The following is a 72,089-nucleotide window of genomic DNA, read 5'->3' on the forward strand; positions in this document are numbered from 1 at the left end:
AATGTAAATATACTTGTTTTAGATAATGAGAACTCAAGTATTTGTTCAGAAATACTGAGTATCTAAAGCCTCTAAAATGCTGTTTGGGCCAACCCAAGTGATTAATAATCACATGGATGAAAACATCTAATGGCACAGAGGGGTCAAAGAAGACCCCTCGTGCCATTAGATGTTTTGAGCATCGTACAAGCCAACAGCTGCGGCACAACTGGATTTAACACTGTTGCACAGAATCTCATCTCCAAAGGCACTACTGACCGGACTTTGTCTTGAATGGGCTACGAGAGCTGATCATGCCTGTGCTGATGTCAGTGATGAACAAAAAAGTGCCTCTCCAGTGGCCGCAGGAGCATACACACTGGAAGTGGAAAAAAGTTGCCTAGTCAAACGAATTCAGGACACTCATTTATCAACCGTACATACACACATTTTCATACGTAAAACTTGTGCATATTTTTACACATTGAACGGGATTTACCATTTATTATGCCTGTCAGTGTTCATGTATTTAGAACTACTGCTGACCATCTGTATGCAGAAACCCATAGTGGTACACATCTAAAAATAATCTCTTAAAAAAGACTTCTTCAAAGGTTCATTCCATAAAGTAAATGATTCTATGAACCATGAACACTAAAAGGTTCTGAAAGAAACACTAAGGGGTTTTTTGCATGATGAAAGGTTCTTCACACGTACATTTTTTAAACCGCTCATCTTTCTGGGTTTCGGGGGGCGGGGGGTGGGGGTGGGGGCGGGGGGGCGCTGGAGTCTATTCCAGTGCTTACTGGGCGGAAGACAAGAAACACCATGGACAGGTCCCCAGTCCATCACAGGGCAGACAGATAGAAATATACATCACATTGTAATAAAAGAAAAGCCCAAAACCTTTTAATCATGCAAAGGGTTTTTTTAGTGTTTATGGTTCTATATAGAACCATTTTCTTTACTAAATAATACTTGAAAAACCATCATTTTTAAGTGTGTAATCACAAGATGCACAAACTCCCATTAATCATCAGCTATATCTGATGGAACGATTGGCAGGCATTGAGCCATTTAACTGTTTTGTAAGATTAACAATCAGTAAAATAAACACTACTGAAACAAAGCAAAGTAAAACTATACTTCAGATGAACAAAAGCAATATTTTACATCAATCTAGATCTCAGAAGCACTTCAAATCCATTTCTGCCATGTTTTTATAGTGTATATATGAGATGGCAGCTAATTTTGGCTTATAGTCAATCTAAAGTCAAATCACATAAAAGGAACACCTACAGCAGACGTGCCTACAGAGTTTGGCTTCCACCCTAATCTACCACTCCTGGTCCAGGTAATGAGGGCCTTCAGGGGACTGAATATTAGAGCCAGGTGTTGGATCTGAACTCTCCAGATTGGTAGACCTCCTGGATTGAGCACCTCTGATCTGCAGAATGATTGATATGACGAAGACAGTGATGATGTACCATCTTTGTCACGTTTGAATCAGGCATTTTAGATTGAATCCAATTTTTAGATCAGAAATTCAATGTAAACAAGAATAATATTACTCATACTCTTAGAAATGAATTGTCAAAAGTGAACATATTGCAATTGAAATGATTAAATAACTATTATTAAATAATGTTTGGATTAAATCCTTAGAAGTGCAAATGTAATTCTTGAACATTCACATATAATTCTTACATGTTCAGTGGAAATTGTATTTTTAAATGTAGGAATTGAGTTTTTATGCTTCAAAGGCCTCTTTGTTGTTTACCATATATGGCTATTTGGGGGCGTTTCTTTATGTAAATGAGTCTGACTATGCCTAAGCAGATCAGTATAGGCTTTGTTATCTTCATCGTGTACAGCTGTTCACATGCACATTTGATAAATGCCAATTTTCTAGTGCATACTGGTTGTTCCGACATGCACTTTGAGAAATGAGACTCCAGGTTTTGCATCATGCTGATGGAAAATTTGGTGGAAGCAATGTGAGTCCATGGAATCATCCTGTAGCCAGCACAGACTGGCAGCAGTGTAGTGATATGGGGAATGTTCTCCTGGCACACATTGAAGCCCCTGATACCCACTCAAGAACATTGCCACAATGTAGACAAACATCATTGACCAAGTTAATCCACAGTGCGATGGACACTAATATCACTTCACAAGGTATGTACTGTTACTGGTTCATGGCAGTTTTCATTGTTGCAGTGGCTTTCAACCCTCAAATATCCTTAAGATAAGGTGGAAAGGGTTGTTCAGTGCAAAGACTTTGCAGCTGTCCAGTTTGTGGCAAGAGCACAATGCAATAATTTCCACATAGAGCACTGCACATTCATGCACAACACATCGAGCGTCTTCTAGGATCCATACCCAGGCAAATTCATGCTCTTCTGAAAGCAAGAAGATGCAACATCCTCAGTTAGGTGGGTGTAGGTCAGACCATATTGGTTATGTTGTAAATAACATGAAGTATCTCATTTGTAGAAACTACAAATAGGGCTGAATGTTCACGTCTGCATCAAATTCCTAGTTTAAAAAAAACACAATTTTCAAATTGAAAAGCTGCAATTTTAATTATATCCTATGTTATTCACAGCTGTCTTAATTATTTCATTGGAGAAACTTAGCACAAACTTGTGACCTGGCAGTTTGGAAAACAAGGCCCAAAAATGCATGTGCTGATTTTCTTTGCAAAAAAAAGTCCTGAAACTTAATTCAAAGAAAAAATCGCATTTAAATTGAAATTGCAGTATTAGAAAGGAAATATAGGAAACTAAATGTCAAACCAAAAGGAATTTATTTTAAACAGGCCAGTCTTTTCATTTGAGGCCATTCTTTGCGTAATTTAGAAAGTTTGCATCCAAAAAGCTTTTGTACAGGTTAGAATACTTCGATCCCATCAGCGAACATGAGCTCACCTGCACTATTGTAAGAACAACAGCCCCAGACTTTGAGGCTTCCACCTCTTAGTGCAGTCTGGTTGGAACTCTTCTCCAGACTTTCTCCACACAAAGAGTCTACCATCAGCTTAACGTTGAGCTAAAAGTGTAAGAAATATCATTTTGTTAAACATCTTATACAGCAACCTAAAGGCTGTCGTTAAAGTGTACCAATGCGCAAGCTTTTTGGGAGCACTGTACATCTGCTTTTCACAGTTCCTTGTTTTTCCCATCCAGTTAATATACTTAATATTCTCATGGTACTTTAAAAAGCTTATGGTGTCTTTTTGCAGCCTTTTTCCCCCCGTTATTTATGTGTGTGCGCCTCGGTATGTGTTAAACCGAGCATCATGGATTACGAAGAGCAATTTTGACTACACGGCTGGCTTGATTTGAAACACATATCTGGCGTCTTCAGCTGTAATCCTCAAATACAAACTGGCAGTGTGGATTTCCTCCTCACTGAAGCACAAGGGTTACTCATAAGCATGAATGTCAGACTCCACTCCAGACTATGAATACCATGGCGCTGCCTAAACTCTAACTGTGCTGTCCCAGGGAACTCCAGCTACAATGCATTTCATATTTTATCAGGAGCCAGGGCCTCATTACAGCAGCCATCTCGAGCTCCAGGCGATATCTGTGTCATGAAATCTGTTCCCCCTTACCCCAGAGCCGTACTGATAATGCCTCGCACTTACTCACTCAGCCTATTGATTTTTTTTTCCCCCCTGCCTTTCTCGCTTTTGCCACCCACCGAATTCGATCATTATCCAATCACTTACATATGTGAGATGGTCTATTGTTATAAGCAACGAAAACCATGGGGATAATTTTATTGATGTTCTTTATAGTGCAGCTGTGGTGGAGGTATCTTCAGGTGAATGGATCGCACTGGACGATGCCCTTCTTACATTTTTCTGTAATTTTTAAGGCTATGGTGAAGTTAAAGGCCCTGAATGGAGACACTTCTGAATATCTGGAGGATGCAGGGAAAAATACAACTGCCTTGACTATACAATATCTCAGCAAGAATGTAATATTAGTCATTTTTTTTTCAATGTCAGCGTTATTATTCTATTTAACTGTATAAAAAAAACATAGACAAGTCATGATGCACCAAAAAATGATTTGTGGCATGTACATTTTCATTTTCTTCTATGTTTTTTTCCATCACTGACATGGATCAGCAACAGGATTACTGAAAGAATCATAGGGACATACAGAGAAAAACAAAAGCTACAGGGAGGGCCAACTGTCATCACGACACTTGGCTGTCATTTCCATTAACCTTTTTTTTTCTCCAGTCTTAGTGACCCATGTTGGCTTACAGCTGTGCACAATAAGTGTAAGATAAACTGTGACCTACACATATAACTCAGCAGCTTATATAACGTGGCAGCTTAATGGCTCTAAGCGGTTATGCACTGGTATATGGCTGAACTGAATTCCCTGGGTAATGTGAGCTACTGGAGCAGGAAACGCATAAATCCACCATATGTAGATGGCGTGATGCTGTTGCTAAATGCAGATCTAGCAAAGAGCATCCTAGCTTGTGAGACAGTGACTGAACTTTGCAGTTTTACTTTAAGTGATTCTTGTTTATTCTGTCCAAAAATAAATTGATTCACATGAACATAAAAAGGTCATTTACAAATAGCTGTGTCTGCATATAGAATTCATAGGCTTTGTTTTGTATTCATTGAATTTTTATTGCAGAGGGAAAGCTAGTGTGTTTAAAATGCGGCAGTGGTCATCATTTTTCCACACTGAGGATGACCTGTGCACTGAAATTATACACACCCTGTAAGCAATTATAACTATATATGGAAAACTATAAGATTTAGGCCCAGTCCCATTTCTGATTTTAACCTCTATCCCTTGTTTTTGAGTGTCTTCTTGCCCCTTGGAACTGAGTTAAAAGCAGTAGTGGTTGAATCGTCCCTATGAAATGGGACCCTCAAATAAAAAGAGCAAAGGAGGGTAAAGTGCAGCTCCTCACTGCTGGGCTTTAGTTACATTTAGGGAATCGTTCCACCTTAAATGGAGCAGTTGTAGTCAGCTACCAAAACATCAGCATACTATTAGTGATTTTTTTAATGCTTGTTATGAAGAAAAGGACCATAATACATTGAAATGACATTAAACTAAGATAATACAGTCGTTATAGTCATTTTTAACAGAGGAAATTCTCACATTTGTGGGTTTCTTTGGTTGCTTGCTCAGCCATCTTGCCGGTTTTCTTTTTCTCGTAGCACTCCGTCTGAAGTGTGCCTTTGAAAAACCTCCGTTTGGAGGGCTGTGTAGCCCTAACACTTTACCCCACCCCTCCATCTCAACAAAAATGGGGACACCCTACCCCTAGGTGAGAACACACAAAACAGAGGGCTTAGGGCTAAGTGGTAGGGCCAAGGGGTGAAATACAGTTGGGCCTAACTGAGTAGCAGCACTCATTTGCTTTTAGAACAGTGGTCACCAACTCTCCTGTAGATCTACCTTTCTCCAGGCTTCACCTCCAAGCCAAATCTAAGGCTACGATCACATTACCAGGCCAAAGTAGCACAAATCCAATTTTTTGCCCTAATGTGACTCAGATCTGATGTTTTCAGGGCTTTGTGGACACGCAAATCTGATCTTTCAAATCCGACCTGAGCCACTTTCATATGTGGTTCTAGATCGGATACGTATCTGATTCGTGGTCATGCGATCTTAATGTGACGCTCAGATTGGAATTCATTTGCTTTTTTTCCATGTGCCATCATTCAGCGTTACCATGGCAGCAGCGCCAAACAGAAGCTAAAGTCTGTAAAAGGTGGAAAAGCAGCTCATCTCACCTTTTTCTCCTTCGTCTCGCTCTAATAATGAAGCTGAGAGCTGATCAGAGTTAATTATCTTCTCAGCGAAGCTCGTTCTGCTCGTTAGTTTGTGCTGATGATGCACGTGATTCATTCATGTGATATTACTGAGTAAGATGTGCGCATGAGGGTCATTTCAGGACGCCGGTTCGTCACATTAATGACAGATTTGAGTCACTTACCTAAACGAGTGTGAACCATCGTGTCAGAGAGATCGGATTTGAGCAAAAAATTGGATTTGAACAATGAGGCTTGTAATGTGAACGTAGCTTAACACACCTCATTCAGCTGATCAACAGCTTACAAAGGCAGTAATTTTATCAGGTTGGATTGATTAGGGTTGAAGCTAAAGTCTTCAGTGTAGATCTCCAGGAAGACCTGGTGACCACTGCAGAAGACACTTGACCTACACCAGGGATGGTCAACCCTAGTCCTGGAGCTCTAACACCCTGCAGAGTTTAACTCCAACCCTAATTTAACACACCTGATCCAGGTAATGAAGGCCTTCAGGGGCGTCTGAAATATTAGAACCTGGTGTGTTGGGACCATGGTCCCCAGGACCATGGTTGGTGACCACTGATCTCCACCCACCAGCCACGTTATAAGAGAGCCTTAACTTGTAGGTACACCTTCCTGAATGGTGGAAAGTTTCTGAATGGTGGAAAGCAAACAAGTAAACAAGTCAACAAACACAGTATTATGCCACTATCATATCAGTGTCACTGCTGTGTTTAATATACCACTCAAATCATTTCTGGTCAACAGAATCTGACAAGTGATGAATAGGGTGAGTGGATGGCCAATTGTGTATGACCACGGCCTTAGAACTGTTTTCCCCTTTCTATACGCCATTTTCTGAGTCGAGTAAAGCTGAGAACTTTGAATCTTGCAGGTTTCTTTAACCCCCCCGTCAACATACAAAAACACCAACTGATATCAATATCAAATTTAGGTAAGAAATCTAAGGTGCTTTTTCTCCATGCTAAAAAAAGGATTAGAACCCAATGGTTTTGTTTTCTAATGGGAACTAGCTTAATGATTATCATAAGAGACCTCTAGTTTCCTGTAGGACACCTTTAGATCCCACTGGGGAACTGAGATCCTCAGGCTAGCTCACGGCTCTCGCTGTTAGCTGGCTCTGTCTCTAGCTTTGCTGCAACACCACACAGCCCTGGCAGTTCCTAGCCCTGCCCTTCACATACTACCTACTGTCACTTTGGACCAAACAGAACCCAGGTGTGCTCCAACACCACAGTATATACCCAGATAGCAAGAGTACGTTGGCCCAATCTTCATGAGCGTCGTCACCATTGCACTGCAAATCGCACTCCAGAACAACGCTGGTCTGTATTTGGCTGCATTTTTAGAACTTTAAATAATGGCTGTCAAAGAAGCAGAGGTTGGAGTCAAAATGCCACCACTTACCCAACCTCAGCCCCATGTCAGACTATTCGTTTGTTTCATGTAAAGAGAACAGCCACCAGAAAAAAGAAATTTAACATTTCACTGTTTTCCTGTCCCTTGCTGGTGACCAGCAAAACCAGCATATACTGTGTTTTGGATGCTGGTATGTTGGTCGGCAGCAATAGGAGTTAAAATGCTGGTCACTAACCAGTAAAAACAGCATGTGTTGTGCTCTGGATGCTGGTATGCTGGTCAGCAGCAATGGAAGTTAATATGCTGGTCACTAACCAGTAAAAACAGCATATGTTGTGTTTTGGATGCTGGTAAGTAGTTAACACTGGCGACTTACAGTTAATCACTGTGTTTTTATTTTATTTTATTCATATAATGTTACATTCTCTCTCTCTTGTTCCCATACAGTTTTTCATATTTAAATCTGTTCCGCTCGCCCATCCAGCGCTGAAGCAGCAGATTTTTAAAATTCAGGCTTTCATAAACGATGAGGAGGGACTGTGTGGCCTACTAAATACAACTACATATGAGTCTGTAAACACTGCATTTAGGCTTTTTAGAAAGCGGCCACATTTAAAACAGTATTGTTTTTTGATATTTGTTAATATATATGAATTCATGTGACTGTGCACCTGTTTGTACTGTGACTCTCTGAAGAAAGTTCAAGCTGAAATGCATTAAAAGATTTTTGTTTTTTTTTTTGTCTATAGCCACATTACAACAAACCCTGCTGAAAAAACCCACAGAAACCATGAAGTGTTTAGCTTTTGTAGTGTGTTTTGTCTGTTCAACGGGTAGATATCACAGTGTAAAGGATCCGAATGGCTTAACAGCCTGATTCTGAACACATCTGATGGCCTCCTCATGGGATCTAAAGGTGTTCCACAGAAAACTGGTGGAAACCATGAAGCCGGTTTCCTTTTAAGAAGCAAAACCATTAGATTTGAATCCTAAAGCTTTCTGATTGTCATTTTTCAGCAGGGGAGGTTTTTATTAATGGTTGTGCCGTTGTTTTTGTCTTTCTCTGAGATAAAAATACCCTTTATAAACGCTGAACTGGTCACAGGCTGCGCCGTATTAGTTCACCTGAACTGAATTCCGCCGTTCATTTCGCTTCGGTCGTTAGGCGACCGTTGGAGACCAAAGTCTCGCGCGCAGGTTTACCTCAGAACAGTTAGCCTTGCTGCTAATTCTCCTCAGCGCAGAAACGACGCCCGTGTGACTGAAAACCGCGACGATTTCGTAGATATTTACTGTTTTTTGTCATTCTGACACGACGAGAGGGGCGATTAAAGGGTGTTTTTTTTTCGATGTTTCCAGCTCAAAGCCTCACGGAGGGAGAATCGGACTGAGAGAGGAAGAGAGTGAGAGAGAGAGAGAGAGAGAGAGAGCTCGTCAGCTCAGCGCCTCGAACAACAGAGGCAGAGCCAAACTGGAGAGCAGGGGAGAGAAATCGCTTCACTCTCCGTCTTATGTTGTCTTGAAACTTTTTTTCTGTCCTCGGACCCGGTGGTTGCACACCTCGCACGGTACCGAGTAATCCGTTTTGAGTCTTCTTTCTATTCGTTTTGTAGGAGTTGTGGAAATGAAGACAAAAAACAGGGACCAAAGCTTGTCTGATTCCAGGGAACTAGACGGATCCTACGACCAGCTCACTGGTAAGTTTGGAACTTGTTTTTCAAAGCAATAAAACGTGCAGTTTTGTCCAAAAATACTATCTCTGCTGAAAAAAAAGACCCAAACATTACGAGTACATAGATTTCTAATAGAAAAATTGGCCTTGGTTGCTGTTAGAGACCACTAGTTTTCTGTAGGACACCTGTTAAAACATTAGCTACCAAGATTCCTCTCAAAATGTGGTGAATACCATTACTGACTATTGAACACCATTTGGATCCAACAGACACTTTCATTGGCTTCTATTGTTTTTTTCAGCAGGGTTGAGGCAGATATTTAGAGATAATAGAGATAACATAGTCTGAACTGTTATAGACACATTTTGTCAGAACATCTGACGGAAATGAGCTGCACGTTTTGTTGTTTGTGCTGATGAGCATCCTGTCTTGTCGTGTATCTGATGGGCTTCCTCTTTGCTGACCTGGCTTTCTGAGCTTTTTGAGGAGAGTTTGATGGACGCACCTGTTAACACGTTTCTCTGTCAACCAGATAGTCGTGTCACTGGAGGAAGGAGAGCTGTAGTAGGCTGAACCGGCGCAAAACAAAAGGTGTCTTGTCAGATCTTTGAACAGTGAAGCTATTTCCATTCAAACCTTGACTGCTGAAAACAGGAGGTGTTTTCACTTGTGTCCAGCACAGGCAGACCACGCCACACCGTCTGCCTCAGTTGAGATGTGCGAGGAGTGTTAGGTGAGGAGGAAGGAGTGGAGGAATGGAGGGAACTTGTGCCTTCTCAGCTTGTGAAAATGCAAGGTGGGATGTCCGTGAGTGGGACGCAGCAGGAGGCTTAGAGGAGTCCACTGTGGTGTAGGGAGCCGAGGGTAAGGGAACGCTGAGATCAGGTCTTTGGTAGAACTGAAATTAGGTGTACCGTGTTTTTAAAAGCCGTCATCTTTGACCCTAACCAGAAAAATTGTTGGTCACACTTTATCTTGATAATCCCTGATAGATGATCTGCAGATGCTTATATTATTAGCAAACTTTATGGTGATGCTCAGTTGATTATCAACAACATTTATGGTTATGGTTAAGTTTAGGAGTAGGTATAGGTTTTACCTTGAGGTTAGGGTAGGGTTAGGTTTAGGGTTGGGTAACGATTTAATATTTCACACGCAACTTAAAGTTCAGTTGCTTTTAATAGATCTTTTGTTGAATGTTAGACTGAGCATCTTCAAAGCATCTACCGTGGACCATCCAAATAAAGTGTTTCCAAATTGGTCAAGGAGAGTCTGCAGTTACCGAGCTGAGGAAGCATTCGAAAGCTGCTCCAAGCCTTGTTTTGAAAAATCCAGCCGTAAATGCTAAAACACTACCTCAAATCGCCCATTCCTTCATCCTTTGGTGTGAGTTAAGGCTGTACGATATCAGCATAAAAAGCGATGTTCGATAGAGCTGTTGGATGTCATGATGATATAAGAAGCAGTAAGTAATTATTATTAAAATAGTGTGCCTCTGATTGGATGTGATGACAGTACAGATTTTTTTACATCTAGCTATCCTCTTCTTTAAGAGGATATTTGCGTAATTTTATCTAATATTTTGGAAACATACACTTACCTTTTATTTATATATTTATAACTGTTTTAATTTATTAATAATAATAAATATTAGTAATTTTTTACTGTGATATGTCATTTGGAGCGACTCCTCGTAATGTGGTGTGACACATAATAACAATAACTGTATTAAATTTAAAATAAAATATCTTTTGTGGCTGAAATGTTAATCGATGATGCAGTATGTTTGAGTTAATGGCTTTTTAAAAAACGTTTTATAAGTTTTATGCGATTTGCAGGAAAAAATAAGTCTGTTACTTCATTTAAGAAGGCGAGTGAGACATTACACAACAAAAATATGAGATCATTATTTATAAAACCCAAAAGAAATGCAAACCATTTGTTTCTAAACACTTTATATTACTGAGAACTTGTAAAAAAAAGTTACGTGTCAAGGAAATGAAATAATTTTGAGATAAATCATGGTCGCACCACATGACTTTTTTTTAAGGCCACAGCCATTTCATCTAGATGAAAAAATGCTAAAATAACTTAATCTAAAATTAAAATATGAATTTATGGGTTCACAACATTCTCGGTGTTTGAACAATTGCAATTGATATACTTATTTTCTGTATTTTAAAATTGGCCTATTGAAAATCCTTTTACATCAATGACCCACTTACCTAGTACCTAGTTCAGGATGGAGGAGTATTTGAGTTGTGCACAGCTGGTCATTTGGTCTAATGCTGGGCTCGGCAACACAGAGCCATTTTGTATCATTTCAACAAAAATCAAACCATCGTGGGAGCTGCAGCACTTTATGTGCATTTAATTGATGTAACGTTTTACCATTTACCAAATTTGTCTCTGTCTGTGCTAATGTGCTAATATAGGCTAAAAAATATAATCGATATTTAATCGGAAGCGCAGACTTACTTTGCTCTGCCTTGAGCTTTAGCTCAGCTATAGCTGCTTTTCTCGCATCTCCGGCAGGATACTTTTCCACACAAGTACAAAGGTTTCTTGTAAAATGTTTTTAAACGTTCAACATTTTGTTGGTTGATAGTTTCTCTCTTTGCAGATTAAACGTACCAGGAAACTAGCAGGAGGTCATATAAATGCAAAGAATTCTATTCTATTCTATTCTAGTCTATTCATCACTAAATTCTCGATGTTCATCTTGAATCTTTCTCTTCTTAGCCATTTTATTAAGTACTAGCTATGCAAAATTTTTTTCTGCATTGCTACCAGCAGTCTTTGTGCAAATCTTAAGGATTAAAGATTGGTGAAATTTTAGTTATGCATTAATTCCAGCTTTCAAGACCATTTATCGTGAAAACTCTGTGTTAGAGCACTCAGCCAAGCTTTATTTTACTGCGAAGCGTTAATTTTTGCCTAAAAATCTAGTTTTGCTGTGGAGCCGTCAAGGTGGCAGTAAAAAAGCTGCGTACGGTTCCAGAGCCTGGGAGAGCAGAGTTCAGTCCTAGGCTTCTTACGATTTGAGCTGGCGATGTAATGAAGAGTCTCTGCATGAGTGAAGAGTGAGTATGAAGAGTGTTGCATGAATGAGATAATTTGATCTCTTCTGTCATTACAGCTCATGAAGATGTTTTTATTGTGAATTTATTGTGCAGTCTAGTATTTTGAAATGTGCCAAAAGCTGAGCTGGATGGACAGTGTAGCACTCACTTTAGAAATAGGAGTGATACTTGTAAAGGAGAGGACTGGACGAGGTAAGAGTAAGAAGGGGAGAAAATCATTTACTTTGGAAGTTATTTAGTTTTATGTAATGCGTGTGTTATCAGTGCAGTAAATTACTGATTATTCTGTTCACTCAGTTTAACTTAGTTTACTGAAAGCTCTCTTTTTATGTGCTAACATAACATTTGACTGTGACACCTCCATGTTGACCAAAGACTATTTGTCTCATACATGATTGCCAGCCCTGTAACATGTTTTCCTGTAGTCTTTCAATAGTCTGCCATTGCTTCAGACAACTCACCATCTCATAATGGGGATGGGTATTTGTGTGGTTGCATCTAATATGCTATCTCTGTTTAGATTAGACATTGCTTTTCTTCAATTCTCCAGACACTTTCTCTTCTCACCACTTTCACGCAGATTTCCTGTTATTATTTCAATCTTGGAAGCTTCCCAGACATGTTTCTGTATCAGTGTAATAGGCACAGAATGGGTGCCAGAACATCCTCTATCTGAGTAAAAGATTTTATGGTTGCTTAATAGGCATTTGGTCCAGTTATAATGCCACACTTAGCAGTGTTACATGCAATAACTGACACTGTAGGTGTTGTTAGGTATGCGTTATGACATTTCTGTCCAGCAAAATGAAGCCAGCACAATACCTGGACGTACATTAGGGTTAAACTCGAATGCATTCAGCCTATTTAGAAAGTTCTGTTGCCTGCTGCCAATGGGCTGGTATTCAGGCTGAAATAGCACCACACTATTTGGAACAATAAGCATTTCTCTGAAAGAAATGTGACAAATCCAGATGGGGCAGAGCCTTGGGCTGTGATGGGCAATTTAATTTAGCTCCAGCAACTAGATGCAATAACAGTTAAGTGGCCATTTGCAAAGAAATGGCCATTTTTCAGAGATTAGGAAAGGAATATTGTTGACATTCTGCAAGAACATTTATCACAAAGCAGCAAAACTAGTAGCATGCCATTAAGCACAATGTGTGCACCCTTAAAGTTATATCTGTTTATTTTATAGCTCTTTTATTTTGAATTTTGGCTTGGAAATGTATTAACTGGCCTGAAGACATTTAAAGCGTAACTGCATTTCTCTGTTTGGCTCATTTGAAGTAGCACATTCATCATAAGAATGGCGTGGACACATTAAAACAGGCCGTCTCATCTTGAGCCATTTACTTGATATCCTCAGTGCATTGATATGTTGCTGCTAATGGTAATAGGGCATTTTACTCTTAGAATTTATCAGCAACCTGGACAGTATTTCAGCAGCACGGTCTTTCGTCTTGGGAGATCTGCTTCCAGAACTTAGAGTTTTGTTTTTTCCTCCTACATATGATCAGGAATATGAAGATTTTTGGTACTTTCTTTAGGTGTGAATTGCTTTGCCATTTCATATTTTATTCATATACTTTTTAGTTTATTATAGCAGCAGCATTTTGCCCTCTGTTTTTACTCATCGTTAACTTGCTCCACAAACATTTCTGAAGGCAAACAACATGGGCAAGCTACGTGATCAAAGATAAGGCAAGCTGTGGTTGTTTCCTTTTGGCTGATCATCTCAGATCGCACCTCATACCACTCCAAACCCAACTTCAAATCCACCGGATCCACACATTCAAGCATTTGTTTAACAGCCAACAGCTTCTTAGGCTTGGGCCACCTTCCAGCAGGTAGCCTACTAAAATGTTGCATTGTTATGAGTGGAGTGGAGATGAAGATTTCAAAACTCAGAGCTCAAACCGATTCGGGTTCCAGTAGCAAGTTCTGAAAGTGCCGATGATTGAATATTCTGGTCTGAACGTTGTGATGCATGAAGAGTAGAGGTGTAGAAATGTATTGTGCGTCAATGTGAAGGTCGCAGTTTTACTGTATTGATGTTAGAATTGGTTATAATCGATTGTCATAGTGTTCACGAAAGTGTGGACTATTTCTCTGGCTGTTTTTTTAGACTTAAAAATCAAAGAGCAAGGTTAGTTTAATGTTTTTGTCTGTGTTTTTCTTCTGTGTAAATAATTCCTCAAGTCATTCCTCAGTATAAAAGGACCGAAATTAAGTACTCAGTTAATTTAAAAGGACAATGATGAATCGTATCACAAAAATTTAACCAATTCATGGTAAAGTTTGAGATTTCATTATGCTCTGAAGGATAGTGATTGAATGAGAGGTCAGAGATTTACACCCCTGCTGAAAAGCGCTTGGGTAACGCCATTTGGAGAGCCGATATGGGCTCATTTGGAGCCCTGGCATAGAAGTTTGTTTATCAGATCTGGACTCCTCTTCCCCTCAGCAGTAGTATATCAGCGATGTGGGTTGGCGGTGTGAAAGTGTGGCTGTGTGGGAGAGGCCATCGTGACTCAGAACTGCCTCTTCAGAGGCTCCGGGTGCGAGCTGTGGACATGTGATGGGATTGACCTGTGATGCTTTAACGTAGCGTGGGTGATAGCAGACTTTAAAACCCAGCCCTTTGATTTAAGCAGAAATCCATTGCTCTAGAAATAGCTCCCTCGCAGTCTGTTCGTCCCTCTCTTCCCCCTCTTTGTAATTTGGAACGCGCTGTGCCAAAAGATCAAAGGACGGTTACAGAAGTCATGTCTGGTAATGTTTTCTTTGAGAAAGAGTTATCATAGTCAAGGGAAATTATTTATTTGAGGACAATGGAACAGACTTTATTTTTATTATTTTATTTTTTCCTGGCTGTTAAATATTGTAGATACGATTACCTTTTTATTCAGCGTGATGTTCACCACTTCGACAGAGCTTCTCGTCTGAGCCAGACCATCACGGTGAAGGCTGTTAAATGTTTACCTGTATGATACAAAATAGATTTTTCTTTTAGTTTATCTCACCTGGTGAACCGTGGCAGCCTTTTTTCATGGTGTTTCTGTTTACATATCGTCCCTGCACAAGGAAGGGGTCAATTCCATCTCACTCTGGGATGAATTCATTTAGTGTTGCTGCCACACATTCCATTTCTTTTTTTTTCAGCAAGTCATAAAAATGTGTTTGCTTTGAAAGGTGTGGAAGAATAAGAACCGGACAGAATATAAGGGAATTTGGCTCAAACTGTGCCCTGTTTCTGCAAACCTCAGCTTTTTGTCTTTCATAATTCATACTACAACTAATGTTTCATGGAAGAGACCGGAGAAAAACGTGGTGTGGTGAAAGCCCACCCTTTAGTTTCAGACCTACATTGCAAAAATTGTTGTCTTGACAAGTAAAATTAGCTTAAATATAGTTAATATATCTAATATTCCTCCTGTTGAGATTGTTGTATGCTTAATTTAGAATTATTTACCTTATTACTAGACTTTTTTGCTTGTTTTAAGCAATTTAAAAAGTAAAATTCTCACTATAATTGCAGATAATTTTGCATTTTATAACATGATAAAATTTTACTTGATAAAGTTGACCTGAAACAAGAAAATAACGTCCAGAAAAAAGCTAGATAATATTATAAAACATGCACAACCATCTCAATGGGAATTTTAGATATATTGACTAGATTTAAGATCATTTCACTTGACAAGATGTCATTTTTTGCAGTGTACTGGCTCTGTTATGTGTAAATGACTGAAATCCATCAAATCTCTGCTATTTTGGGAGAAAAAGCAAAGTCGTCCGTCTCTGTTTGTTCAAGATGTTTGAGAGGTGTGTGCGTACAAGTGTTTGGTGCGTGTGGATGATTGTTTATTCAAACTCAGGTTAAGTAAGTGCAGACACTATCTCATAGCCAGTGATGGTCAGGTCTCTCTAGTCAATGGAAAGGACAGTTAGGGCACTGTAGTATAATGGAGGTGTTTCATGGACAAACTGAAGCTGTTTAAGCACATGCTCAGTGACCACGTCCAGCCTCATCATTTGCCGTTCCCTGAGGGCATGTTTAGTGGTGCATTCCCACAGCAGTGTTTTGTGAAACTGGTGACTGTAGTGGCACTTTCCCTCGAGAGCCTGCTGAGACTTTCATCTTGTAGCAGTTGAGAAAATAGGTGCAGTTGAGAGGGAGAAAACACTTCAAATAAAGGCTTAGGCATTTACTTCATCACTTCAATGTGAAAGAAATGAATAGCTGCTGATTATTGCTGGCATGGTAACCCAACCCACTGCTTCGCGGTACCGTTGGAAAGATGTGTTTCACGGGCATGTCTGTCATGGTACGGCAGTTCTTTGCTTTCCCTTGTATCATGGAACAACAATTGAGTGCAATTTTAATACTACATTCTAAGCAACAATGTGCAGCTAATTCATAGTAAGTTATAACAAAGTGTATTGTTTTCACCTTGTGTGACTTTAGAGTTATATTACTTAGCCAGATAACTTTAACACAAAGTCAAGCCTGTCCAATAGGAGGATTACAAAAGGACATTCCTCTTGGACATCACTTTTGGCTTAAGTCGTCCTGCTTTGGAAAACACCATCTTTGTCCAGTGAGGGTTGGACTTGGCTGATTTCTAATGAGTTATGGGATTCAGTATTAAATGTACTGTTTAATGTTTCCTTGATGTATATACAATATTCTGCCCCTCACATCCTCTTTCAGACAGCTTATCAAAACTGCACACTAGTGTTTAAATATCAATATGGCAGTACTTTACTAATGCTTATTATACAGGTGATTCAAAATATTCATCTGATTTCAAAATGATTTGTTTCACTTGTAAATCATTACAGAACAATGCAGTAAACTGTAAATGGTTTAAGTGATCATAAAGTTTATTATGTAATTTTACAAGTGCTCAATATGAACCTCCTCCAGCTGTGCAGACATCATCAACGCCATAGTCAAACTCATCCCATACTCGATTGAGCGTGTCGGGTGTCGCTGCACTCACAGCTCTTTCAGTGGAATTTCGGAGATCGTCCAGGGTTGCGGAACCAACGACGAGCTGTTGGAGGTCCACTGCCCACGAAAATCACGTTGCACAGTTATGACGGATTCACTCTTATTGAAGTGGAGAACGCAGAGCGCTTTCGGCTCAGGGGTCTCCATCTCCTCTCAGACTAAAGGCAGCCATCTTCCGCTGACAGTCAGAAACTCTATGACCCCCTCTTTCAGTTGGATTGTGATTGGTTCCTAGGCACCTCACGGTTGTAAAAATATGGCACTTTGAAATCAGATAAATCTTTTTGAATCACCCTGTATTAGTGATGGTTGTATTAATAGTCATGTGTGAAACTGATACTGCATTCAAGTCTAAAACTGTTATATTTAGAATATCCAGCGTTTGTCTCATGTGGCCTACTAGTAAGGGTTTTGTTCATTATTGTAATTCGTGTAAAAGGCTGTGTTGGAGATTTTTTCTAATTAATTTATCAAATGAATTTGTCATGTGCTGTTGTGAAAGTGAATGAACAGAGTACTGACTGTTGTAACAGCACGTATGCTCTTTATTAGTGTTGCTAATTGGTGTAGCTTGCAGCAGAGGTGCATTAGTAGTTTGGTAGCCCGCTGTGATTAGCACTCATCCATAAGCATCTGTGGCACATTATTGAACATTTTGTTGCTTACTGTCATATTTACGATCATCCTACTCTCACACATGCATATCATCATCATCATCATCCCACATACTTTGCCTCATCCTTGTGCTCTGAGCAGAACCCCAGAGTGAACCACAGATTACAATCCTAAGGAGCTTTCTCAACATTATTTATACATTATTATAGTAGGTTTTGGTAAACAAAGTAGGCCCTAACAAAAATTGTCATTAACATTTTCCCCAACATTGTTATGTGTCCTTTTGTGTATTTGGTATGTTGTGTCGTATCTGGGGCATACATATTGTATTTCAGAATTGGGGAATATGCCCACCCCTGCCTCATGCTGTTTGACATATCATTTGTGAAAGACCTCCCTATTAGACCACCAGTCTGTGGTCAGCTCTATTAATTTCACCTACAGTTACAGTGGGTTGACCCTTGCCTTCCAGTTCTTCCCCTCATGGAATGAATCTGTTTCCTATGAATCACCTGCACTGACTCCGTCATAGACTTTACAGACAGCACAATCATATCTTCACCTCATCACCCGAAACGTAAGAGCACTCACTGAATTTAAAAGGTTTCGGAGAGAAAAAAAACTTTATTCTTACACTTAGCTGAACTGATGTCTCTGTGACAGGTAATCTTCCTTCCTAATGCCTGGATTTTAGTGACGTATTATCTTATACTCAAACTGATGGCAGTTTGAAGCCCTAAAGGGGTTGTTTTTCAGCGAGGGTTATTTTTGCATGCATGTCTGGTAGTGCATGGTTTTCCAGCCTCATAAATGCAATACCCTGTGCCTGATTTTCACATGCTGTCATTTTGAACTGTAATGCAACTGTAAGTTGCAGTGCTTGGTATGAGAGTCATAATTAAAATGTTTATTTATTGATTCTTTTATTTAAAGTCGACCACTCATAGATGATACTGATTCCAAGTACTGAACAGCGAGTGCTTCTTTTTAAACCCACATAAACTGCTTTTGTCTTAGTTACTAGTCCTGCATATGGATATAATTGGGTGATTGATGTCAATCTAAAATGGTTGTACTCAAAGTTGATCTGAGGTAACATCTTTCAGTCAGCTTATACTGTTTCTTGTATTATGTCTGGCTCACAGCAGGGTAACATAAGAGGGAAGCCACACGTGAAATACAGGTAACCAAAAATATGTTATTCATTTAGGAAAATGCATTGCTGGAAAATGGAGGCTGGGAGCACTTTGCGAACCAAGCTTTTGTCCTGTACTCTCAACCCAAATGGGCATTCACCAGCAAAATGGGAATCACTAGCACCTGTTCTACAGATCCACCTTGTCGTAAGAAGAGAACCAGACAGGGCTTTGACACTAATACTAACTCAAAGCCTGGCTTTTTAACCACCTTTCAAAGCAAGCGTGCAAGCTTTGGTGCCATCATCAGCAGATAGGGTTCAATCCGTGGCTGTTTCACAGCCATTTGTGAGCATTCGTGAGTCCAGAAGAGCATAATTGGCCTCAGTGTCTGTGGAAGGGGAGGATGACCCTCTTTCTCCAGCCAGCACTCCAGTATGGGTGTCTCTTAGCTGATGTAAAAGTATTGGCAGTCAGATTTCTCCTCCAAACGTGTTGAGCTGTCCAATGACGTTGTGAGGGCCTCCGTTTGAAATGATGTGCTTGCTGGCTTTAGGTGTCTAAGAGGAAACACATGCCAGACTTCCAACTCTGCTTGGTGTCTCTTAGCTAGTGGGTGGAATCAGGTCTTTGGAAATTGGATAAAAAACCCAAAAAGGGATAAATTGGTCAGAAGAATTGTTTAAATGTGGCAGAATGGCGACACTGTAACAACATCTGTCAAATATTTTAAACATTTTACAGGGAGGAACTGTATTGTCCCCCTTTGTCATAATTACGACAGTGAACGTGCCTCCGTCTGTGTGTTTTGTGTGTATGTGCGAGTGACACCCTTAAGAGAAAGCACCACACTAGCACGAGAGCAGAGCACCCTCAGGCAGAACCTAACAGCGCTGATCACTGACATGATCTAAAATGACACGACGGGACCAGTGGAGGTATCATTATCATGTTTCTTCTGTTTTGCCGTTTCTTCAGGGTGACTCGGTTGTTCGGTTTGCTTGCAAACACAGCAGACGTCTCTTTGAATATGCTGTGATTTGGAACTCAGACTTTTTTCTTTAATTTCGAGCACACGCTTGAATGCATCTGAATTAACTTACTGAAGAACTTCTGCATTTCTTGTTAAAGGAGTTCTTCACCCATAAACTACCAACGCTGGCGCAATGGAAGAAAGCCAGTGGTGACTAGTTAGAATTAATTTTGCAACTAGGCTCATGTGACCCTGCGTGTTTCTGACTTTATATCCAGCAGTGCGTATCCCAGAGACATTGGCTAATTTGACAGAGAGCCAGAATCAATTCGGATGAATTGTAATCTCTGGCCGCCTCTTTAGAGGCTCCAAATCATTAATTAAGTGATCTCTACCTCGTCTGCAAGTACAGGTTTGTCCAAACATGTACCTTGCAGAGCTGATGCTTGCAGTGTAATGATAATTCAGTACGTCCCAAAAAAAAAAGGACCAGGCTGTTTTGTGGAGAAATAAGAAATGGGAAAATAAATAGATAAACTAAAGACGGTCTAACATTTGCTATTTGCTCATTAGGCTATTTAAAAAAAAATTAAAGTGTAGCATATGGCTAGTAAGAAATGCAGACTCCTCGTACTACTGTTTATGACAGCTCTGGCAAACAAATGATGAACGTTGGCAGACGATTACTCATTAGCAGAGTCAGTTTTCATTAGTGTGACAGGATTTTCTGGGACTTGTTGGAGAGTGGAAACTGATAAATCACCAGCAAAAGTAAAATGATGACTTTTGGTGTGAACTGAATCCAGACTCTGCTGCCGAAAGCGAGCTGGTTGTGATCTTGTCTGATTGACGTGACTGTTCCCTTCATCCTGTGTCAAATCCTTTGTAGAGCACAGAGGTAGAGGCAGCAACAGGATGTACAAATGAAGGTGTGTGAGATGAGTGGGCTGTCTGAGCTCATGAATTTATAGACCAGACTCGAAGATTTGTGCTCATGCACAATTGAAACAGGCTTTTTGGAGGCGGATAGAAGCTCTCAGTGGTTAGAGCTGCTGACTGTCTGGTTCATTTCTTGCTAAGTAGCGTAGGAAATGGACCTCAGGGCTGCAAGGCTGCAGTTTCTGAGGCACCCTACCTATTGAGCAGTGCCGCTGCACCCTTGAGTAAGGCACTTAATGCTGAGTCGCTCCCCAGGGCATGCAGGTAAATGAGAACGGAATATCTAGATAACCATGTAGAGGACCGTAGATTAGTGTCATGGTTGGTCTCATTCTATTACAGCAAATTGCAGTGATCTTTCTGGTGTGTGTGTATCCCCTCCTGTTAGAAAAGCAGGACCAGTGCTGGTACCGTAAAGAGAAAAAAACCCTGCATCTTTGCAGTCTCACTTATGTGCTTGCAAAACTGGGAACATTGGTTTTTTTCTGTCTGGCAAGAGTCTCGGTTGATCAGCTACATTTGGGAGAATGTTATACAAATTAGAAATTTGCTGAACTGTTCAGTTATTTTCCTGCATTGTTGTTCTTGAATTGTTAGAGGAGATATGAAATAGTGCATGTAAAATGGAGGTACTTGTCACTTTATACAACTCCGAGTCAAACCTTGAGTGCCCGACGAGCCAAAGCAAGTCAAATCATGAGTCTCTGAGGTCTGAGTCTTGAGTCTTTAGCTGTAAATTTTAGTCAAGTGTCAAATTATTAGCAGTTAAGTGAAACCTGCTGTATTATTATACAGACTGGACTGCAATGCTCCCTGTTGTACAGCCTCAGCTGGCCTCAGTTGCAGCTTTCTGGTTGTGTGCTCGTGCACCTGACACGAACAAAAAGGAATCAGCTATTTTGGTGCTCTTTTAGTTTCATATGTTCAATAAATTCCCTACATGAACAGAAAAAAAAACAACAACTCATTATTGTTTACAAATATATATATATATATATATATATATATATATATAGAATATATAAATATTGCAATACTTGAGGATTTTTTTTTGATGTGATCAGTTTGGAACATTACCAGTAGTGCTGCATTTTAAAAATACTGTCAAAAACTAGGAACGTAATAGTTTTTATACAATATTTGGCATATTGTGTTGCACTAAAGCCAGTTTTTATTTTCATAAAAGCATATTGTATTATATTATGGTGTACTTAGTCGTTATATGTTATCATATCGCTGCTGTCGGAGCAAAACCTTGTATCTCCATTTTTGACGTCTTTCAGTTTTTGACATAATTTGAAAATACCTGTAGTCCTTTATATTATATGTAAATTTATGGTGAATGGACAAAAAGAAACGGCCCAAAATGACTTGTAAATATATGGCTTGTATATATATATGTATATAGCCCAGCCCTACTATTATTGCCCCCAAATATAGTTTTTCAGTATCCAGCAAGGACTGAGCATTTGCAGAATTTCAGGTCTGTTTGTGGCTCCTCCTCATGAAGCTGTGGAGAGAATTCCAGAAGTGGGTGAAGTTGACAGGAAGAACGTTTCCATTGCAGTATGCAGGGGTATTTTATGATAGCTGGGTCCTCACTTGCTTTGTTGGCTTACCATATTCATAAACCCTGCATATTTAAATTCTGAATGATCTGCGAGAGAAATCTCCAGTTATAAATTCTAAATTTTAAACACCCAAAGCATCAGTCAGTAGGTGAAGAAGCCCTGTGGCTGCCCCAGAACATGCCCTGAGTTTAATAACAGACAGCACATATTAGAAGTTTTAGCTTGGACTGCAGTGAGTCCTGATTGGTTCATTTGGCCACTTTTAAAAAGGAAAAGAAGCTCTGATTCAGGTCATTATGTTCTGTTTCTAAACCATCAATATTGAGAAAACATTACATACAGTGTGCTGTTGGCTGTATTACAAAAGGTCATGGATTTTCTATGGATTTTTGGCTGCAAGTAATTTCAAAAGCATTTAAAAGTTAAATTGAGAGTGATGAGCCATAATGTTATATTTTGCATGCAAGAAAGGTCAAAAGTTAAACAAATTGGCTACAGGCTGCTGGTATTTAGAAATAAATATCTATGTCCAGTGTGCAAGCGTGAAAATTAACACCATTTTCACACTTATTTACAGGCTAAATGGTTCTGTCTTGAGTTATTTTGCACGTTTCTCTGTAGGTATGTTTATTTATACAGCCTGATTATGTGATGTAATACAGATGACTTCTTTGTTTCATTTAGAACAAAACATGATGCTGCATTTGTTGTATTTAACCAAATTAGAGCGGAGAACTGTGCTCCTCATTCCCTGTTTGAGAGCCACCCTGTTGTTTACCATCTCTGTCTTTCTTCCTGTTCCAAATCTCTCCTGTACTCTTCTATTTTCTTTCTCCTAGCGGAAGAGTGAGTCATCTTTAGCCGCACTAAAACGGGGGTCACTTTGAATCATGTCCCGTCTCATCAGGCTAAGCACTTCTACATGGCAGCTTTTGAAGGCGGATGATCGAGAAACTTGCCTGCAGGATATCTCTCTTCTCTTCACCGCGACCTGAGTGGGGTCTTGAGCAGGTCCAGCTGGGTTTTATGCTTGCGCTCTCAATGAAGATTTAAAGTGGAGAATTGAGTCTTTCAGTTGCACCACCGTTTCCTCTCTCTCTCTCAGTCTTGCTGATGCTCTGGTGGGTAGGGGAGGGCCAGACAGAGCTAATGAGTCCTGTGGGTATTGTATTAATTCAGACCGTGGTGTGTGGACTTTACCCCCAGCAACAGAAAGTGATCAATACTCTAACTCTGCCTTTGACAGAGATCTATCTGCCTCTTTCTTTCATTCCCTGTGAGGGCCAGCTTTCAGTGGGGGTGTCTGAATCAGTGCTTTTCCTCCTTTCTCTTTCTCTCACACTCAAAGAGAATGTAATAATTCAGAGTGTTTTAGTTTTGTATAATGGACAAGCAGTTTTTGACATCGTTCTTTCTGGTTCTACATCTTTTTTTGAACCAATCTTGGCTAGCTTCTACTCGTAGTCGAGTGTTGCCACTCGAACATGATGGAAAACAGAAGGACTGATGGTTCAGCTTGGGATTCAGCTCGCTTTGGAATATATTAGGCAGCTTTTTATTCCTCTCAATGAATGACAGAGTCAGACGGTGCTGGATGCCAGCAGAAGTAGGAGGACTGCTTTGATGCTGTGAGGGCCTGGCAATAGGCAGATGGTGAAGCTAATGGGGTTAGCGTGGCACCACATGGCTGGAACCTGCATTCCTCCATGAATCACAGATGAAGTTGGCCAAGTGTTTTAAAAAAATAAACACTAAACACCTTCATTACTCTTTTTTTTTTCTCCTGAATCTTGCAAATCTGCTGGACTTAGTTGTTGGTTTGTTGATTTATGATTTTCCACTGCAGTGGTCATGCAGTATAAAACACTATGGAGAATGCGGTATATCACATTTACATTATTAGGATGTTCTTTACACTGTAAAGATATTCTTTACACCTTCAATTACATACATTTACATCTCATTTATAATCATGGTTGTTTAAATTTGTCCACAGTTCCCAACACAGAAGGAAAACAAAAGCTTTATTTTCACGAGTATAGAAACACATGGCCATATAAAGACCTGTTTGACCACAGCATTTGCTTGTTATTGTTTGGTATTTGGTCTCAACCAGAGGAGGATGGGTTCCCCTTTGAGTCTTGGTTCCTCTCGAGGTTTCTTCCTCTTGCTCTTGGAGGTTTTCCTTGCCTCTGTCATCATTGGCTCAGACCTGGATTTTTCCGTAAAGCTGCTTTGTGACAACACCTGTTGTAAAAGGCTCTATGTCAGTAAACTTTGACTTGGCTAAATCTTTTCTTTGTTTGGTTGTAGAGATTCTCTTTTTTCTTTCTTTTACACACACTCAAACAGGCCTCATTATTCTGCCCACCTGCACCTCCCTCGTAGCCAGGGTTCTCCTTAATATCTGTAGGTGCCCTAGCTGCTCAAAGGGCCCTTAAAGCAAGGGAACACTATAGGACATGCATAAAGCATAGGGAGCCGCAGTCATGCCTTGTCAATCCCAAATCAGCAAGCACTCTAGCTGTCATTCGGAGCAGGCGGGAAGGCAAGGATCGTGGAGGGGGAGCCACCAGAACGAGCTATGGGGAGAACAACTCCGCTTTCTTGACACTCAATCACTCACTGACAGGGAGCGCAGAAGAGCAAGGAGGTTACATCAATCGTCAGTTCTACCGTCCGCCCCGAATTCCCATACCAATTATCCTGGCAACAAGTAAAGTGAGAAATGACTCAAATTGCTCCTCTCGCTCCTCCAGTTAAGTTGGAGTGCTGGTGGGCAAGTTCCCTTTGTTTTGCTCTGGGTGGATGTTCTTGCACAAGTCTGCAATTCAAAAAATGGATTTTTTAGGTTTGTAAAGGCATTTTGGTTCAAAACTTGGCATGTGTTCTTATCAATGCTCCTGCCAGATATTTTTCAGATACCTCACATTAAAATGTTCCCCAGTTGTGAGCCAAAATACGAGGAGTTTGGTGGGCCATGCTGTATAAAATAGAACATAAGCTGTCACAGCTGTTTAGTTAAAGCATTTAAAAATACATTTCTTTTCCGCCGATGTCTTAGTGTTATGGTAATTTCATAGGCAGGTCTGGCACATGTGAAGCTTTTTAAATGAATGAATGTGGTAGAGCAATACAGGGTACATTAAACCAAAGTGTAGAGGGCCAGTTCTGCATCTGCTAATTGTAATTAGTGCTTTCAGCGTTTCAGATTTTGTGCTGACATAAAACAGCATATGTTTGTCATGGGTGTGTGACGTGACTGATGTGGGATTACTCATACGCTGCTTTAATGGCATTGCTTATTTTTTCAAATGAACAATATTTGGTTTGAATGCACAGTGCCACGTTGGTCCAACCTGCACCTTTCTGTATTAATACTGAGTACAGATGTCAGCTTCCTGTAGGGCAGGGATATCCAAAGTCCGGCCCCAGGGCCAAATGCGGCCCACGGACAGATTTAATTGGCCCCTGGCTTCCGTTTTACAGTGTATAAGTGGCCCGCCAGCCAGTACGTTGCAGTTCTCTCTTTCACCTGAAGGTGGCAGCTGACCAGACCTGCAGCTTCATTTAGTGAACGACATTTAGTCAAGACTACAGACATAAAGCTCAAACTAAACACTGAAAACTGCCGATTTTGGCGAGATGGAAAACTTCTTATCAGAGCAAGTTCAGCAGTTCAGTAAATATTAACTCTTTAAGGTGGAACAACAACGTGGCTACACTGTGTTTTTTTGATATGTAAAGAACATCACCTAACAAAACCAAAAATGTATACATTTTTGTTTAGTTTGTCTCACAAATTATATTTTTCAACAAATAAAAATCATTCGAATATTAAGATGATTGATACATTAGACACGATGAATTGTTACTCTTAAACAGTTTTATTATTTATTATAAGCGCTTATCGATTTAAACTGTTCTGAACGAACAATCCAACAATAAAAGATTCTGTGTGCTGATATTTTGAAAACTTAATATTTTGAGTCATTTGTGATTTCTGATGTCGGTCCTCAGGTATTTTAACACAGTACAATCTGGCACTCTTCGAAATAAGTTTGGACATCCAAACTTAGGGTAAACCCGAAAGGGTATTTGCGCTGATTTAATATGTTGTGAATGATGAAAGCGTCTGGACTTAACTGACTGTTAAGTTTACCAGTTGGTTTGGGGTGAGTTTTACATGTGGCATAGTTAATATACTCATATGAAAGGGTTTGACTGTGTCCAGTACCTGTCTGGGTAAGACTAAAGTGTACAACGTGTTCAAATTGCATTTGAGTGCTGGCTAGAACAGGAGCATAGCTAGAACGTTTAGAATGGGGTGGCCAGAGAAGCCTCAGAGATTTGATTGGGGTGGCACACTGCTAGGAAAAAAATAAAATAGAGTTACTGTATTAAAATTATGTAAAAGTGATATTTAGTTTTTTCTCTGTATATAAATGTCATTTTCACATGTATGAAACATTACATCAGTACAGATATCGCCAAAAGTAACCAGAAAGACAAAACTGTGTTAATGTGACATTCTGTTAATTCATGAGAAAACTTTTTATTTCAATAATTCAACTTAAATCACTTTTTTTTTTATTAAGAAAAACATTTCATAGATAGTCCAAAGTAGTTAATTTATGCTGCCCTCGCTACATTTTTACAGAAGTCTTATGATCTGGACAGCATTGTATAAGGTAACATACAACATATGTATGTATTACCTGTAAAAATGATTATATCATATCTATAAAAGATTATATGATTATGTAGCTATGATACATTATGAGCAGCACTGCTGAAGGGACCCAACACACATATACTCACCTGTTTGCTCAGGAAATCAGCATATCACAGCAGGAGAAGCTAATCATTAAATGAAGCATCATAGTTTTACAACTAATTAGTTCCCTGTTGGCGAATTTTCACCAAGTGTAATTGATGCTCTATTGATGATGGCTGACTGATGATGGTTGACTGTCTCACTTTAACTAACTGAGGTGGCCAGATGGGTGGCCGTGTGTCATTCTAGCATGGCCCTGGCCACCCCTAGGCTACGCTTCTGGGCTAGAAGTGAGTGTTGTGCTGCATTTACACTGCTCTAGCACGTCGGTGTATTACAACCTATCCCATTAGCGCTCCATCAGATGTGGCCACACGGTGCGTGATAGGCCCATCGTGTCAAGTTTGAGGGATGTGGCCTGTCAAAGTTAGACAGAGCTAAACTTCATGCAAATTAATCTGGCCAATGTGATGCATCTACCCAATCAGGAGGTTGTTTGCAAGATTAGTGTCTGTGGCTCAATGTAGGAAGCATTGGTTCTGTCTTTTTATTCATTCTCACGTGACATGGAGGACCAACAGCAAAAGTTAATGTATTTAAACACGAATGTTTACCTCCAAAATTTAAAATCCGGGCGGGAGACAATTGGTTGGGTGATTTTTCGAAAATATTACTTTAATAATGCTTACTATGGTGTTTTTCTTAAAAAAAAATAAAATACATTCATAATTATATAGAATTAGCAAGACTACATTTCAGTTGGATTTTGCTGGGCACTCCCTCATCCGGTTAAAGTGGGAGGACACGTTCATGTCTGTTGACGCACTGAAACAGTGTGAATGCATCATTCGTGTTTCAAGTTTTATGCCGGCTTGGCTGAATTTAATTTTTCAGTTCTAGGCCCTGAAGAAAATCTGCACCAGTAAGTAAAGTAAGTGTGGCAGAACAGTGTTATAGTATGTGTCCACTTACAGCTTTGCCTCGCTGCATCCTGTTTGTTTCAGTGCAGAATTCTGTCCCAATGCATGGTGCGTGATGGTTTGTGGTGCGGTGAAATCTGCCTCGTCATACAACAAAAAAGTTCCGCAGATTTTAACCCTGTAAATGAGCACATAAGTGTGGCCACTGCATTGCGTTTAGCCAGTCAGGCAAGCATAGACTAACAGCAAATGTTAGGCATAACTTTCTCTGAGGGAACAGAGAGAAAAAAACAGGTCTCTTTTTGTTTTTTAAATCCATGGCAGTTTAACATAATAATTAAAATATCTGGTTTTATACATACCTGTTGACAGTGAAGATCGTTCAAGAAGGAGGAACTATATGGAGCTTGGGTTGTTAATGTAGCCAGCTCACTAGTGAGATTGAGCAAGGTAATTTCCTAACTTGTAGAAAACGGCTGTATTGTGACAATTATAAAATCGTAAAATGTACAAGTCTGTATTTTATGCTCATTATGGCTGTATTATATTAAAAATATAAGAAACTAGTGCTGGGTGATATGACTTCAAATGAATATCATGATTAATTTAATATTTTACCTTGATTACGATTAATGAACGATTTTTTTCCCCTCATAGTTCACTGACAGGGTTTGTACTGTAAATATGCTCTGCATATCTTAATGTAAATCTTCTCAACAGCCAGATCGGAATTCACGTGGCTTTCACGTCAGTCCAACTCGACATTCGTCATAACTTCACCGTAGGAGAACGAGGCTGCAAAGAACTGTTAAATGTCTGAAAGCAAAGTTTAAAGAATCCGAGGATGCAAACCAAAGAAGTGACCGCGCCCTTTTTTACGGCGAGCTAAACACATTCTGGGTGATGAGCCCAGCTGTCGGTCAGTGAAGCTTCATGATGGCTCCTGTAACGCTGGTGAAGATGAAGCTGATCCTCCGGGAGCGACTGGCGTTCGGTGGCAGTCGTGATTGTTTACCTCTGGATGAGCCGTGAAGCAGCGTGACGCTCTGTTCTTTTGTGCATGCGGGTCGGTTTAGGAGCTGATCTGTTCAGGCTGATGTCGCATACAGATCACATTTAAAAGATAATGTGAACAGCCAAACAAAAAAATCGGATTTGGTGAGAAAATCAGATTTGGGCCACTTTTACCTGCTGTGTGAACATAGTCTTGGCTTCCATGTCGCAGAGTGGACGTGGCAGAGTCACGTGACGACACACGCGGTAGTACATTTTTAAGAAGACAGCACATTAACACACACGGTCGGGAAAGGATTAACAGAATTAAAAAAATCAAAATAACTAACTTGGGCAAGATTACATCGGTTAGAGGTTCTGAATGTCGGTTTCAATTACTTTTCAATTAATTGCCCGGCCCTATAAGAAACTGTCCCAGATATGGTTGACATAGTTCCTTAATTTCAATAACAAAAAGGACACCCACCAGTGGTGAGCAGTGGGATCTTGCACAGTGAATTGGTGCAATTAAAAAATATAGTGGACCCGTACCTTAAGAGTAGAAGACCAAGGCCTAGAAAAAAATATTAAATATATAATATTTTAAAATTTGCAGATTATAATGTAAATAAAGTAAATTTTTACCCTTTTCTTATACATTTCAATAAAAATATGTTGGTGTTGATTATGTATTGGCTCGATGTGAACGGTAAAGCAGTCGTACATAAATTCTTCAGATATAAACAGAGAATCAGTTACAATTGCAGTTTTGCACCCAGCCTAAAAAAAAAAAAAACACTGTTATTTATAAAATACAGTTCAGTCCTAACACAGGCAAGTCTATAAGATTTAATAGTTTGGGGAAACACTGAATAAATCACGTCCACGTCACTGCATGTTTTTACTATTAGTGCATTTATTTACCCAAAGTGAGAGCTTCAGGTGGAAAACAAAGAAAACGAATAATATTGCCTTTTGCTTAGAAAACACAACAAAAACCTTATCTAATTTAAAATGTGCTTAAAAAACTTCTTTGGCTCTAAATTTTATGGTCATTGCACCCCTACTAGTGAGCTATCTGGATAGTGGGGACAACATACCGGCTACTGTTCGGAACAAACCACAGTGAATAATAATATGTTTCCAATCCCTTTTGTAGAGCAACTTCATCCATCAATGAAGCACACTATTCTCCTGAGTTCCATCTCGTCTCGAACTCACTTAGATGGCACAGGGCTTGTGTGCTCAATCAAAGAGTCTAAGGGTCAATTAGAAAGAGACGTGAAGACTGCGATGAGATTGAGAGAAGGTACTCTGTGAAACCAATTAATCTCACTTTCAGAATGAGCGCTCAGGCCTCCTGAATACTACGGGTTCTTTTTGGAATGCAGAAAGGGCCTCTCCTGTACCGCGGTGCTCCCGGTCGCATCGATTTCTGTTCTCTTTTTCTTTTTTCTTTTTTTTTTTAACTCTGCTTTGTCCTTGTTCCTGGCTGGAAACAGCATCTCCTCTGATCCAGAAAGGTACTTCCAGCTTGTCAGTCCCTGGCCTGTTCCCCTACACATTCAGCTTGTTAGGTTATGAGTAGCTTCGCTGAAGTCAGCTGGAATTACCAGAAAGGAGGCTCATGTGTGCAGCAGAGTTGTTGGCTAGTGACTGAAATCTATATGGTCAGCCATGCCAGGATAAAGCATATGAGAGAGGCATTTCGCTGGGTAAACATGCAGCCATGACTAATGTTAATTTACAGCCTGTGAGTGACTGTAGTCAGCAGCCTTGGAATCATGAATATAAAGGAATTATATTATACTTATTTATAAGCATGCTCAATTCGATCAGGTTGCTGGAACAGTTGTGGAATTTGTGAATAGTCACTTGTCATTAATGTGTGCGTTTGCAGTTGCAAGATAATATATTCTATTAACATATTATTAATTAATATATTATTAATATTAATAATTTAAGTAATACACATTCATGTTGTAAATGACAAACCTGAAGTATAGGTACTTCAGCTGATTTGTTGAAACCTTGAGTTTTTTTTTCCTTTTTGTAGCTTTAATTGGAAAACTGAACCATGAAAAGTACAAACTACTTGAGACCGCTATTAAAGTGTTTGCAAATTGAAGGGGTCGGCAGCCCAAATGTTAAGAAAAGCCATTTTGTCCTTTCGGCAAAAATCAACCACCTTGGGAGCCCATTTTACCATCCTGGCTGTAAATATGTCTCAGTGTGTGCTTATGTACTAGTATAAGCTAATACTTTTAATACAAATGAAAACACAGACTTACTTTGCTCTGCTTTGAGCTTTAGCTCAGCTAAAGCTGCTTTTCGCGCATCTCCGGCGGGAAACTTTTCCAAAAGTGCAGCAGTTTCTTGTAAAATGTCTGTGAACATTCGATTTTTTAGTCAGCTTCTCATTCGCCAGCTTCTTGTTCAAATTGTCACGTTCCAAATTAAATGATGCCTGACATGCCAGATTGTAACTGCTGCACCATTTAAGGTGGAAAAATTCAAACGAGAAGTTGGCGAATGAGAAACTGACTTAAGCTTCGCGACTTTTCAGTGTTGCTCAGTTTGTCGTTGCAGATTAGACGTATCAGGAAACCAGCTGGAGTGATTATGAATGTAAATAAGTCCATTCATCTCCAAATTATCGATGTTCATCTTAAATCTCTCTCTTTGCCGTTTCGTTAGCTACTAGCTAGACGAGACTGTTGTCTGTGTTGCTATGGTGACCAGCAGTCTGTACTGATCTTCAGGGTTAAAGGGTGAATCAGCAGTTCTACATTAACTCCAGAGTTTAAGACCATTTATTGTTAAACTGTGTTGAACGATCAGCAGAGCTTTATTTTACTGTAAAGGAGGATTATTTTATTTTTACCTACAAATCTGATTCTGCTGTGGAGCCACAACAGAGCAGTGAAAGAGCCACATGTTGCCGACCGCTGCACTATTGGGATAACAGATACCACAAATCATAGCTGATGCATTTGTTCGTTCGTTTAACTTGAAACATGACATTGAAAATGCTTTTTTTAACATCACATGCCATGTCTTAGGAAATCAATGCTAACCAAAGAAAGAATCAGCAGGTGGATTCTTTAATTCGATCACAGAGGTGCTGTTTCTGTAGTCGAGAAATTCCAGCCCTTTTAAATGGATTACAACAAACTGCCCTGTACAGAGGTCCGGTCCCACGGCTCTGTTCTTATGCCACCCTGTAGGCCGAGCTGAAATTTCATAGGGTCTAAATGATGTTGCTGGACACAGAGAGCAGTGCTGGGCTTCGCTTGATTGATTGGCAGAACGCCTGACATGACAGCAAGGCAATCATTGCTGAGCGGAGTGCGGTGTCAATGAAATTAGCATCAAGGTGGGCTGATATGTGATGCGATTTAACAGCAGAGATGGAAGAACAGGTGCGCGCAGTGAATAAGAATAAGGACGGACTTCATCATATTGTATCAGAAGCACATTCATTTGAATACTTTCTCTCACTGGGACATAATTACCAGCTGGTAATTGCGGTACATGATGGTGGGATGTGATTGGAACAGCCTTGTGCCCTTCATAAGCATGACTGTTACTACAATCGTGGAGAAATGAGAAAACCATGTCTAGTCATGTCTAGATTTTACCGTTAGGCTGAACACGACACTGACATCAGAGTTCATTTCCTCGTAACTGATGTTGTTCATTTCCTCGTAACTGATGTTGAGTACAGTTGCTAATTATAATTGGATTTCTGTACTTATCTGATTACTCAAATGGTCATGTAAACATCATGCTCTGGTTCTAGATCCTAGATCGGATTAAGGTGTAGAAATCTGATTAAGAGAGATGGCTCAGTAATCAGATTTCTCAGTGCATGTGAACTCTTACTCAGATTTCTTTCGGATTCCATCCATCCATCCATCATCTAAACCGCTTATCCTTCTGGGTCGCGGTGGGGTGCTGGAGCCTATCCCAGCTGTCATTGGGCGGAAGGCAGGATACACCCTGGACAGGTCGCCAGTCCATCGCAGGGCAGACAGACAGACATACACATTCACACACACACACACACCTAGGGGCAATTTAGCATGTCCAATCAGCCTGACTGCATGTTTTTGGACTGTGGGAGGAAACGGATTCCTCAATCTGCAAATGTGCGAAAATAGACGGTGGAACCGGAAATAAGCGAGCATCCTCACCAACAAAACCCTTTTGGAGCGACGCTGAAACCGACTACATGCTTGATGAAGTGAAGGATTTATGTATGGTGTAGGATGTATGTTTATATTTTCATGTAGTGATTCGATGTTAAAAAAAAAATCTGCGGCATGAAATTTCAGTTTTACATTATATTTACATCACATCTTCTGTGAGTTTGGCCAGTTGCAAAGTAGAAGTCCGAGCTTGACTCTTGTAGACCTGGAGTTTCCCCATTATCTTAAGTGAATGTAAACGCATTGTTTGGATTACTGACAAAATCTGATTTTCTGCAGTCATCGGATTATTAAGTGTATGTAAATGCACTCACCGTTTATCATTAATGTGGTAATTTACACCACACTGTGTTACAGTACACTTTTCTGAGCATATTGTAGATATTGCCAGAGCCGAAAGTACACTGACCGACTGCACAATAATAAGAAGAGCATAATTTGGCCAGAGTAGCTGGATTTAGTGCAGCACAGGAGGTGAAATGTTGAAGAAACATCACTGTATGTTTCGTGCTAGTATATTTCAGAATGTGGAGCTCCTGGCTGTGGAAGAATGCAGTATTTCAGATCGAAAACAGTCAAAAAGTTTTGTTTGCTTTAAAATAATTGAACGCATTACACAGTTTTGTGAGAAAGAAGCTTGTTAGGTCTTCAGCATCTGTGAAGTGTATAGCGAATGATGGGAATGCATGTTCGACATGTTTCCTTCTCTGGCTGTGACTGTTTTCATGCAGATCTTGCAGACGCACTTTCAACCCCAGTAAAGTGTGAATGGGCTGTATGTGTTTATTTGGTTGTTCATTAGATCATTTTGAAATATGGTCATCATTTTGAAATACCGCAATACAACTTACTTACCATTATGCTGCCCAACCTTTTGTTGTCTATCTTATCAAGTTATCAAGTTCAACTTATCAAACCTCAGAAAAAATGAAAGATTGTGTTGCATATCGTGTATCACAGAAATATCTTGAAATGCTTTACTTTAGGAAAACTTACCAAGTCAGAAATTGTTCACAGTGGTGGTGATAGGAACCAGACACCCACCTTTTTTATAAATATGTTCATGGTGAAGAGGTACATGCAGGGTAAAACACTACCCAAAAACGTAATTCGTAACATTTACCACTTTTTTTATTATCAACATTTCATATAAACACTCAGAAGACTCGTGTAGGTTCACTGGTGGTTCTGGATAGTAAATAAAATGGCTATATTTGTGTTGTAGTCATGGCGACCCCTGGTTCCTATCACCACCACTGTAAAGACATCTGAACCATTTCACACCAAACCACTCTGAATGACTCTGTTTACATCCCAACCATTGAATAATACAGAAATGTTTAAGAAGGAGTGGAATTCCCCTTTAAGCTTGTAGAGGTTTCATGCCACACTAGGAAGCGTCTTTAATCATCCCCGAGGACTGGGATGTTTAAATAATCGAATGGCATTGACCAGCAACATTAGTATTTAATGTGTTTTTTTAATTGGGGTAACAGGGGTCTGAGTGCACTGCCTGGGTAATTACTCAAAATTAAAACTGTTTCCAAACGCTCAAAAATGCAGTAAGGAATCAGTGACATGCATTAAATTGTGATTAAGTGGGTATTAGCGTAGGTAAGAGAGATAATTAGATGCTTAATGCGAGGAGGTCATCCACTAGGGTGCAAAAGTTATAGTGTAACAAATTTAACATGAAATTCTACATGAAAGATGAGGCTTAAATATGCTTTTAAGTTGGCTTGACAAAAGTGTTGAAATCCCAGGTGGTTGCTAATGTTGCTGGTCTGCTGATCGCAGAATGAGTGGACACTAATTTCACCGACAGTTTTGTTATTTATCAGTTTCATCTTTGGCATGTCTTTATGAGCAAACTGTCGTCTGGTAGGAGTGTATAAATTTGAGCCTTGTTGAAGTATTTAGCTTCACTTTACACACATTATAGATGATACTAATAATAAGAATAAAATTGAAAAATAAATAGAAACTCTAACAACTAATAATTTGTGCACATGGCAGTCCAGGGCAAAAGTGGATGTGCTTATTTTACATTCACATTGATATAAACAAATGCTGCAAACTATTCCGTGTTCCATTTAAAGACATATTGCACTGTGCTTTTATTTTATAGGACTGACTCCACCCACAAAATAAATAATACAAAACAAAGCTAGAGCAGAAGCCCTGCGGTAATACACCATTTAAATGTTACTTTAGTAATCAAACTACATAATCACATCATTATACCATCCAATTATACCAAAACAGTAAGATGTTATATTTACTTCGCATTTTAATTTTTAGAGTCTGTCATTTGAACATTTAGGTTGTGCTTCATGTAAATGATATGTAAATGAGGTGCTGTTGGGATGGCGCTTGATTTCACGCACAAAGGCTGATTCCTAATTTGTGCTCAAATCTCTGCTTGTTTCAACACCGCATGGATTTTTTTCTGAATCAAGTGAAGAATAGGTTGTATGTCATCAAAGGTGGTGAAATCTGCACATGATTTTGATAAATAAGGGCTGTTATGTTCATTTTTGGACATAATCGTTGTGCTAATTTTAGCACCTTTGATAAATTTAGACTTGGAACTTAATTTTTTAACCTACACATATTAAGTTATTGGTATCTAAGAGTCTTAGAATAAAGTCAAAGGGCAATAGCAGTCAGGGACACATAGGATATACATGATGTGAATGATGACAGCAATGCAAAAAGATTTGCCCTTTTGTTATTAGTTTTTTTTTTAAAAATATAATTTACATCAGCATGTCATAACGTGCCTCTGATGCACATCCTCTCTCTGCTCTCTCATTCTAGACGAACTTTGCACGAATTAAATGACTGGCAACTATTTAGATCATGTAAATATAATAATGTGAATCATGTAAATAGTAAATGTAATTAGTAATGTAATAATATGCTGCTTTGGGCTCAGAACTGGGTTTGTGTGTGTATGTGTGTGTATGTGTGTGTGTGTGTGTGTGTGTGTATATATATATACGTATTTACATACGCAAACCTATACAAATATATATAAGGGGTTTAAGGAATGATTAAATCAAATGAATGAAAATTCAAACTCCTGTCTAAAATAAGCACACGGGTCTGAAATATGCTCAAATTGTGTATGTAAGTTTAGAACGTTCTATTATTATTATTCCTTTTCTTCTTCTTTTTAGTATTATTAATATTATTATTATCATTATTATCATTACTATCATCATTATTATTAATTTTAACAGTTGCAGTCCTGAGATCTGGAGGTGCTTCAGCACCCTTAGCACCCCATTTCCTGCATCCCTTACACCAGTGGTGTTTCATCATGAAACACCCTGTTTAGTCAGGGCTTGGTCTTAAAGGGGAATTCCACCAATCTTTCAAAGTTCCTGCTGTATGTAGGTGTCGATATCTAAACAGAGTAATTTAGAGTGGTTTGATGTGAAGCAGTTTACTGTAGAGAAACTTATTGATTTCTTTACAGCAGTAGTGACCAGGGGTCTCAACAAATAGAGCCATTTTATCTACCGTCCAGAATGACCAGTGACCAGACCGAAAAAATAAGTATTAATTTTTGCCTTTAAATATTACATTTTCCATTTTTCCATCTGTCACGACAGACTGTATTACATGCATTATTCCATTTGTTCTTGAACTTTGCATCCCTGGGACCCAGCTCTACCATATACTTATATACAGTTGATAGAGATCTATTATGTTAATATTAATTCCTGTGCTGATTCCTCCCAAGTGCGAGTTGAATCTCTGTGTTAATTGACGTCCTCCGGAGAGACACTGTGTATTTTCTTCCACTCTCAGGATCCTTGCTTTAATTATTCCCTCATTAGTCCACAGTATATTTTCTGCTGGCCTTTGAGATATCGGGCTTTTAGTCATCAAGTCAGGCTGATTAAATGTCAGCTCCTTCAGATTCCCTGTAGGTTCAATACGGAGCTGCTTTGTCTCTACGCAATTGTTTGATTTTTGTTTTGAAAAACTGGTAAAAGACAAAGACTCGTAACTTGTAGACCAGCGTTCACCGATCACAGTTCTAGAGATCAAACAGGCTACTCGTCAGATGGGCATCCCATAGCACCAACTGATCCATCACAACTGATTCAGCAGTTTGCAGTGTTTGGTTATTAGAGAGAGGGATTAGCCAAAGAAAATGTAAAGTACACCTAGTGGTGGGCAGTATTGCAAAAGTAAGATACCGTGATGATTGATAAAAGATATTTTCTCAATATTCCTCACAATATTTTTATTCTGAGATTTGATAAAATGGACCTGGAGTTGTTAATATGGGCATAATCCCAACTATGGAATGAGGTCTCAGTTTATTTGGATAGTTCACTGTAGGCCCCTACCAATTATCTACATATGGTCAAATTGTTAACAAACTCTAAACAGTAGTGGGTTAGTGTTAGGGCCAGTGTGAGGGTTGGGTTTAGGTTTTGGGTTGAGATTAAGGTTGGGGTTAGGATTAGGGCCAGGATTAGAGTTAAAGAATATTATGGTTAATTTAGTAGATATTTAGTTGAATGCAACTTAAAAGTAAACGAAGTGCCTACAAAGCATCTAAAGTGGACTATCCAAATAAAGTTTTACCCAGAATGAAGTTACATAACAGTAGAAGACACACTGTTGTTTTGTCAACTCAACATTTTAGGCACACAAATAATTTAAAACTTAGAAAAATAGCAAAACTTTGAATCTAAGTATTTGTGTAATTCTATGATAATTCCAACATTTTTCAAATTCTTTGTTCAGGTAACAGCAACAACAACCAAAATATTACATAGGCCAACAAATTTGGATCCTATAAATTTAAGCTTTTCATTTGTTTATAATGAGCAAACTACTGACTTTGGAAGTCTTCAATTAGTCCCTTAAATTACCAGGCCACAAAGTTACTTCTATAACCTAAGAATAGCTCAGCGAGTTTGCATTGATGTCCCTGTAGTTACTGAATAATAAGCCTTAGTACGTAATAAGCCTGGGATTTTAAGGGGTCAAGGGAAACCTGGAGGATAGCAGATATCCAGGATGAAGGTTGGTGACCACAGTTGTTGAGTGGATAATCAAAGGCAGTGGTAATCTAAATGTATCTGATCCAGCCACTCGATTTCTGAAAAATTTTGTTAGCTGGAACAGGTGTTGGACTGTGGCTGGATCTAGCACTCACAGGTTGGTAGACCTCCAGGAGTAGAGTTGGTCACCACAATTGTAGAGTGTACAATCTAAAGCAGTGGTCACAACTCTGGTCCTAGAAGTCTGTTCCAATGGAGTGTAGATCCAGCCATAGACTGTCACATCTTTTCCAGCTAATGAACTTCTTCAGAACTCCTTGACTGGCTGGGTCAGACAGATTAACATTAGGTAATAAGGGGGATCTTGTTTAGATGTAGGTTGGAACTAAACTCTGCAGGAAGGTATATCTCTAGGAGGAGGCTTGATATAAAGGATGCAACAGGCCCGCTGTTTTGCTGTGTCATTCATTTAGTCACGTTTCTTCATGTAGAACCCATTAATTAGTGCGCTGCCTGTCTTGTAAATCCATCATACGGGAGCTGCTGCCAACTGGAAAGACATTATTCAGCACAATAATAAATAGTGCATAGTAAGTGGGTGTTCCTTTTTGATGTTAGCAGTAGTTAACATTTTAATCTACTGTAATCCCCTGACTGTGAAGATCAACTAATGCCTGGCCCTACACGCTCTACACAATCTACTTTGAATAAAGCACCACACACTTTCAGATTATGCACACAAACAAGGTCCAACCAATGGTTCTGATTCTCAAAATCTTGCAGAATTTCTCACAAAATAATGTGACTTTATATCTAAGCACACATGGCGGATAACAGCGAGGCCATTGGGCCTCTGTACTCTTTGCTATTGCTATACTGGTGTGCTTGTTGGTCTTTCAAACATGATGTCTACATCACATTTCACACCAGAGAATCACGTCCAGTCCAGACTGCAGGATACTCAGGACGTACCCGATTGGACTGGGAGTAGATTGGAGGAGTAAAGATTGGATTACAGACACCTCACACCACAGGAATCAGGGAAGATCATCGTTTAGGATCACCCTGATCTCTGGAGGCCTTTTGCGATTGTTCAGGAGGAGCAAATTGGTCTTAAAATTGGCCCAATTATCCTGTAAAGTGGGCCAGACATAACTGCCAAAATATGAAGTTCTAACACAGCAAAATTATGTCTAAAGGGTTTGAACAGAATAACAGCCAAATTCTATCAAAATATGACATTTAACAAACAAAACTAACTCCTGATGTGAAACCAGTACGGAAGTTAAATGAGTTATCAACCAGCCTAATGATGGTTACTTCCGCTTAAATGAAAGCTCCGTCTCATTAATATTCCGCTGTGTAATTCATGCATGATAAGCTCATTAGTTGGTGACAGTGGTGCCGTGGCCCTCTAAAGCCTCAGAGTCTGCCCTCCCCTGTCTTCAGAGTGCCTGTACATTGAGAGACCGGATTTATCTGCCTACTGCACCGCTTCTGCAGATGAGGTCTGCGAGGTGATTAAAACCCAGTTCAAACTTAATTGTTTCCTTGATGACTTTACCGTCTCAATGGGCTTTCGTCTCGGCAGGCCGCAGAGGGCGATAATAAAGAGTAATGGTTTTAGGGTTCCTTAGGGAAAGCCGGTGTACCATTGGGCTCATTATAGCTGGAAGTGGAGGTCACCATAGAACAGGGGTTCACATAATGAGGCGAATCGTTGGTGGAGGATCATGAGGTATAGCTCTGTTAACTGAAAAAGCAATTACACTGTGTTTCTTTATTTTATATGCATATGATTGTGTGATTGTACCGGTGGTCATCCAGATAAGGAAGTGTCTCAGAGCACTGCTTTTGAGCCAGAGTGCTTTTATAGGGATGTATTGATATAAGAATGCCAGTATCTGATATTTATGTACATATTTGTAGTGTTTGGGGTATTGCAGTACAAAGTAACATGTTGCGGTGAGGTAAATCATTTTTTCTATAATGATGAAACCAATTTGTTGATCTTTAAATGCTAAAAACGTTAATTTAACAATTATTTAAAACCTCAAAGAGTTAAACCTATGCTGGAATATAAAAAAAAAACTTATAATTTCCAAATTTGGCAAATTAACAAAACTTATGATAATAAAACATATTGGATGCTGATTGCTGCAAGAGGGACCTTTAACCTCTATTGTTGCATAAACATTAAATGTTGAAATATAATTAAACATTTTTATTTGGAGGCAGACTGTTGGCAGGTGTGGCTGGATCTAGACTCCGGGTGGAGTTTCAGGACCAGGGTCACCACAGTTGCAGAATGGATGATGTAATGGTCACCAACTCTAGTCCTGGAGGTCTACCTGGTGGAGGAGTTTAGATCCAACCACACTTTGCCACACATGTTTCAGCTAATGGAGTTCTTTGCTTTGAGGCAACAATAAATGCTAAAACAAATAACAGAATAATTCTATTTCTTGCTGTTTTCAAATAAAGACTGGCAACCCGTCCAGGGTGTTTCCTGCCTTCCGCCCAATGACTGCTGGGATAGGCTAGCAGTTTAGAAAGTGTCTGTGCGTGTGCTATTTTCAATTAAAGCATGTTTACATAATAAAACCTTTTGAAGAAATGAAAACATTTCTTCAAAAGGTTTTATAAACAAGCATTTAAAACCACAAATATGGCTACGTTCACATTACCAGGTTAAAGTGGCACAAATCAGATTTTTTGCCCTAATGTGACTCAGACCTGATATTTTCAGAGCTCTGTGGACACACAAATCTGATCTTTTCAAATCCGAATTGAGCCCCTTTCATATGTGGTCCTAGATCGTATCCGATTAGTGGCCATGCAACCTTAATGTGACGCTCAGATCGGAATTCATGTGCTTTTTCCATCATTCAGCGTTACCATGGCAGCAGCGCCGAACTGAAGTAAACGGTGGAAAAGCAGCACATCTCACCTTTTTCTCCTTCATCTCGCTCTAATAATGAAGCTGAGAGCTGATCAGAGTTAATGATCTTCTCAGCGAAGCTCGTTCTGCTCGTTAGTTTGTGCTGATGATGCTCGTGATTCATTCACGTGACGTTACTGAGTAGGATGAGCTCATGAGGGTCATTTCAGGACGCCGGTTCGTCACATTAATGACAGATTTGAGTCACTTACCTCAAAGAGCGTGAACCATCCTGTCAGAGAGATCGGATTTGAGCAAAAGATCAGATTTGAGAAACGAGGCCTGTAATGTGAACGTAGCCGAAGAGTTTAACCTTTGGGAAATATATAAAAGAATCAAGTCTTTTTCAAGTACTGGGAACTGCCATCCATTTTCTAAACAAACCTAATGATGCTAGTAGAGCTTATTGAATGATGCATGTCATAATTTACTGGAAGGGACTTCTAGCCTCTAAAATGGCATAAATGTTATATACTTTGTTTATTTCAGCTCAGCTGTTTTTGTTTCTACCAACTAGGTTCTCAGTTTCCAAACAGAATCAGCCATTTAATATGGTATTCAACATAACAGGCTGTCTTGGTCAATGGGAGGGATGCTGGCAGGGCTTTTAGATGATGTTTACTGTAATTGGCTGTTTTGTTCTGGATAAAGTACTGAAAAAGTCTTCATTTTGTACAGTTGCTACAGGTAATGTAGAAGAAATGAGTAGTGAGATCACTTTTCCCAGGAAGTAATGAGTAAACTAATCCCATTACCTTACTTTTTTTGAGTATCTACCTCAGCGCTGTGTATCTGCTGATGCCCAGTGACACAAACATTAGTGAAATGCAGACTCGAACCATTAAAACGATATAATGTACAATAAATGTAAGACATTGTGTAACATAATTACACTGTATTTAAATCAAATGTTTGGCAAAATGGCACTAACTCTAGACTCCAGATGGTTAATGCCAAGTGCTTATAACGACACTACACCTTACAAGTTTGGAGTCTGTAGAGATCCCAACTTCAAAGCCATCCAAAACGTACCTGTGTGAATTATTTATCGATACACCCCGTAATATGCGAATACATTTGTCGTTACATGAAAGTGCAGCTGAAATGTGTGCACAGCGCACATTTGCCGTTCGCTCTCATGTACAAGGCTCTTTTCGTTTGACAGCAGAACAGCGGGAGCTCTCAGCCCAAACGCCTCCCACTGAAGGAGTTACATAATGGCCCTCAGCTCCGTCTGAGAGAGTTGGAGAAGAAATGCTCTTGGCCTGGCATGTTGTTTTATGTAAACACATCTCTCACATTATCGGTTGAGTGTTATGGAGTGCAAACATGATTAGAAACTGTAAAAAGAAAACTTTTTGTGAACTTTTGATTAGCATCTCTCCTTATCTCAGATTTACTTCTGGCAGAGGCTGCCTGTTTGCAGTGTTTGGTTATTGGAGAGATCGGCTTCGCGGAGGCGAATGTACAGTACGCTCATCTGAGGAGAAGCTGGATTGATTTACAGGCGATTACATGCCTAAGTAGACATTCATTTTGGGTAAGAGTGTGTATGTAGCATTTGTATAGCATAGCATTTGTCTTCACTTTACTGTTACATGGCCGATGTCATATGCTGTCATGAATTGTCATGACAGATTATGTCCAGTAATAAGGCAGGCTTTAGTCAACAGGAGACCCTAAGCTGGACCCCCCCCCCAATGCAATGCAAATGCAAATTCTGTCTAAATTATATGAGTTTAGAACTGGCCAATTGCTGATAATCAGATGCTAATTTGGGGTCTAATAAGTAAATAAATGACCGATAACATTCTCAGCATTCTGGATCCAGGGGTCAGTCTCACATGGAATATACATACATACATACATGATCTAAACCGCTTATCCTGCTGGGTCGCGGTGGGGTGCTGGAGCCTATCCCAGCTGTCATTGGGCGGAAGGCAGGATACACCCTGGACAGGTCGCCAGTCCATCGCAGGGCAGACAGACATACACATTCACACACACACACACACCTAGGGGCAATTCAGCATGTCCAATCAGCCTGACTGCAACCCACGCAGACACGGGGAGAACAGGCAAACTCCACACAGAAATGACCCTGGTCGCCCGGCCGGGAGTCGAACCCAGGCTCTTCTAGCTGTGTGGATTTAGTGCAGCAGAGTATTCCAAATATTTAATAAAGATCATTGTATTCACAGTCTTTGACAGAATTTGAAACCTGTAGCTCTACTGGTTCTTTTTTTCTCAGTTCCAACTGATCAGATGTCTGAAAGAATAAATATTGTGACATATTGCATATAATTAAAACTTTTCTTGAATTTTTGCCATATCACCCACCTCTAGTCTCACAATGCCTTTTTTTTTACTTTTTTAACTAACTTTAAGCTTAGTTTGATCTAAACTTGGTGGCAGTGGTGACAGTGTTGCGTCTTTGCCATTATAAGTTGTTGCTGTACCTAAACAAATTTTTCTCCATTTTTCCTTTTGCAACATGATTTGAAAACTCCAGCTGCCTTTTAGACTTCAGAGAAGTCTGCCAGCTGGCTCGATATTACCATCAACTATGATGAGAGAATCAATGTTACATCCTTAGATATAATTAACTTATTGATCTCTAAAGTCTGCTGAGTTTGTCAGGTGTGCGGTTTGGTCACTTTGAAAATGCTATTGTGAAATATAACTGCAGGTCGACATGCTGTAACAAGAAACGTCAGACAAATGACGAGTAAAGTGGTGCTTTAAGACTCTGTTGTACTGTGATGGATAAAGTGCATGAGTTTGATGTAAATGCATCTAGTCTGTGCAGGAAAGTTCAACTTTGAACAGCTCAAAGTTACTTGTTATTTATAGGAGACATAATACTCTGAGGGATTTACCACGCTTAGATCCTTTTGAACTGCCGTAATGATAATGAAAGTCAGACGAGTGCTTCTACGATTCTGGAAAAAAAGCTGTGCCGCGCAGCTAATTGCTTCTACTGGCCGAGAATTCAGGACAAGAGCGCTTCAGTTTTAAGTGTTTTTCTTGATATCTTGTTATAGCACGAGGCAGCGTGGCACTCACAGCTCAGCTGTCTCATTTTGATTGACTTACAGTGAAATGGTGAAAGAGGCACAATACTCGAGCTGTCAGTTTATGATGCCTCCACCAGGAAGAGTATGTGGATACTACAGAGTTGTATCTTCCAAGCTCACAACAGTGAGTGCGTTTACATGCACTTAATAATCCGATAACTGCAGTAAATCTGATTTTGTCAGTAATCCAGTCAACACGTTTACATGAACGTGAGTAATTAGATAATGGGGAAACTCCAGGTCTACATGAGTCAGACAGTAATCAGATTTCTGCTTTGCAACCAGCCAATAAACTCAGAAGAAGACTGCATCTCTTTACCTGAAAATATGAACTTACATAATCTGGAAGATGAAGAATATTTAAATCCTTTACTTCGTGTTCGGTTTCAGCCCCTCTATAAGTCTCGCGACATCCACCATCTGTTCTCGCGCATGCGCAGCCTGAGAAGTCCGAAAGAAATCAGAGTAAGAGTTTACATGCACTGAGAAATCTGATTACTGAGCTAAAATCCATCTCTCTTTATCAGATTTCTTAATCATATTTCTAGATCGGAGTATGGTGTTTACATGACCATCACCGATTGTGATTGGATTGTTGAGTGCAGATATATATATATATATATATATATATGTATATATATATATATATATATATATATGTGTGTGTGTGTGTGTGTGTGTGTGTGTGTGTATATATATATATATATTTATATATATACGCACTCAGTGATGTATCTTCCCAGTGCTTAATTTGTGCTACCTGTCTGGAATTCAGCTGCCTCTGGACTGGATGGTGTTCACCCTGTAAAATGGATTATTCTATTGTTATTTTTCTGTAAATTTGTTATTGAGAAAGGTGCTGTAAAATTTAGTAACTGCTATAAAAGACAAGAATAAGTAGAAATGTCTACAAACAAGTTAAATAATCTTATAATAAGCTTACAGCAGTCTATTAGTTCTCAAATAAGAACTATTCGATATATAGACTAGATTGTAGATAACTTCACTTGACAAGATACCAGGGCACTAAAAGGCTGTATTATTTCTGCTATCAGGTATGCATAATTTCATATAGTTGTTAAAACATTAAATATTCTTTTAAGCGCTGTGGTTGTGCTGACACAGCAGAGCGCAGTAGATTGATGTTGTTACTGTATGCGCCTGTCTTTTCTATACACAAAGCCGAGTAATTATTATAGATAATCCAGCTGTTGTTATTTAATTATAATTATCTTAATTATATTGTTACATTGTCACATTTGCAGTAAGCTTTATCGTCGCCTTTTGACTGTAGTCCCGTATGAGGAGGTGAGGAGAGAAGCAGCAGGGGTTCGCAGGGTTAGCCAATACTAAAAAAAATAATTCTGGCATGAGAATAAAATCCTCACCATGGAGCGTCCACCGGTTACTCCACCTTACAGCAAGCAAAGACTATTTCAAACAAATTCAAAGTTATGTTGTTTTATTACTTTTTCTATTGTTGACCTTTTATTTGTGTTGCTTGTAGCAGTTGTAGTGAAACAGTCCTGAAATACAGGGGTGCTGCAGCGCCCTCAGCACCCTCACTTCCCATGTCCGAGGAAAAAAACCTGTGTTCGCCTCTTAAGAGCAATATATTGCATTGTGTGTCATTTTTAAGTATTGGCCACCCATACTGTCAGGCACAATTTTTAAGCTAAAAATCTGAATTGGGCAAAAAGGCTTGTACCAGAGTGTAAGTGTGGGTGCGAGGCGGGTTTATTCACCACGGCAAGGCAGCGGATTGAAATGACTCTTGCTTAGCAGCGGAGTGAGTGCCAAGGGACTGCAGCTTTTTGAGAGGTTGTGTCAGACATCTCCCTCTTTACCGTCTCCAAACCGCCTCTTAGGCCCAATCCCAAACTGCCCCTCTGCCTCTGCTCGCAACATCGCTGAATATGCTTTCCTTGGTTTGTGAAGGTCTGAGCCCAACTTTTTTACCAGTGTAGAAGCTCATTTTCCCCCCTACCAGACACCTTATTACTGCACATGATGGGCTTCCAGTATAGCTGGCGTCTTGTGAATCTCTGCTTTGGGACTGGACCTAGTGGGTGGGCAGCAGCTAAGTATGGCCTCTCACTGACATGCGTCTCCAATTATCTGTCGTTTAGTGGAGAAATAATGCAGTCAGCATTTTTTTTTTGAGGGGAAGAGATGCAGTAATGGTCTTCGTTTCTATTGTGTGAAAAGTTGAGAATGGATATTTGACAATCATGGAATATCTGCTGTGCTTGCTGTATTACATTTGTGGGGTGGAATCGTGGTAGCTTTACCCTTCGGGCTGATTTGTGAAGGAAAAGGTGAAACATTGCTAAAGATGCATATGTTAAAATTTCATTGTGAAATAAACGCATTGCAAATTTCACAGACAACTTTGTTATTCATCAGTTTCATCGTATCTGTATGATCAAAATCTTGGGGTGTGTAAATCTGGGCGTTTAATAACCTGAAAAAATCTAAGATCCGTAGTACCAATAATAGGAATAAAAATAGATAAATAAATAACAATAATGCTAATAATTTGTGCACATCGCAATTCAGTATAAAACTGGACAAACTTATTTATGTTCCATTTAAAGACATATTACACGTTCTTTGTTGCACAGATGCTTTGTTTCTCTCACATTTTATTCTTTCCAATCGTCGTAATTTTAACACTATAAAGTTTGATCAGCAGGGGGAGCAGTGCGATCACAGCCGACCTCACACTCCACCCAGGAGCGCAACCATTGGCTCAGGAGCCGCTGAATGCTGTTGTTTTATTGGCTCCCTTTCTAAACTCAGAAATTAATTAGGGCGTGTTTCATGTAAATTGTATGTAAATGAGGTATGTAAATGCTGGTAGGCTGGCGTTTAATTTCATGCACTGAGGTTGATTCATCATTTGCACTGAGCTCTCTGTGTTCATATGTTGTATGAAAGTTTGACACAGAGTAGCTCATACGTTTTTAAAGGCGGTCAAATCTGCGCTCTTATTTACACCATGTTGATGAATAAGCATTATGATGAGAAGAAACAATGAAATAAATATGTAGTTTGAATGTGTTTTAAATATAGTGTTTGGTGTGCATCACAGCATGATGTTACATTATAACATATAGTTCCACATCTAAAATCTGATTGGCTAGATCACATTTGACAGCATGAGAAAATTCTTAATATACACATATGTATTCTTCAATTTATGATGCTTGGCAACCAACGCCTACTGTTAACAAACCACATTGCTTGGCAGAAAAATTGACTGTTTGCAAAATTACGATCCCAGCCAATTACAATGCAAAGGACTAATCTGAAGGGGCTGTTCTGTCGCTGACACCATCTCCTTATTAAACCTGCCTCTTTAGCATTTAGAAGCTAAAAGACTTCCATGATTTGATTAATGTAAACAAGGTTTCCAGAATCCATTTTTTGTTTGCTTTAAACGGCCTGTGCCTATTTTGTCAGCTGTCAAACATGAATGTCTGAACTGAAGATCTTACCTGGATGTGGTTTGAGTGGATTGAGAGAGCTTTTGGGGATGTGTTTACAGAAACGATTTGGGTGACTATTGACTTCGTGTTAGCAATATTAGACTGTTATCTCCAGTGCTAACGTAAAGAAGCAAAATTTGGACACCAAACATGTTTTGGCTGATCAGTAACATCTGTAATAAGTGGAAAATTGATTTAAAGGCCTCAGTAAATGTAAGCGCCTGATCGCATTTAACCTTCCTTTTCTGTCTTTATCTGCAAACATCTTGATTTTGTATTTCTAGTGATTTATAAAGTATTATGTCATCATGTCCCTAAGAGATATCCAAATGGCAGTTCAGACTTAAAGTGTCTTTTCCAATACTGTGTGATGAAGTGCTGCTTCACACCCCCTGGCAACTACAGGTTTGAGTCACAGAATTAATATTTCATATAAAGGTTCAGAAGCCCTCAGCCAGGTTTAAAAATAACCAACAAACAGTACAGCATAAGGGATCAGTACACAAGCCAGCCTTTAGGGCACTGGAGTGCTTCCATACAGACTTGATATTGGTGTGATATTGTGTGTGTGCGCTTTTCTGCTATTAAATTTTGCCATTGTTGCCATAGCAGGGTAATTGCAGTGATTCTGAGTTCCACTGCATAGAGACCTGAATAACTCAACAATACAGTAACAATGGCAACAATGGCAAACTCTTTTAGAGTCCAAAGAACACATCCACTGAACAGACACGTAGAATCCACTTTTAAATAGACCATTGCAACTTACCACAGTACCGTATATACAGCAGTCATATGTCAACGCCTACAAACCTCAGTTCCCAGAAAAGTTGGGACAGTGTGGGAATGCAAAGAAAAACAGAAAGCAGTGATTTGTACATCCAACTTGACCTGGGTTTAAATGAAAACCGAACATTTTAAACAGGTGATGTCAGTCATGCTTGGGCATAAAAGGGGTATCCGGGAAGGGCCTTGCCCTTTGTAAACAAGGCTCAGTTGAGGCTCTTTGCCAAAAAGTGTGTGAAAGTTTAAAAACAACATTCCTCTGTAAGCAATTGCAAGGATTTTAGGTATTTCCTTTCTTTAGCACATGATATCATCAAAAGATTCAGGAAATTCAGAGAAATCTATGTGCATAAAGGGCAAGGGTGAAAACCACTACAGAATGCCTGTGACATTTGACCCCTCAGATGGCACTGCATTAAAAATCAGCGTTCTTCTGTGATAGATAGAAATATTTTGACAAACTGTCCTCATAAACACTGTTCACCGCTACTGCTACAAATGCAGATGCATTGTGTCAACAGAGTCCAGAAAATCTGACAGCATTTCTGGGCTCAGGCTCAACTGAAATGGACTGATGCACAGTGGAAATGTGTGTTGTGGTCTGATGAGTCAACCTTTCAGAACTTTACGGAAATAATATATGTTGGGTTCTTTAGGCCAAATGAGCAAAGGACCATCCAGAGTGTTACCAGCGTAAAGTTCAAAAGCCAGTCATGGCATGAGGGTTTATTAGTGCCAGTGGTGTGGGTAATTCAGGTGTCTAAGGAGACACCATTATTACTGAAACATATATCCAAACATATATGTATTTTGGAGCAATATTATGTTGCCTTCTAGATGACGTCTTTATCAGGGACGTCCCTGCTAATAACATGACATTCTGCACACAGAATAGAGAGTGCCCATACTGGACTGACATGTCTGCTGTCCACACCTTTGAAAATATGCTGAAGACTGGCAAAAAAAAACTGCTTTCAAAAGTGGAATGATCGGTGTTTGCAGTCTCCAAACAGTTGTTAAAAGAAAAGGTACTGTAACGCGATGGTAAACAAGCTGCTGTCCCAACTATTTTGTAGCGAGTTGCAAAATAAAGGCATTGGATTTGGAATGAGTGTATATTTACCAAAACATTTAACTCTCGGACGGTGTTTTTGTACTCTTTGCAGTTTAAAACGGCTCAGAATTTACTGATCACTGCTTTTGTTTTTATTAGCGTTTCACATACTGTCCCAACTTTTTTTGGAATTGAGGTTTGTAACCTTTTCAGTCGAACAGAATTTAGATGGGGGACTTTCTAAGTGGCTTACATGGAGCAAAAGACTTTTCATTAATCTAATCAGTTTCCGCCCCACAAATCCAACAAAGACCAGCGCTGTGGCTTGGTCTTGACCGCAATAGCGCAATTAGCTAATCATTCAAATAGGTTCTTTTTTTGTTCTTTCTCATAATGATTAACGAATGAGTCACTCAAAAATGGCCAACTCAGCCTTGTGGCGAGGCAGTAAGGCTGAGATTTCATGAAGCAAAGTCTGAATGTCTGAATTGGGCCACATCTGGTTCAATTGTCAGTCACTGTAATCCAAAATCTGGTCCATTTTTAATCTATTATTATTGAAGGCACGTTTGTCGACCACCAAAGGACTGGAGGCTGCAATGGTCCTGGAATGAATACATGCATACACAGAGCCTCTTGTGTGATTTCCCCTGTCTGTTAAGACACTCGTCTCTTTTGACACTGTTATGGATCATCCTTTGCAAACTCTTCGAGAGAGAGAGAGCCGATGGGGGTTTGAGTGGCACAAAAACTGACAGGTTAGTACTCCCCCACACTGCCTATGTCCAGCACGCTTCATCACACGGGTGACATCTGTAGTAGAGAGGAGCGCAGACCTGGGCAAATAATCTGCCAAGGGATGCTAATGTGGATGGAGGATGGGATGTCATTTATCACGGAGCTGATAACTGACAGCGCCAAAAAACACTGCCTCCTTTTATTAGGAGACCCACTGATAGTCACGCTCAGTTCATCTGCTGCTTCGCTGATGCTTTAGGAGAAGAAAAGCTTCAATTCACTTGAAGTCGGAGATTAACGATAAACTCTCTAGCTTGTGTTTTCCCGCAGTAGTGAGCAAGGATAGTCAGTAGGAGTGCATTGACTTTATTTTTTAAATCTTAGAACCAGTTGTAATATTAAATATAGTATGCACTTATTTTGATTGAAGCTACACTAGGTAGGGTTTTGAGGATTTGGAGACCTCTCTGGTGGAAAGGTGTAGTTGCATGCAACTATTGGAAGAATATTTTATAGTGCGGGCTGTGCTTCGGCCGCCACAAGCGGATGAATCTGACTTTTGCGAGTGCGTTGAAAGAGAATTCAAAGAGATCTCTTCTGAGGATGTGAGTGAATTATCTGTTGTCATCATATCTTCATCAGTATCATTTTGATTTCGTATTTAAGACCCGAACATTGAACTGGACCGTATTTTTGAGCCTGTATGTGTGACGTTAAGACATAAAGACGTACAGCACGGATTGGGAAACTCCCGAAATCCGAAACTAGAAGTTTATGGGTATATCACACCTACCTACACCATATTTTAGCTTTCTTTTCAGTTTGAACAAAACAGACTTATGTTGTGCAGCTTTAAATGAAAACTCACAGACTATTTTCAAACATTAAAATTGAACAGTGGTGTTGTGGTGTCTGGATAGATGGGTATACTGTGCCTTCTTTGCGACTCCCACCCCTACATTTGTACATCCACCCACACACTGCACTGCTGAACAAAACCTCATTTCTCCAAAAAGGTAACTCTACAGGTGAAGAAAAAACGTTCTTAATTTCAAAATTTTGACACGACATAAAGAGCAACTGCTTCTTACAAATTGTTTCAAAAAATTGAAAACAAAAATGGAGATAAAAGGTTTTGTCCTAACAGCAGTGGTATTTCTGTTGTCGAAAGAAAACCTTGTAACTCCAAAATGACAACTTCACAGGAGAAGGAAAAACCTGCTTTACTTTTAATGTAAGTCAGTGGTTTTTGTAAAGCAGGAGAACTGTTTTGTTCTGTTAGCTGTGCCAGAATGTAACTGCTGCACCATTTAAGGTGGAACAGGTCAGTATTGTTTTGTCCCATTTGCTGATGTTGGTGGTTAACTTTGCAGTAGCAGTTGTAGCGGCAGTTTGCTAACACACAACTTGGCTAACGTCAGTTACATTTCTTGCTGTGTTGTTGTTCACTCTAACGTTATCATGGCATTTGTCCACAGAGCAGGTACAACGTTTGTGAAGGGTTTTATGGCCATAAAGATCTAAAAAACACTGTCGCTCGCCTTGGCAACATGCGTCCATGAATTTCGGGGGCAGTGCTCCTTCAGAAGGGAGGGGTTATTTGTTTTAGTGTTGAGGATTGCTCCTGGGAATCACATCCAGCACCGTCCTCGATGGGTATCGGCCCCAAAAACACTTATTGGTCCGTCTCTAGTTGAAACACTTGAATGGTTTTCAGTTTTGGTGAGTTCTGACATCACAAGGAGAGGATAAAATGTGTGGTACTCTGTAAAGTTACCACAAACTGACAAACATCCTCATTTATATTAAAAAAAAAAAATTTTGCAAAAGCTACGTTTTTCCCAACTTTTTTTTGACAAGCAGTCTAAATGCAAAGACGATGAATCAATTTCTGCTGCTGTTCCTCTCACCTTTCATTTAGCTGTTGTGTGAAGTCTGGAGGGTCTTATGAAAGCTGTCAAATTAATCCGGAGCTTTCCCTGCACTCCGTAGGGCTTTGTCAGCAGCCGATGGCGAGTTGACTTTGAGGGCATTAGAATAATTTATTTATTTATGTATGTATTTATTTGGCACCACAATACAGCACAGAAATGCTTGAGATCATTCACCCTCGGCTGACTAGAGCTAAATGTCACCGGGTTTTGCATACATATCCAGTGGCAGGTAGACTTTGTGAGGATGTGGGCGGCAGCTGCAGGTGATGCCTCTGCGGTATTATTCATCAGAAAGCCTTGTCCCATTTCAAACGCGAATCTCCAGAACGTCCAGGCCACTTAAGGGACATTTAATCACATTTAAGAGCTTAAGGATCGTCATTAGGGCTCGTGCCAATAGCTCAGCGGTGACGTTTTAGCTTTAAGCAGAGGATTTTGCCTCGGCGTGCTGAAAGGAGGCTGATCCTTATTTGAACTCTTGCATTTGCATCATAACTGAGGAAGGAGGAGATGCTCACTCAGCAGCTTAGAATGATGAAAAAATGTCTGTGTACAGTGCTTAAGTCCTTTTTCTTTTCATTGTGGTGCTCAAGCCGCCACTTTTCTATCTCTTTTGTCCGAATAGCTCTGATCTATTCAGAGAAAAGAAAAGATTCAGGAACGATTGGTTGGAATAGAAAACAATGAATATCTTATTTGTGGTATCTGAAGAAGCTTAGACCCACATATAGTCTGTCCACTAGACGATCCCAGGAACTTTATTAATCTCTTTGTGCTGGCCCCGTATTGACCATTCCACCAGTGGAATGGCAATCGACTTGGATATTTTTAATTAAAAACTTTTATTAGATGATCCAAACAGATCATCTCCCCATTTCTCTCTGAAATATGTGAATGTTTCAATCAGTGGTCAGCTAGGGGGCGGATTTATTAAGAGATGTAGTTACCATCAGTCTACCAACATTGTGTGCTGTTTTTTTTCCTGTTAAAAATATATCATCATTGCCCAAAAAGTAGCGGTATCTCCAAAATAGTAACTTTACAGGAGAGAGCAAAGACGTGCTTTACTTTCAATGTAGGTTAATGTAAATTTGACATGTTGGTTTATGTAAATTTCACAGAATGTAAAGGACAGCTGCGTTCAACTTATATACAAAAGTATATATGGGTCTATGCCATAGACTTATGGTATGTACAGTCATATGTGAGGTTGTGAACATGCCTGGTCAGTTACACGTTTTGCTGAAGGAAATAAGTTAACACATCCTCAACTCAAATATGGTGTTTTTTCTGCTAATTTTGACACACAATTTTACTTTATTTGCTGAGTTTAACATATCTGAAAACAGAACGTATAAAATGTGCCACAGGTTTTGCACAGGGTACATTTTATGTTTCATTTTTTTTAATCTGTTAATTTCAGCAAATAAACAGTAATTGTGCATTACAGGGTGATTCAAAAAGATTAATCCATTTTCAAAGTGCTGTATTTTTACAACCGTGAGGCGCCTAGGAACCAATCACATACCAATTGAAAGAGGGGGTCATAGAGTTTCTGACTGTCAGCGGACGATGGTTCCCTTCAGTCTGTGAGGAGATGCGACCCCTGAGCCGAAAGCGCTGTGCGTTCTCTACTTCAATAAGAGTGAATCCGTCATAACTGTGCAGTGTGATTTTCATCGGCAGTGAAGCTCCAACAGCTCAGAGCGTTCGTCGTTGGTTCCACAACACTGGATGATCTCCGAAATCGCACTGAAAGAGCCGTGAATGCAGCGTCACCCGACATGCTCAGTCGAGTATGGGATGAATCTGAATATGGCGTTGATGTTGTCCGTACAGCTGGAGGAGGTTCATACTGAGCACGTATACAGTTACATAATAAACTTAATGCTCATTTAAACCATTTACAGTTTACTGCATTGATCTGTAATGATTTACAAGTAAAATAAATCATTTTGAAATCAGATGAATCTTTTTGAATCACTCTCTAAAATTTGCAGAAATGTATTGTGTCTCTGTAAAAGATGTGTTTAACATTTTCACTTCAGCTAAACAGGTCATTGCATGTGTGGTTCTAAAGGAGTGGCTGAGGTGGCCAGTACCACTCTTGATATCTGATTGGCCACCCCAGATGCCACCCCAAAATTTCTGCCACGTCATTGGCTTCCACCTCGCTGTGGAGCAGATGTTTGTGCCTTTGAGAGGAAAGTTGTTTCGTTATCAGCGGAACAACTCTCCAACCTCTCTCCACTCCCCCAACGGTCCATTTGACCAGGGGTGCCCAAACTTTTGCATATGTCTGCACATAACAAGGCATAAGCATTTATATTTCCATATACAGTGGAGGAGGTCAGTGAAAGATAATGCAGATTTTCTTACAGATTATATCAGCATAACAATTGGGGAACCGGAGAATCTTTGAAATGTTCACATGATTTTCAGGACTCCATGATTTGTGCAAAAGCCTCTGATAAATAGCTCAAAGCCACCTGAGAGCCGTCTGAAGACGAGCTTTGATGGAAGAGATGAGACTGCATAGAAGAATCTGATATTTTTGTACCAAGGCCTTAACATAGTCTGTCACAAATTATCTTAAATTTGAATAGTGACCTAGAAGTAGTGCAGAATTGTGAATATTTGTAATTCATTTTACTTCCCAAGTTTAAATGGATAAAATCCCAGATTTTCAGTGTGGTTTTAGACTTGTCTTTCCTGTAAGGTTTAGCCCAGTGTTATGTTATGACTACCTCAGGATGTCCTATCCTCCTTTTGAGAATGACCCACTTGGATGGTTGGGAGTAGTTATAGCTTAAAAGGGTCATAAAAAAGAATGGCTGTTGTTAGTAGCCTCCATGAAGCTTTGAGAAAAGTTTCAGTGAAAGGAAGGCTTATACAGGCTATGCTGCGTTTGCCTTTTAAAATGTTTTACAATCACGGTGCGAAGTGTCTGAGCTCTGAAGTTGAAAGAAAAGATGGTGAGTTACGTATGTTTGCTTGTCAGCCTCAACGTAAGGACAAACTTAAAAGAAACCTCTTCTAGTCTGATGTGGTGGGGGAATTGTGTTCTGTCCTTTACAGATGATGAATGGCAAACTTTCATGTTTGTAAGCCTAAAAATAACTTATTGAAAGAGTATTGAGAGTTGGATGAATCTTCTGTGCTTGAGTACCTCGGGATCAGATGACCGGATACAAACACAGTAAGACAGTAAGAGCCTCCATTTATTTAATGTCAGTCCAGACAGCCATTCATTTTTCAGCATCAGGAAAAATTGCAAAACATATATTTAACTCATTTCATTAAAACAGTAATGAAAGCTTTAGCTCCCGAGTGGCGCAACCATCTAAGCGTTGGCCCTGTCATCAGGAGATCACGAGTTCGATCCCTGGTGATGCTACAGCCATCCGTAGCCGGGCGTCCGAGAGAGCACAATTGGCCTCGCTCTCTCTGGGCGGGTGGGATGGTTGCCCTTCTCCCCCCATCACTCAGCGCAGGCGTCTGTTAGCTGACGTAACAGATCTGGCGGTTGGCGCTTTCCTCCGAGCGCGTTCGGCTGTCCAATGACGTTGCGTGAGCGGCAGTTCGAAAAGAAGCGGTGGTTGGTTTCACAGGTCTCGGAGGAAGCCTGTGTTAGCCTTCACCCTCCTAGCGTTGATAGTATCGTGTGATTGGGGGAGTCCTAACTAGCGGGTGGAATTGGAGACGACTAAATTGGGGAGAAAATCGGGTAGAAAGTTTTAAGTGCGGTTTATCTGATGGGGTCAGTTTTGGTGTCTACCAGGTCCTGTTTGGTTGTTAGGTGGCCCATTTTGTCTTCATCTCTTAATTTTTTCCACTCCAGTTTTGGAAACTGACTTATTTCCGTTTAACTTTCCCCTTCCTCGTGCATGTGGATTGTCTCCTCAAATCCCCTCAGAAATATCTCCTAAAAAATTAACCACTTGTGCTTCGTCTCAGTATTGTATGTGGGCAACAGCCAAATGCGGGACATGTTTTAATGTCAGCTGTAAACAGGGCCTGTATGGACTGCTGAATAATTATGAACTTCTCTGGTCAGGGGAGCGCAGATCCGACCACGACTGGTTTCGGAGGTCAGTCACGGTGCATTTGGGGAAGCTAATGGGTTCAGCTAATGGACTTGCTCCGCCTTGCTCCTGAGAGAACCGAACCAGACTACGGCTCGCTGGCCACGTGCCCTCTCCCCACTCATGTTGAGCCCCACAACAACGTGACATTTCCTCGCCTCCTTCCCCTCCCTCACCCGCAGCCTTTCAGACCAGAGCCTCCGGTAGGGCCGGCCTTATCACCCTACCACAGCTGTCGAGTCGTACGGGTCCGTGTCCCATTGCTCGATAGTTTCAAAAGCTCTGCTTGAAATCGCCTCACGCTCTCCGTGAAACAAGCGTGACCAGTTCAGCCATTAGCTTTAGCTGCTTAGGCATGAGATTGCGATGGCCTGCTCTCATTAGGCGTCCGTCACTCGTTATTCGGCATTACCCACAAGTTGAAAGTGATGCTGAATGAATGAAGATGTGGCTTGAGAGTGATATCTGGGGATTTATCAGGTATCCAGAGCTCTGAGAGCACCTTTCTGACTCATACCTGTCTCTCTGATTCTGCTTGAGTTTTGTGACTGAACTGGATGGGGAGAATGTGGTGTACATGTGGAGGCAGACAGTACAAGATAATTGCTTTCGTTCTCCACGTTCTCTCATTCTGCTTTTTAATTGCTCACCTGTTGGTCTCCCAAAATTCGCACTGAATTGTGTACTGCCTTGTGCTTGAATTATTACTGAATGCTAATAAGATCTGAGGACGTTGTATCGTGATTTTTGAAGAACTCCTTCACCAAAACATTGCTGATGTCGCTGTTAATGAGTCATGCATGCAAACTCGGTGGAATTTTCCACTTTGAATGCATATGAAATGTGTAGATTCAAAGAGTTTTGAATTTTAAGTATTTATTTAGCCACAGATGTAGTTTTAAATTGTCATTGGCCAAGCAGATCTATGTCCTTTCCATAAAATCTTACCAAAAAGTGAAAGGAGAGCCGCCTTTGTAAGCTGTGAAGTTAGTGTTATTGTCACATGTTCAGATTTCTTTCTTCAATAGCTTTTTAACAGTGTGGGAAAAACAACTAACATATAATTTCATTATTAGATATCAAGACATCCTGCATCCATTTAGTTTGTATCTGAAGCCGATGGACATGTTTTTTCTGTGGACTGTCAAAGCCCACCATGAGAGCTAAATGACTGTGTATGTTGCAAGTGGCAACTCTTGGGGTCCAAGCACTGTATGCCAGTATGGAGCCATTTTAGAATGGCTTATTATTTATAATAGATGGCTCTCAAAAGGAGATTTCATACATGCTGACCTTTTAACCTTTGGGAAAAAGTTTGTTTTAGCAGAAAACATCAGAACAGTGTAATATTTGGGTAGTTGTTGAATCAGAATCATTTTATTTCATTACACATACAAGGAGTTTGTCTTAGTGAGTGCACACATGTATGACTTGTAACATACTAAGTAGACACAATAAACGAAATAATTTCACAGCATGAAATAATTACCCCTGTATTTTGGTCTCAGTGCACCAGAATTTTACGCTAAAAACAATTTCTCCTAGAAACGATGCTGCTGATGCCCATTACATTTCAGTTTAATTAATCTTACTGAGGGTGCTCGATATAAGACAGTATGTTTTACACTTGACTTACAAATTCATCAAAATGATCATCCTTTAAAAATATTTTACATCTATTTTGAAGTACTTACAACAAAAAAGTGTCACGGAAAGATTGTGTTAGTGGTGTCAGTCATGACACAAAGTGATTTTAAAATTGAATTTTAAACATGAATACAGTACTTGTCATTTTCTACATGCACTGTGGCTTTGAAACTGGCAGTGCACCATCAGAAATAAAGGTTCTGTGTGGGTACATTTTTTGTTCATCAAGGTATAAACAATGTAAATGTTCCCTCAAAGGTACAACAGTGGTTTTAAGGTCTGATTATGAACCTTAAATACGTTTTTCCAGGTGAAAAGTTCGTATTTGCACCTTTTCATAACCGAATGTTTTAAAACAGAACAGTAAAATAAAAGCCTGGAGACGAGACGGGGTGTGTGGAGTCAGTACAGCTTAGAAAATATAATTTCAGTGGATTATGGTTCAGTTATGTTTCCTTACTAGGTCCTGAAAACGCACCCTTGATGCTCCCGCCCCAGTGACAGTTTAGTTTCTTTTTTCTTAAAGTATGGAATATGTTTTAAAAAAGCTCAGATTTTGTCAGAGCTGTTAGGATCAGTGGTGTTACAACTTTACTGATGTTCAACATAACAGACTGTGAATAACATATCAGCATTTATCTGCCACCGCAATAGTAGGAAGACCCAGCTGTTAGCCGCATTAGCATTTTTGAGTGATGTTTCTATTAAACTAGCCTTCTGTGCCACATTTGCAGGCATGTGTTGGGCTCAGCATGGTCCACTTCATCTACCACACCAGCAAAAGCCCTGCACCAAAGTTTATCTTAGCAGCCTCCTCTGAAAAAGCAGCATGAATGCTAATGTGATACAGCAACGTGGCGGCTTGTAAGAACAGTGGGTGGCACCGCGCCGCAGAAAACAAATCCCCCCTTCATTACGCTGTTTGCTTGCTACAGTTAAACAAAGGCGCTGTAAAGGACTCTTAGTCAAGAGCACAAAATCTGTTTCTCAGCGTCTCAAAGTCCTCTGACAGCAACAAGCTCACTTTTGTCTGTTCACTGTAGCACATGCTGCTGAAGACACATAGTTCGGAGTAAAACAGTCTGTTGCTGAGCTTTGTTCTGGGGAATCCATGAGGAGTAAGCGGGACAGTCGGCTGCATGTAGAATGAAGGCAAAGGACACAACGCTCTTGCCGTGACGGTCTGACAGAATTACGTCAGGGATCGTCTGTACTGTAAGTCTCTGGGCGGCTAATTGACGATGTCCTTTCAAGTGAAAGAGAAAGGCCGAGAAGAAGACATCAAAACCAAAATAGCTGCGAACAACACTCCAGCTTGCTTCATGGGAATTACTTATTTATGCCTTTGAAGAGATACAGTTCAATTATCTATGTGCTGTCACCATGTCATGTTGGATATTGGATATTTTATGCATGCTCGGGTCTTTCCTTATGTCTTAATTCAGGAATTGTGCACTGTGTTCTCACACTGTGAGCTTCACAGTCCAGCGCCTGGGATAGTTTTGTGGGTTAGTTTCATCCCGAACCGTTACACTAAAGTCTTGCTCGAAACAGAAATGATGAATCACACCTAGGCTAGCAGTTAGCTAAGTTTCAAACCTCCGACCGGAGAAAAATCAGTTTTAATGCCCCAATCCAAGGCTACGTTCACATTACAGGCCTCGTTACACAAATCCGATTTCTTGCTCAAATCCGATCTTTCTGACATGACAGTTCACACTTGTTTAGGTAAGTGATTCAAATCTGTCATTAATGTGAACGAACCAGCGTCCTGAAATGACCCTCATGAGCACATCCTACTCAGTAACGTCACATGAATGAATCACGTTCATCATCAGCACAAACTAACGAGCAGAACGAGCTTCGCTGAGAAGATAATTAACTCTGATCAGCTCTCAGCTTCATTATTAGAGCGAGACGAAGGAGAAAAAGGTGAGATGAGCTGCTTTTCCACCTTTTACAGGCTTTAGCTTCTGTTCGGCGCTGCTGCCATGGTAACGCTGAACGATGGCTCACATGCATTGGAGAAAAACAGCACATGAACTTCGATCTGAGCATCACATTAAGATCGCACGGCCACAAATCAGATACGTATCCGATCCAGGACCATATGAAAGTGGCTCAGGTCGGATTTGAAAAGATCAGATTTGCGTGTCCACACAGCTCTGAAAACATCAGATCTGAGTCACATTAGGGCAAAAAATCAGATTTGTGCCTCTTCAACATAGTAATGTGAAAATAGCCAAAAGGGACAGTTTGAGTTTCTCAAGAGCTCTAGCTTCTGTTATTCTGTGATGTCATTGCAGCATCGAACCAGAAATAATAGCATGTTTTAGGCTTTAAGTTTCAATTTGTGTATCATATCATGTGGTATTTGTTTATGGTATTGCTGAACACTAAGATACTCGGATTTTAAGCCGTTCAGTGCACGAAAACTGCATGTTTTCATGTCAGAGCTGTGTTAAACATGCAAAATCAAATTTCCTCAGTTTTTTTTTTTTTTTTTTGAATAAAAATGTCTGAAACAGTTTCAAAACATACTGGTCACACCTTAGTCCATACAGTCCATATCTGGAAACTAAGTAGCAACAGTTTTGAATTCATTGTTGTTGTGATGGCATGAAAACCAACATGTTTATTTAGATCTGCCTATTCAGTCTACAGCAGTTTACTGACTACTGACCCAAGCCTGACGGGGCCAGGCAGGGTTTTGGGTTTTGGGCCAGATTTGGGCCTCACCATTTTATGACGTTTTCTGTCGATCAACAAAAAAAAAGCAAAGCAAATTTACTTCTGTTATTGATAAAATCTCCTTCAGTAAGACAAAGTCGAGCAGACAAATTAACAATTTACATAAAATAAACTTACTAAAATTGTTAGTGTTTCAGCTACAATATGTGCCATGAAATTGAACATCCTCAATAACAGAGAACTGTTGGAAATAAATTGCCTTGTTTTTAGTTTGTTTTTTTCATCATTTTAAAACTTATGGCTACAATCACAAGATACAAAGCTTTCCTACTGTTTATCTGCTGCTATCCAAGCTGTTTGAATGCATCTGTAGACACCAATAATGTACTGTAATAATTAACCGATAATATAATAATGGCCAGAAATGTAATACGGAAATGTAATTGAACCCAATAATGCAATAAAGTAGCTCAGGTCAGATTTGAAAAGATCAGATTTGTGTCCACACAGCTCTGAAAACATCAGGTCTGAGTCACATTAGGGCAAAAAATCAGATTTGTGCCACTTCGACCTGGTAAAGTGAACGTAGCCCAAACTAAGCAGTGACAGTTTTGAATTCATTGTTGTTGCGATGGCATGAAAACCAACACGTTTATTTAGATCCGCCTATTCAGTCCACAGCAGTTTAGCCCTGCCCATTCAAGCTGAAGTTATAAGGAGTGTTTTCAGCCTGGACTGCTTTTTGAAAGAGGCATAATCAGAGTAAATTTACATTTATCAGTGTTAAAGGCACAGTAACAAAAACACCCTGTTCTATGGGATAAAGAGAGGCAGGAAAAAAACACATAAAAATGAACTGCGATGGTTTTTGGTGTATTAAACCACATAATTGGATCTCTGAGGAAAGAAATAAGGTACACGAAAATGTAATTTATATGGACATTTAAAAGAAATTAGGCACTTTTAAACAGCTCTTTTAATCCAAATATAATTGCTTTGAGACGTTTTTGTACACACACAGCAGTACAACAAGTGGTACATTACTGTGATTCCAAGCTTCCATTTGTCAGGAACGCAGCATAACGTTAGATTGTTAAACTCTGCTAAAAGAAACTACTGGGTGTTTCTGTTGTTTCCTAATGTTAACGGTTTTAATCCTAATGCTTCTGAATGGACCTTTTTCAGCAGGAAAGTTAGCTGTAATATGGTCAGTTAACATTTTAGTAATTGGAAATTTTTAGCTGCACACTGTAAATAAGCAAACGCAAGTAATGTCATTTAGAAACACATCTAACTCGTATTTGATGCTCTCAAAATTTCAAACTGCAGAGATCTGTGATGGCTCCTCCCCCCTCCACTGCAACAGTGGAAGCCTGCAGCCGCTGAGTGCCAAGCATGCTGCGTTCCACACTTCGTTTACTGCGGTTCTACACATTATCTTGTATTACCAGGACATGACATCACGTTTCATCTTCTAGTATGAACTTACTACTTGCTCTAAAAGTGGTTAGTAAACTATTGAAACTGTCTGTTTGAGACAGGGGGCTCCATTCAGAACATCCAGTTGGGTGCATTATATCTCAAATAACACTCCACAGATGAACTCGCCATCAAGTCTCACAATGAAAGCGAAGAACAGCTGCTCAAAAAACAAGGCAATTTTATTCAGCTCACACTTGTTTGTGTAAAATTGCTTGTACCGGTGTGGTGGGTTTCAATTGCCCTCTGCCTGGTTAATAAAGCCTTGGCGGGGCCGGCTGGCCGCTGCCGCTCCCTCCTGTGATTGTATTAAAGCCCTGACGTGTTGTCGATTTTCCTCAGCCCTTTGATTAAGCATGCCAGGTCTAGGCGGAAAGCCTGTGGCTTATTGTTCAAGAGGAAACTCGAGCCGAACACCAGGAGCCTTTGAGCGCCCTCTTTCTAGACTGGGATGGCACAAAGGGGAACGAGTTCTCGATGCACATTTATTACATGCAGCTCAGCCTCACCATTTTATGACGTTTTCTGTCGATCAACAAAAAAAAAGCAAAGCAAATTTACTTCTGTTATTGATAAAATCTCCTTCAGTAAGACAAAGTCGAGCAGACAAATTAACAGTTTACATAAAATAAACTTAATAAAATTGTTAGTGTTTCAGCTACAATATGTGCCATGAACATATGCAATTGAACATCCTCAATAACAGAGAACTGTTGGAAATAAATTGCCTTGTTTTTAGTTTGTTTTTTTCATCATTTTAAAACTTATGGCTACAATCACAAGATACAAAGCTTTCCTACTGTTTATCTGCTGCTATCCAAGCTGTTTGAATGCATCTGTAGACACCAATAATGTACTGTAATAATTAACCGATAATATAATAATGGCCTCTTTCTAGACTGGGATGGCACAAAGGGGAACGAGTTCTCGATGCACATTTATTACATGCAGCTCAGCTGTTTGTTCGGCCTAATTGCAAAGCTTGAGAGCAAGCTGGCTCAAAGTGGCTTCAGCCGTTTGGACAGGGGGTTTGGAGCTCATTTAAGTGTTTGTTCTTCTGGTTAGAGGTCTTCTAACTGACCCGAGCCCGATGGGGTCAGACAGCGTTTTGGCTTTTGGGCCAGATTTGGGCCTCACCATTTTATGACATTTTCTGTCGATCAGCAAACTGTTGGAAATGAATTGCATTGTTTTTTAGTTAGTTTTTTTTTTTTTTGTCGTTTTAAAACTTATGGCTACAATCAGAAGATACAGTGCTTTTCTACTGTTTATCTGCTGCTATTCAAGCTGTTTGAATGAATGCAATTTACTGACAATATAATAAAGAAATGTAATTGAACCCAATAATGCAATAACTTGCCCAAAATGTGATACAATGTCTTAACTGATAGAGTAGTAAGATTTTTGCTGATTACATAATGCCTCATTACATTATTGGGAATTTATTACATATTCAGGTTGACCATATGTATTACCTTGTTAGGTTATTGAGATTATTTTAGCATATAGTTTACCTTGTAGCAGTTTCACAGTGGCTCTTTCAGTAGAGAGGCTGGTGTAGAGCTGCCGCCACTGCTTTCCATTTCTAACAGCCCAGGCTTTCACTCATATTCACAGTGAGTGACATACCTAGAACTTCTAGAAGGCCTAGAGTGACGTTTTTGCTCATAAAATTAGTCCCTCCGACTGTAAATCAAAACAAGATTGGTTGATTTCTCTGTCATTTTCTAAATATACTGATACACTTCTTTTCAGCTCTTGAAGTCCTAACCAATAGGAGAGCTTGCTTAGCTAGATCTGCCTAGAAGGCCCTCAGGGTCCCCCCCCGTAGTCAGGCCTGGTCTAGTCAAGTCTCAAAGTTGTGGATATGGCTTGGGATCAGACTTCAGTTCAATGCCAGTACAGATCTTTACTTCTAGTATTAAAGGTACTTGTTTACTTCAGTACCTTTAGATTGGAAGGTGGCCGGAAGACTTTTTACGTTGTTTCAGAAAGACAGGTTACGAATGTCTATGAGATGCCTGAACACGTCTTTGGTTTGCTCTTCTGGAGCTTTCGAGAGCCAGTCCAAGCCTAATCCGTTGGCCAGTAAAAGAGTCATGAAAGGCCTCAATATGAAATGAGATTCGAGCTCGGGCCGGCGCCAGAATTGGCCAGAGCCTCTGTGTGCGTGTTGATGTTTGTTCGCAAAGGTCACCTCAACAATTAACCTTGTGCGACGCATGACAGCACAAGACAAACAACAGAAAAAGCTGGCTATCGGGAGAGAGCGAGCGCTGGCTGATGGAGTGAGGCCCGCAGTCATTCTGTGCACCTGCAGAGCTGCCTGCTGTTTCATTAGAGCAGAACTCTGAGTAGGACCTGAGCCAAACCTACACCACATCCATCCTAAGTACACTGTAATGTAGTAAATTACGAGGTGACTTTTACTACACCTTGGAGTCTTTTTCTTTCACTTATGGCTTAATCTAAAAACAGCCGAAACGACGGAACCACACCAGGCAGTGATTTAATTACTTTGATATGATGTCACGATAGTGAATTAGCATGCTAGGTACCAGCTGCTTGCCTGAAGAAACCTCACAGCTAAGGACGTTAGCATTAAAAGTGTTAAAAGGGCATTCATAGATTTTACTGTTGTGTTGTTATGCAGTATTCTGTAGCGCAGCCTTGTATCCCTCAGCCTCATCAGTTGGACAGAACTGATGATTTTATGTCATTTTCATATTTTCCTTTCTTATGTTACCCAGCATTCGTTACACAAACACATCACACAACCATTGGGAATCCCTGTGGTGTCGACCAATCCTGACTGCAAGCCTAGCCACTGATCTACAGGCTAACAAATACAGCCAAGCTAGCACAAGTGTAACTCTTACCTCAGTCAGCAAACAAAATTGTAAAGAAAACAGTGACTCTATCTTTATTTAGCACAACAACGATGCTTTCTTTTTCTTTTCAAGCAGAAAAAAGATGCCAAACTTCAGGTATCTAGATGAAGATTGGTACGTTCGCTATCTTTAGCTTTTAGCTTGTTGGCCTCCTCGTCTGATTACTCATTTCTGTAGTTTGATTAATCCAATCTTTGCATTGTAATACAATACGATATTTGACTTCTCAGCAGTAAGTAAACAATAAAAAGGACAATAAAAGGTTTTTGCAATTTTTTATCTTAACTCTCACCCGCGCCACCAATGCAGTTCCTTCACGCCCCACTAGGGGGACCTACCCCACAGTTTGAATACCTCTACCCTCGAGACTGCGGCAACACCGCTGTAGAACACAAGGAAGTACTTTTACAAGAAATGTGATGATGGCTTAATTTTTCATTTTCACTAGAGTGTCAATTTAAGCCTAGCAATAAATATAGAGTGCAATAAACAGGTTCAAACAAGTTACTTTGGGCATTATCAAGGATGTAACAGTATATTTTGACACAATGCATTGTGATGCAAAAATGTCACGTATATCAGCCAAATTCGATTAATAATGCCATCTATTGCAACTGAACTGTATGAACACCAAAAGCTGCAATCACCTATTTTTTTCCACAAATTTCTAAGAATATATTGACCAATCTGTTGAAGTATCGTTACGCCTTAAGTTCTTATCACGAAAGAAAGACCAAGTCACTTAGTGATTGCTGGACCGCTTACAAGCTGAGATACTCGAAGCTCATTCTCTAAAGCATAATTGCATTAAAATGTATGGAACACTTTTACTGCTAGTAAAAACGAAGCTGCCTGCAGGCCGAGGGTCACAACCCTCTACCGTTCCTCACAGTTGAGCCCTGTGACTCAGAAGTTGTGCACTCAGTAGGAATTCGCTCAGCTACTGTATGTCTATATCAGGAGGTTACAGCCTACTGTACAGGCCGTGGCTCCTCTGTGTGTATACGGAGGCAGTGAGTCATGCAGCAGGGGTAGCCTGCAGTGTTGTTGTGCATAGTTGCAGGACTTTGTGTGCACTTTGTGTTGAAAATGTCGGGCTGGTGTCTCACCTCCCTCTCTGTGAAACGGCTTGCATGCTGTGGGCGACTGCTGCTGACGGTATAGAAGGCATAGAACGTGCTGCAATGGGTCTTGAGCTGCTTTGCCGGCAGTAAAGCTGTGCAATATATATGTACAGTACTGTGGGTATGAAGTTCTGTAAAAAAAAAAATGTCAATTTTTATTTATTCTGATGTCGTATCATGTTTTACAGGCAGAAGCACACTTACTGCTGAGATAAATAGGTTTGGTAACACTTTACAATAACAGCCCCCATAAATAGTAATTATCGTTATCTGACAGTTGGTTAATAATAGTTCATTGCTATATAACTGTTCTTTGTTCATTAATAAGTGCTATCATTTGAATTATTGGCCGTATAAAAAGTGACATTCAAATAATTAAAGCACTAATTGTCACAAATGTATCTTATTAAATATATAAGTCATACAGTGACTTTATATGAAGAAGATTTTAAGGTTGCAACTTTATAATAGGTGCCTGATTAATGATATAAATTGGCCACTTAATAAGGGTTATCTAAGCAATAGGGAAATGTTTACACATCATAAAGTAGCATAATTTGTAAATAACTACTTACTCACTTATTTTAAAGTAAATAGTTATTTACAAATCATGTTAATTTGTGATGCATAAACTTTCCTTTCCTTTTAACGTTTGCTTTACTTAAAACAGTATGTAGGCAATTCAGGTCATTTTTTTAAATATTTTTATTAGGAAATAGCTGTTTGATTTCACAGAAATATATTGACAAATTGCATCAATACTACCTTTACACATAGAAAGGTGAGTATACAATCCTCAGTGCATCAAGTCCCGTCTGTCACACAGCTTTTCCAGTATTTTGAGAATATGTTCCTTTAAAACAAAACTATTTACAGCAGAACATAATAAGGGGAGCTTGCATTCTAAAGATCTTACATAACTCATCTTCACATATTCACATATTGTTCAGTCCAGCAGGAAAAAAAGGATCTGGCCTTATGGGTTTATATACTCAATCCACTTTGCCCATATCTGGTTAAACAATTCCTTTTGCATATTGAGGGAGGCGGACAGGTCATTATTTTTATACATTTTTTTTTTAAGTTAAATGCTTAATATTTAAAGTTAAAAGTGTGGGCACCCCTGGTCACATTACATTTTTTGTTGATTGTCTAAGTGAATAATAAGTACATGCCCTTTGCTGCACAGTTTATTGCACAATCACTGTTTATTTGCTTTGATCAGCTAATAAATAGAAAATTTGCAGTAAAATTTGCAGAAAAATTCCATGTGTATGTATGTAGTTTATTTCCTGTAGAAAATATATTCTCAAAACATATAATTTGCTTGGGGGTGCCCAAACTTTTGCAGATGACTGTGTGTTATGAGCATCAAATAACAAAATCATTATTAAGCAATTGTAATTAATTCTACATTTCAAAATATGCACTGATTATCCTTTTGTCATTAGGTAAATGGTTAGTAATTCACATAGTACTGTTTACTAATGTGTATGCAGCTGTTATGTAAATATAATCAGTTGTTAACAAATGAATGATTAGATAATGATTAAATGGCTGTTTCTCTGAGCCTGTTGTTATAAAGTGGTGCCATAGTTTTAAACCATTTGCATGGCTGCCTAAGGCTTTTGCACAGTACTGTATATGTAGATATGACAAAAATACATTCCTCCTTGAAGACTTTCCTACAAACTGTTCAGTCTAGTAATCCCATCTCTCCATCCAATCTCACCCCCTGCTTCCGCACCGCAATTGACTTCTTTATAGATGCAGTTGAAAGGAGAGCTGTTCCATTTTAATGTCACATGAAAACCGCACTCCAATTAGCTCTCGGTTGGGCGTGTATGCCGTCCTGCTGCTAAGCTGATGTATGTGGAGTTTAGCATCCGGCAGCATTATTAAGATAAACGTAGCTGCTCTTGAGCTTGGCTAGTGTTGCGGGGTTTCAAAAAAATGCGGCAGTTGAAACAAAACAATAGATTATGTGTGGGCATGTAGCCGAGTAAAGCTGTGCTATGTATTTTTTAAAAAGTAGCATTACTGAGTCAGGAGGAGAAAAAAACATGCTAAAATATCGTGAACGTGTGTAGTAATTTAAGTCAGAGGTATTAGTGTAGGGCGGGAGTTTTTCGGACCACGTCATACATCTTTGCGTATTAATGTCACATGCACAGGCGCCGCAGATTGCATGCAATTACACAGTTCCACCAGGGAGGTCACCAAATCCCATGATCTCACATAGTGTACTTTTATTAAAAAAACAAAAATCTTGGCAAAATCAAGCATGATTGCTGGACCTACAGGGGCAATTGGCCATTTGACCCACCATTTTTCAAAGTATTGGGGTTCAGTTCATAGGAAAAACAAATCTCACACCAAAAGGCACAAACAGACAGTCAAACTCATTGGCAGAACCAATCAAAATCTCCATTTCAGCTCATGAACAGGGCATTTCCCAGACAGTAAAACCTTTAAGTTACTCACCCCCCCCCGCCTCGTTTCAATACCCATTTTAATGTGCTCTTGTTGTCCACTTGACTTCGCCATTTCCCGTTGGGGGGATCTCTGATGCCATCTTAAGGGCTGTTTTTTTACTTTGTTAGCTCAAGTTAAGTTTCTTAGATGAACCTTCTGAGGGATCCCAGAAACGTTGTTATATACACAGACTAATGCATTTGGTGACGTTTTGTATGTAAGTAATCGTTCTTGTAATCGTAATTCTTTGGACGACTATAGATTTTGTCCCACCATTTTGGAGTGATGGCTAAAATCACTAAAATCAAGGTAATCTTTGCAAATTTCTGGTGCTGCCTGAACAGCAGTTGATATTTCTGAACAAGTACTAGAATATTTGTTGTCAAAATCACCCTTGAAACAATAATATTTAAGCCTTTTTAAAAAAAATATATGTAATATATGTTTTATAAGTAAAGAAAAGAATGAAAAAAAAGCTGATTTTTTTTTTTTCCGTGTCTGAAGTGGTCACGTGATGGAGCTGATTTGGAGGCACAGTCATTTGCACTTATTTGGCTGTGCTGACATGATGCTGATGTGTCTAAGAAATGCCGCCTACCCAGCGGTACTCAAATAAGGATCACTACACTTACATATTTGGGATGATTCATCAAACCAACCTCTTATCAGAATTTCATCTCATTATTATTTATCTTTAACAGTCATGTGGAAAGTGGTGCAGCTCTGAGGCGACGTGACACAGATGCCTGGCATGAACTTAATGTATTCTAAATTTATTTTAAAGGGCCAATATCATGGAAAAACACATTTTTAAAACCTACAGTTCACTCTCCAGCCCAAACATGCAAATGAAGCTGCAAAAACAGCCCATCTTTAAATCGCTGTTTTCTTGAACCACGGCATTTACATATATCGATCTACTCTGCCTGCAGTAGTTTAGTCCTGCCCATTCACACTGAAGTTATAAGGAGCGTTTTAGTTATGACTGTTTTTTTTTAACTACGCGCTGTACGAGGCAGCCAATCACAACCGGTCTCATTTACATATACCAGTCTTCAATGCATAGTAAGACCACACAAACGTTATATATCTAAGACAACTGCATTTACATTCTTTTAAATTCTTATTTTTTTTATCCTTACCAATGAAAATAAAGCAAAGACAGACTGTGACCAAAGTGCGTCGTAGCACTGAAATACTGTTCCAAGAATAAGTGGTTCCTGTGACTTGCTTAAAGGCCAACCCTGACATTTTGGCAAATAGCCTCATGTTTAATTTGTTGGTTTTGTAGTGGATGCATGCAGAAACTTGCGTGATCTGCTTGAGCTTTCGCTATGAAAAATTTACCGAGGTGGATCATCTCCCCCACAGTTTAGAGCGGCAGCCAAGAAAGCTGAGTGTTCTGGCATCCGAAACATGAGAAAAGTGTTGTTTTTCTTTACTGGCATCGGAGGTCTAATAATTCTATGAGAATAAGACCTAAATGATGATGGTGGATCAGATTTGTACCCAAAACATCAAAATCCCCAACTGCTGCTGGAGTGAGCGAGTGTCTGCTGCCCTGTCAGCACTTAGACACTCTAATCTTCTCTCTCTATCTCTCTCTCTCACCCCTCCGTTCCGTCTCTCCCAGTCTTTCCTCTCTGATACACTTGATTTTTCTTCCCTTGCATGGATTCTTTTCCAAAGTTTGCTTTTTTCCCTGTCCTTTCTTCCTCCTTCTGTTTCTGCTTGACTGAGCTCATTTTATGCCCATGCTTCACTCCCCCTCTCTGAGGTTCACTGAGTTTGAAAGCTCTTTGTTTGTCTGTATTTTGCTCTCTTTGCATACACAAATATATCCCAGTATACATATAAAGGGTAAGTACAAAGTCTGGAGCCACTCAATTGTCAAATCTCAGATACATAATGTTGTGTTCAAAATGAGGTGTTGTGTAATAATCTATGACTGAATCTAAAAGCTCTCCAAATGACGGCACCCCGTCTGGCCAGTAACGTCTTTTGTAGTGATTTAATAGGCCTAGTGATTTAATTCCTTTGTTTTGATGTCAGTATAGTAAATTAGCATGCTAGGTACCTGCTATTTGCCTTCAGAAGCTTCACTGCTAACGATGTGAGCATAAGAAGTGTTTAAAGGACATTCTAGCTGAGCCTTCCGTGCATTCCCTGATCCTTCTGCCTCTAGCTCCATTTTCAAACCTGCCCAGCATTCTCTGATCCATCTGTCTCTACTCGAAGGTCAGTCATCCTCAACATTGACCTGATCCGTCTGTCTCTGACTCCAAGTTCAAACCTGTCCAGCATTCCCTAAACCTTCTGTATCTATTTCCAAGTTCATACCTGTCCAGCGATCTCTGTTCTGTCTGTCTCTTCCTCCAAGTTTAAACGTCCCCAGCATCCGTCCGATCCATCTGTCTCTACTTCCAAGTTCAACCCTTCCCAGCATTTCCAGATCTTATTCTCTCTACTTCCAAGTTCACTCCTTCTCAGAATTCCATGATCCTTTTGTCTCTACCTCCAAGTTCACTCCTCCTCAGTATTCCCTGATCCTTCTGTCTCTACCTCCAAGTTCACTCCTCCTCAGCATTCCATGATCCTTGGGTCTCCACATCCAAGTTCAAACCCTCAGCATTCCAAGATCCATCTGTCTCTACTTCCAAGTTCAACCCTCCCCGGTATTTCCAGATCTTTTTCTCTCTACTTCCAAGTTCACTCATCCTCAGTATTCCATAATCCTTCTGTTGCTACCTCCAAGTTCACTCCTCCTCAGCATTCCATGATCCTTAGGTCTCTACTTCCAAGTTCAAACCCCCAGCATTCCCAGATCCATCTGTCTCTACTTCCAAGTTTAACCCTGCCTGGCTTTTCCAGATCTTATTTACCCCTACATCCAAGTTCACTCCTCTTCAGTATTCCGTGATCCTTCTCTCTCTACCTCAAAGTTGACCCCTCCTCAGCATTCAATGATCCTTCTGACTCTACCTCCAAGTTCACTGCTCCTCAGAATTCTATGATCCTTTGGTCTCTACTTCCAAGTTCAACCCTACCCAGCTTTCCCTGATCAATCTTTCTCTACTTCCAAGTTCAACCCTACCCAGCATTTCCAGATGTGGTTCGCTCTACCTCCAAATTTCCTTCCTCCTCAGTATTCTGTGATCCTTTCGTCTGTACCTCAAAGTTCACTCCTCCTTAGCATTCCATAATCCTTCTGACATTACCTCCACGTTCACTACTCTCCAGTATTCCCCAGTCTTTCTGTATCTACCTGCAAGTTCAGTTCCCCCCAGCCTCCCCTGCTGCTTCTCTGCTTCTTCTATCTCCATCTCAAAGTTCAACCATCCCAGGCATTCCTTGATTCCTCTAGCTCTACCTCATAGGGCAGTCCCTCCGAGGGCATCCCTGTTTGATCCCTCTGTCTCTGCCCTCAAGCGCAGTATTCCCAGCATTTCTCTGAATGTCAGTTGTCTTCACAGCTCCAGTGCCAGCCTTGCATTCCCACCCATGCTTGCTTTCCCTTTTGATGTCTGCAGAATTGAGGAAGCATATCTAAGAAAGTGGCCACCACTGACCAGCTTG

The sequence above is a fragment of the Colossoma macropomum genome, unplaced genomic scaffold, assembly GCF_904425465.1.
Source record: "Colossoma macropomum unplaced genomic scaffold, Colossoma_macropomum, whole genome shotgun sequence".
Classification (NCBI taxonomy): Eukaryota; Metazoa; Chordata; class Actinopteri; order Characiformes; family Serrasalmidae; genus Colossoma; species Colossoma macropomum.